Source organism: Hyalella azteca, unplaced genomic scaffold (genome assembly GCF_000764305.2).
Source record: "Hyalella azteca isolate HAZT.00-mixed unplaced genomic scaffold, Hazt_2.0.2 contig12565, whole genome shotgun sequence".
In the NCBI taxonomy this organism is placed as follows: Eukaryota; Metazoa; Arthropoda; class Malacostraca; order Amphipoda; family Hyalellidae; genus Hyalella; species Hyalella azteca.
The window spans coordinates 1-71,037 of record NW_025942520.1 but is presented as its reverse complement, the minus strand read 5'-3'; the positions used below and the strand labels follow the sequence as shown (position 1 = coordinate 71,037).

The 71,037-nt window shown below is 38.0% G+C and overlaps 4 protein-coding genes and 1 long non-coding RNA gene across 7 annotated transcripts; 3 read left to right on the top strand and 2 right to left on the bottom strand.

The window, feature by feature from the left end:
- Nucleotides 1-13,935: 13,935 nt before the first annotated feature.
- LOC108668649 (mucin-5AC) lies at nt 13,936-39,443 on the top strand. 2 transcript variants are annotated; one of them, XM_018155891.2, is made up of 7 exons: nt 13,936-14,049; nt 16,803-16,989; nt 18,253-18,492; nt 22,328-22,961; nt 34,624-35,163; nt 35,455-35,613; nt 36,062-39,443. In XM_018155891.2, exons 1-7 carry the CDS (start codon nt 13,964-13,966, stop codon nt 36,199-36,201), a joined length of 1,986 nt encoding a protein of 661 aa, XP_018011380.2. In that variant the 5' UTR covers nt 13,936-13,963; the 3' UTR covers nt 36,202-39,443. The 2 variants fall into 2 exon arrangements, with proteins under 2 accessions (XP_018011380.2, XP_047739268.1); XM_047883312.1 differs by lacking the exon at nt 13,936-14,049 and adding an exon at nt 14,253-14,302.
- Nucleotides 39,444-39,711: 268 nt separating this feature from the next.
- LOC108668648 (protein white) lies at nt 39,712-51,331 on the top strand. Its single transcript, XM_047883311.1, is given in 13 exon segments — nt 39,712-39,854; nt 40,229-40,496; nt 41,003-41,093; nt 42,196-42,334; nt 44,343-44,444; nt 44,573-44,634; nt 45,706-45,910; nt 46,267-46,407; nt 46,746-46,903; nt 47,598-47,668; nt 47,974-48,079; nt 49,351-49,525; nt 49,847-51,331. Coding segments are annotated over 13 exon segments (1,671 nt in total). The 5' UTR covers nt 39,712-39,803; the 3' UTR covers nt 49,949-51,331.
- Nucleotides 51,332-52,780: 1,449 nt separating this feature from the next.
- Nucleotides 52,781-59,631, top strand: LOC108668650 (exonuclease 1). 2 transcript variants are annotated; one of them, XM_018155896.2, is made up of 12 exons: nt 52,781-53,047; nt 53,331-53,450; nt 53,859-54,013; nt 54,231-54,337; nt 54,704-54,795; nt 55,057-55,180; nt 55,359-55,512; nt 56,030-56,163; nt 56,579-56,870; nt 57,153-57,633; nt 57,904-59,050; nt 59,317-59,631. In XM_018155896.2, the coding sequence occupies exons 1-12, from the start codon at nt 52,887-52,889 to the stop codon at nt 59,431-59,433; spliced, it is 3,084 nt and encodes a 1,027-aa protein (XP_018011385.1). In that variant the 5' UTR covers nt 52,781-52,886; the 3' UTR covers nt 59,434-59,631. The 2 variants fall into 2 exon arrangements, with proteins under 2 accessions (XP_018011385.1, XP_018011384.1); XM_018155895.2 differs by having other exon boundaries at nt 57,147-57,633.
- A 292-nt stretch (nt 59,632-59,923) lies between these two features.
- LOC108668651 lies at nt 59,924-65,538 on the bottom strand. The gene is made up of 2 exons (XR_001930608.2): nt 65,410-65,538; nt 59,924-63,427 (listed from the first exon to the last, which is right to left on the bottom strand). It is a non-coding gene; the product is annotated as an uncharacterized LOC108668651 (long non-coding RNA).
- Nucleotides 65,539-66,247: 709 nt separating this feature from the next.
- LOC108668646 (coronin-1C-A) lies at nt 66,248-69,802 on the bottom strand (the record flags this gene model as incomplete). Its single annotated transcript, XM_018155889.1, is given in 6 exon segments — nt 66,248-66,367; nt 67,140-67,354; nt 67,782-67,899; nt 68,555-68,766; nt 68,995-69,211; nt 69,526-69,802. Coding segments are annotated over 6 exon segments (1,159 nt in total), but the record flags the coding sequence as incomplete, so codon positions are not given.
- Nucleotides 69,803-71,037: the final 1,235 nt, after the last annotated feature.

Here is a 71,037-nt window from a genome sequence, read left to right as displayed (position 1 = left end):
CATCCTTGAGTGGAATCAAGCTCCAGAAACGTTTAGTTTGGTATCTATGCTACATTGAGCGCCTATTGCAGTGCGCGCTGGACTTTGTCGCACTCTCCTCAACATTCACACATATTGTCACGGAAAACCTATCTACTAGAGTTTTGAAGCTACAGCGATGAGACATATACCATTCGATTCGTAAAGACCATACCTATCGAGAAACGAAGCTTTTTTAGATTTGTGCATAGTTTCGATTCAAAATGGGAGGAGGGGGGAAAATTTGAAGGAAATTAGAAGAAAATGAGAAAAAACGGGAAAACGCGTATAAAAAACTGAGGCAAAAATCAAATAAAAAATCGGGCTTCGTTACTCGATTGGTATGGTCTTTACAAATCGAATGGTATATGTCTCAATGTTGTAGCTTGAAAACCCTAGGAGGAGATAGATTTCTACAGTACCCCTTTTTTGTCGGTTTTCTATGAATTTCAGGCTTTCTATCAATTTTTTCGAAAAATCATACGAACACAATGTCTTAGTTTTTTGGTTTTACATATATGTGTGAAGTTTCAGAAAGATCCGTTAGTAAATGTAGAAGTTTTTCTGGAGGGTAGACCCCCCTCAAACTTTCCATATCTACAAACTAAACTTCCTGTACTCCGTTCATCTACAATAACATTGATTTCTCATTCCATAAAATTTAGATTGGAATTAAAAATTTAGGTACAATCATTGATAAAGCGTGACAAATTGGATGTATGTAAGCACCGATTTCGGACATCATCTTGCATCTTCCCAATAATTCATATTTACAATTAGTTACAGAAGAGAGGTTTCCCCAGCGTTCAAGTATTCGTATAAACAGGAAACAAATATTTTAGTAATGAAAGTCACTGAAGGCGCTTATTCATGCTGACGCAATGAGCGCTGATTCTTCTCCGTGCATTTCATTGAAAAATTGCATGAACAATTTAGCGGTTAAATTTTTAATTCCGAAATCAAGTGGAGTTATAAACAATGTGAAAATGTTTTCATAAACAATTTATATTGCGGACTCTGTATACATATTTACATTAACATATTAGCGGACTTTTTTTGTGCATTTAAATAAGAAGAAATTTATTTGCCATCCTTTGTATTAAGATTGAATTTACTGCCTTGCGTCTGACATGCAAGTATCTGATGTTACTTGTGAGGTGACGTTATCTTGAGGACCTTATCGGGAACACTCAGAGAAATAGGCAGACTTTGTCCAAATAGTGATGCACTTCTTGCCCTTGTGTGGGCCTTCTTGACTTAGTTTCCCCGGCTAAAGGACGTATCAGTGCTACCTGCAGAAAGTGTGTCACTTTTCGGACAATATGACCCATTCTGTCATGTGAGTGAACTCTTATTATACAGTTTTGTAAGCGACAGCTCCCAATAACTGATAAAATGCTGCCTTATGATATGAATGTTTTAGAAAATGGCAATTTACCTCTCTGCCTGCGAATATGTTAAATATGAATGTGTGACAAAGTAAAAATACGCGAATGGTCAATAATGATGATTTTAAATTGGGAATATAGAGTTTTCGATCACAAAAATAACACGAATTCCACACAAATTTCAAATTTCCTTCAAATGCCACGTAAACACACGTCTGCTACCTATTGGCACCGCAATGAAGAACTGCAGCAGCGCTCTCAGGCCGCTGAGATCTAATAGCTGCAGGGAAAATTACCAGTAATTTCTGGTACGGTGACATGCAAAGGTTTGATAGCGTCGCTATCTCAAGGTACGAGACTGATAAGATCACGCAGCTAATTATGCTACAATTTCTTTATGAATAAAGAGTTTTTCTGTCTAATGACATGTGTATGTTTTTTCACGTTGCAAATGTGAAGCAACAATAAGTTTTAACAATAACACTATTGAACACTATTGAACAATAGCCTCGTCCACTTTTCTCCTCGATGAGCTTAAGCAACTTATATAACTATTACTACGCTTTGAAGATGCAGTTACACTAAAATGAGACGAGGTTGAATACGGTAAGCGAATACGAAAGGTAGTTTCTCTTGAATCAGAGAAAATTCATCTCAATTTTAGCTATTCCCCTTTGTTTCTCATTCCTGTTGATGATGCTTTGCTCGCGATTGCTGATATCATTGTCATCTTAACAAATTATTCCTCTTAATGGTATTCCGTCCATTAAAGGGTTCCATTTCTGTAAACTTCAAACTCATTCCTAAACCTTGTCAACTGCAATGAAATGGAAAATGGGTGAAGTTTTACATGAATCTTTCAGTCTAGGGCATATTTTAGAAAATATTCTTCGTAATTTTGTCAGAAATTCCTGCTGCATTATAGTGTTGACAAATTTTTTATGATTCGATCTCCAAAAACGAGATAAACACGACTATGGAAATTAATTGAGCGGTGATCGACATGGCTTGTCTTCCGTTGAATTTCTTCTCCTAGCCGCTCAACTTGAGTTAGTTTGACAAATGCACCACGTTCTTGAACTTTTTATTCGCGCAGAAATAAATTTTCGTTTCATTGAAATATTTTGTCCCTTTAATTTTCAGGATTGTTTTATTTGAATAAAATGCCAAGCAAATACTGCTTTCTACCTTCACCCAACTCTGTCAAGAACTGCAGCTGCGAGAGGACATTTTGGTTGTCATGAGATAATCAAGCCGATAACATGGACTGATGTGATTACGACCATACCTCAAGTGGCGGCCACGGCAAGGCCATGCAACCAATTGTTATTACACTTCTTTATTCATGAACATATTTTCCATACAAGTTACTCTGGAATGTTTGCATTACAAGGATCTATCTTTACATGTAATTGTTATTACACTTCTTTATTCATTAATAAATTTACAGTTGATTGTTTGGGTCCTAAGGGGGCTCAATTTTGTTAGAATAAATAATAGTTAACAAATTGTTTATCAATTTATAGGTTAGTATTTTTCACTTGCGTAACATTGCAAGTGAAATGGATAACGACCTCAAGCGTATTGCTCTGGTAATATATTTAATTGAAGGGATATATTGCAAACTTGAATACCTTGAGTCATGACAGCAGAACTCAACTTTATTTTAATGTCTGATAAAACATTACATAATAAAGAATAGAAGCAGGCCAACATGCCTGACCAAAGCTATCACAAATATATGATTTTGACGGTATTTTGTCGTCCATGTTGTTTCTCATTATCCTGCAAAGACGAGTCTGGGGAGAGAAAAGATAACAATGGCCGATAACAGCGCTGCTCAGACATCTGACGGTGAATTCCAAGTTGTTTGGCTGAATCAACGGCAATTCAACGTTGTTTGGCTGAATTTACGGCAATTCAACGTTGTTTAACGTCATCTCTTAGATTATTAAGCTAAAAGGACACCATCATCCGATAGTACCGATTATGCAAACGATGCCAAAACATGACAGTTATAAATAAACAAAATAATCTATTCGTCCATGAGGACGGCAGAGGCATGGTTCACATGAACTATGTACATTGTTTATATAGTTCTACCCTGAACGTTTTCTATACCAAGCGAGAAATTCCAGTTTGAAGGGGTTATATAATATTTGGGTACCTCTTTTTAATCGTGCCTCATTAACTACTGACTTCTTTGAACTGGAGGATGCTACATTAGATTTTCAATTTAAATATTTAAATTTTACCTATTAATTAATCTGAGTCATTTGGGAAAATGTATATTGTCAGGATGACGAAGTACTTTGGTCAAAAAATCATTTTAACGTCAAATCATGATTAATGAACAGACATATTTACTGATGCTTATCTGAACATAATTACTGATGCTTGTTATGCAGGATATTGCGGCAAGGATTACCTCTCAGTGTAAAGAATAATTGGTGAGTCCTGCGTCAAGTGACACAATTGTTTCCGTTTTATTGAAGTCCACTTGAAAAATAACAGAGTTAGGGATCTATTTTGCGTAATTTTCAGTAATTCTTGACAAATGCTTTCAAAATAATACTTGTATACGTATTATTCATCTGAAATGTCAATATAAGTTTTTGTGACCAAATAGGTTAATGAAGATTAAGGTGTAGAATTGTGTCGTGATGCCTAACTGTTAGTCGGCCAACGCTGCTGTACATCAACTCTTGACACGAAGAATTTGCTGCTCTTGAAGTAATGAAAATCAGCGCCTCAAAGCGTGTACGGTTTGAATTCAACCGTCGGCCGATGAGGCTGTAGGCAACAGTTGCACGCCAGAATATCTTGTGTTGGCAGGAAAACTTTTTTGTTTATAGGAAATATAAAGTAAGCCTACCACATGGAAGGCCTTGCTTGCACCTTTAGGCCTACGCCAGCTTGGGAACCGCTGGTCTGGCGAGATTAGTGAGGGGGTGAAGTGGAGGCAAGATTTTCCCGCGTGACATTAAGAAATATAGTTTTAAGATTCCTTCAATATATTGTTATATGGCAGTTAAATATGCAGAGTTTTATTATATACTAATTTCGCAAATTGTAAACTGCTTTTGAGCAGGTAAATTCAACTATTGAAAAAGGAAGCCAAAGTTGTATTGATATATTCTGTTTTCCTTCATAATCACCTCAATAAATGTGAGTAATAGAATCACCATTCGAAAATTCATAGAGTTCCTTGCGTGGCATTTGTGTTCAACGGTCTTTTCTTAATAACAAATCAGACACTAATTTGTACCAATGATCATACCAAGTAACAAGGTAGCATACTATACTACATACTCCAGTCAGAAATGTAAAATAATTAAATTTATTTTCTAAGTCTAATCTTCAGGAAAAGCATATTTAATTTACTTCTCCGGTAAGAGTTAAATTTTATTTTTTATTAACACATACCAACTTTATCGCGGCACTCGTATACTTCGAAGTACTGTACTTATTGATATGGAGACAAGAAAAAAACAGTCCCAAGCCAAAAAAATACGCTGAATTCATCATTTTGTTATCAATTTCATTAGTATAAATTGTATTGACGTATCAATATGAGAATAATTCACGATACAATCATCTCAATATACCGGTAGTGGAGCAATGAACAAAATATTTTTTTGGGTGGCTTACTCAAGTATTTTTGGCTCTAGATCCTGGTAACAATATCATGAGGCAGCACCGCGTCTCGAGAATTTTCTATCAATTAATTCAGGGAGAGACTATGTCAAATCAATCCTGCTATCGTATCGCTGTCTACTCAAGCCTATCAGTAGTACGCTGTTAGCATTGCGCCAATATAGCCGGCGAAATTATTTGAAAGAAATATTCACACCTTCCATATTATAAGGGATTATTTTAATGATTATAAAATACAAACACTGTAAGTTCAAGAAGCAACAGCCTTGAAATAAATATTGGTATCATCAATATTCCTGACAATAAATAATATACAATCAATGTAAGAAGGAAAACACTTGCCAGCGCGATCGCTGCTGCGCCGTCAGACGCTCCTCGGTCCCCGTGTCGCGGGGGGGGGGGAATTAACTTATTTTCTTCCTTCATTTTCCATCCTCTTTTCTTCATTTTCTTCACTTCTTCTTAATTTCACTTATCCTTCCTTCTGTTTTTCTTCCTTCGTTTTAGTTCTTTCCTACTTTTTTGTCCTTCCTTTCTTCCGTAATTTTCCTTCTTCAGAAATTTAGATAAGTTATTGCATACGATTAGATTTCATTTCAACATTGAACATAAGAACATACAATGAAAGATCAAGGCCAAATTTTCTACGTTAATGCTGAAAGGTGTTGAAAGTTCGGAAAAGTACAATTCCAGACGACAGGTCATCGCGAAATTTCTTCAGTTAGCCATCAGGTTTTTTTATGTCAGCAGTATCCACAAACTAGTGTCAACGTGCTAGCTAATCACTTATGGACGATAATAAAAATTGAGATATAAAGTTTTTGGAGGCTGTGAAGCCACTAATTAATAAAGAATTGGTAGATAAACTCAGTAGTGTTGAGGAGCGGTTATAATCAACTGGCGGCTATAATATTATATACGTGCGGTTATAATATTATATAATATATGTGCGGTTATAATCAACTGGCGGCCCATAATAGCAGCAGGTATTCAACAGCTGCCGCAGGACTAAAGGTCGCTGATGTGCAAAAAATTTGAATATAATGAGAAAAAATAACAGAAATTTCACCAATTCTAGATTTCTGTTACTAATTCAAGAATTTCCAGGGAAATGAGAGTACATCGACAGCAAGGGTATAAAGCAAGGTTTATTTATAGCTCCCAATATAGTTTCAGCGCTAGCTCGGTCATCCACGACAGGCTTCGCAAGTTCTTCCTGCAGGCAAGCAAACCAAAACTTGAGATGTTAAAACCCATTAAACAAACCAGCAAATAGCAATAGCAAGTGCGACAACAAAGTGGTGGAATATAGGAATAATTAATGGTACATTTCTAGAGGATTAAATAATGGTCAATTTCTAAGGGGTTAATTAATGGTCCATTTCTAAAAGATCAAATAATGGTACATTCCTAAAGGATTTAATTAATGGTCCATTTCTGAAGGATTAATTAATGGTCTATTTCTGAAGGATTAATTAATGGTCCATTCCTAAAGGATTAATTAATGGTCTATTTCTAAAGTATCAATTAATGGTCCATTTCCAAAGGATTAATTAATGATCCATTTATAATGGATTAATTGATGGTTTATTTCTAAAGGATTAATCCATAGTACACTTCTAAAGGATCAATTAATGGTCCATTTCTAAAGGATTAATTAATGATCCATTTAAAAATGATTAATTAATTGTTCATCTCTAGAGTATCAATTATTGGTCCGTTTCTAAAGGATTAATTAATGGTCTATTTCTGAAGGAATAATTAATGTTATATTTCTAAAGGATTAATTAATGGTCCATTTCCAAAGGATTAGTTAATGGTATATTTCTAAAGGATTAATTAATGGTATATTTTTAAGGGGAGCGTATGGGGTAAAATTTTGAATTTGGCTTTTTCGGTTTTAGTCTCATCTTAAAGCTGACATTCTGCTCTATCCAACGGTACCAAAATCATCTCTGTACGTTGATTTATGCGTTCACGACAGCTTTCGAACGTTGCCTCATTAACTACTTACTTGTTTGAACTGGAGGATGCCACATTAGGTTTTTAATTTAAATTTTTAAATTTTACCTACTTATTTAATCTGAGTCACTTAAGAAAATGTATATTGTGAGGATGATAAAGTACTTTGGTCAAAAAATCATTTCAACGTCCATATCATGATTAATGAACAGACATAATTACTGATGCTTGTCTGAACATAATTACTGATGCTTGTTATGCAGGATATTGCGGCAAGGATTACCTCTAAGTGGTAAAAATAATTGGTGAGTCCTGCGTCAAGTGACACAATTGTTTCCGTTTTATTTATTGAGAACCTCTCGAAAATAACCGAGTTTGGGATTCATTTCGCGTAATGTTCAGTAATTCTTCACTGATGTTTCCAAAATAATACGAAATTGAGCATTATTGATCACTTGTCAAATTAAGTTTTTGTGACCAAATAGGTCAATGACGATTAAGATGTAGAATTGTGTCGTGATGTTCAACAGATGGTCGGCCACCGCTGCTGTACATCAACTCATGACACGAAGAATTTGCTGCTCTTGAAGTAATGAAAATCAGCGCCTCAAAGCGTGTACGGTTTGAATTCAACCGTCGGCCGGTGAGGCTGTAGGCAACAGTTGCACGCCAGAATATCTTGTGTTGGCAGGAAAACTTTTTTGTTTATAGGAAATATAAAGTAAGCCTACCACATGGAAGGCCTTGCTTGCACCTGTAGGCCTACGCCAGCTTGGGAACCGCTGGTCTGGCGAGATTAATGAGGGGGTGAAGTGGAGGCAAGATTTTCACGCGTGAAATTAAGAAATATATTTTATGATTCCTTCAATATAGTGTTATTTTACTGTTAAATTTTAGGAGTATTAATTATTAGTAATTTTAATAACAATTAAACTGTTCTGAGTAATTGTATTCAACCATTGGAATAGGAAGCCAAAATTGTATTGATAATATACAGTTTTCCTTTATGATCACCTGGATAAATGTGAGAAATAGAATCGATGATTCATGGGGAGTTCGGTGCTCGGCATTTGTGTTCAACGGTCCTTACTTATGAACATTTATTGGATAGCTTTTAAGGTGCTTATACAAGGAGCTATTAGTTGCGTCTACTAGGCCAGGCAACTAAAATTTGTGATTCCTGACGTGTTCAGAGGCAACTACCTGGTTCAAATAGGCAGCGCAACTAGAGTTGTTTTGAAGCAGTCTATTGCGCTCAGGAGCCGCCCGGCCGTCATACCGAGCACAGTTGCGTCGCTCTCTCTCTCTCGCCAACTGTAGCGCGCACTGCTGTCGTGCCCTCGCATGCCTCCACCGTGCACACCCTCACTCGACAACTCCCAGCGTCGCACTAACGCGGGCGCTGTGTACCGAAAACACTATACTCGTGTATAGGCTCTCAGCCTGCAAAACTGTAGTCGACGCAACTAATAGACGCAACTAATAGCCCCGTGTATAAGCACCTTTAAGCCTTAAGTAGCCCCTAGACGCTCAATATTATTGCGCAATATTTTGGTTTGCGCAATATTTTTGAGCGTCTAGGGGCGATATTGACGGGTTGCGCAATATATTGCATGATTTTCAGAATCTTGAAAATATATTGCGCAAACTGGCAGATATTGTGCCGTCTAGGGGCTATATTGCGCAATACTCTGTTAGTGTGTCTCCAGTGGTGGTACTGAGCTGTGTAGCACTTCTTGCTTCTGATCTTACCCACGTGTTATCATCATGGCGGATGGTAGGAAAGTTGAAAAAGAATTTATGCCGGAATTCTCTATGGGATGTAAAATGTAGAGACTACGCGAATCGTGCCAAAAAGCATGAGCAGTACGAGGTACTGATCGAAAAGTACCGAGAAAGATTCCACGATGCTGACAAGCAGGAGGTAGTAAAGAAAATAATTTGTCTTCGAACCAATCCGCGAAAAGAATGCGCATGAGAGTGCTACTTTTGCCGATCGCAGGAGTAACCAAAGCGAGGAGTACGACAGACACATATTAAAAAAATATAACTCAGTACTAACTGCAATGAGTGACAGAGAGCGCATTTTCTCGTCCGACCGTCCGTGAAGTCACATATGGACAGACGGACGGACGGATATGACGAGCACAGTGGCGCATATTTTTCCATAAAAGAGAAAATGCGCTAACAAACGCCTCTTTCTTTATATTTAGTATGCTGCAATTTTCAAAGAGAAAGGTTAAACTCAAATGTGTATTTCACAAATAGAACCTCATTTATTAAACCGATATATTTTTTAGTTTTAATTGTTACAGCACTTGAAATTCGATTCAAATTTACGGCCGGTCTCGCAGCCGGTCTCATGGCCAATCTCCAAATTCAGTGACCAAGGAATATCTCCCAAACTAATGAACGCAGCTAGATAAAACTTGCAACATGTATTTATTAGGACCTAACGGTGATATTTAGCTTGTGAAAATTTTTAAATTTCACCTTCATTCGGGAGTTATATGTCATACGGGCTGAAATTCGCAGTGATAAAAAAAATTTCTCCCAAATTACTGAACAGATTCGAACGAAATTTTGAATATAAATTCCTAACTACCAAACGGTGATTTTTAGCTCGTGAAAAATTATTCGATTCGGAGTCATGTTCTGCCTGTGTTGTGTATAAATCGTCAAACAAACGTACGAACTTCCGACTTCGACTTCGCGGACTGCCGCCCCTTACTGCCCCTTTCTTCCTCACCGCCCCCTTAGATCTTTCCAACGCCCCCACGAGGGCGATATCGCCCACTTTGGGAACCACTGAACTAAAGCCATAAATTATCGTTGACCAGTCGAGCACGCGCAGCAATTTCGCCGCATGTTGAAAGGCGATGTTCGTAATCTATGCGTGATAAGGATGCTACCGTGAGGACGCTAATAAATTCCGGGCCAAACTTCCTGACCGGAGGGTCGATGTGGTATTGAACGCGAGAAAATATCCTGCTCTGCAGATTCAGGTCTGTTGGTCGTCAGGCATGTTATATAGCATGTAATATACGAATACCAGAATGGCATGTAATATAGCCATGTGAGTGCCACCTCAAGCTAACCATATCTCCTTATCACTTGTCTTTTCTAAACGGATTCCATTACAATTTTTACATCACCATCTGGTACTGTCATTCCGACATCAATCCAAGGCTACTGAAAACCAGGCGTTTTCTCAGCGCAAACTAATATATTTTTGAGCACCTGACCCCGCACTATTGCTTCACTCCGCTAGGTTGTATTGTTCCCATTGTCTTGTTCCCATTGTTTCCGCTTGGCATTGTTCCCAACAATAAAATGTTCAGGCTTTGCACGAAACAAAGCATTTTGAGCTTTGCATCGCATGAGATAAATTCTTTGTACTCGCATTCATTACATTTGTATTTGATATCTTCGCAACTTGGGACGCGTCTGGGGAGAGAGAAGATGACAATGGTCGATAACAGCTCTGCTCAGACATCTGACGTTGAAGTCAATGTTGTTTGGCTGAATCAACAGTAGTTCAACGTTACTTGGCTGAACTGCATGAGGTTAAATACTATTTTACATTCAAATATTTCAAGCTTGCCTTTTCTATTAATCTGATTTACCAAATCAAATGTTTATTTTGGGCATTATAGAGGATTTTTGTTTTGAAATTATTTTAAATTCTATAGCAAGATTAATGAAAAGATATTATTACTGATGCTTGTCTGAACATAATTACTGACGCTTGTCTGAACATAATTACTGATGCTTGTCTGAACATAATTACTGNTATTATGACATATTATGAAGTCTCTTGATATTATGACATATTATGAAGTCTCTTGACATTATGACATTATGAAGCTGTCTCTTATACACATCTAGATGTGTATAAGAGACTACCACATGGAAGGCCTTGCTTGCACCTGTAGGCCTACGCCAGCTTGGGAACCGCTGGTCTGGCGAGATTAGTGAGGGGGTGAAGTGGAGGCAAGATTTTCCCGCGTGACATTAAGAAATATAGTTTTAAGATTCTTTCAATATATTGTTATATTGCTGCTAAATATATTCAGAGTCTTATTTAATACTAATTTTACAAATTGTTAAACTGCTTTTGAGCACGTAAATTCAACCATTAAAATAGGAAGCCAAAGTTGTTTTGCTAATAAACTGTATTCCTTCATAATCACCTGAATAAATGTGAGAAATAGAATCACTATTCGATAATTCATGGAGAGTTTGATGCGTGGAATTTGTGTTCAACGGTCCCTTCTAATGAACAACTCCGCCCTTAATTCTTACCACTGAGCATACCAAATTTGTATCAAGCAGTACATTTACCAAGTACATCAGTGCATTTGTATCAAGTAGCACATTTACCATGTACATCGGTACATTTGAACCATGGTATCTTTTATTTGGCAGTACTTTTATTTGATAACTTTAAATTCGGACGACCTCTTCATCAAGTTAGCGGCACACAGATGAATCGAAATGTAATATCTATAACGATGAAGACTATAAGAAAAACCGGTTCAGGCCACGAAAATGCAACAAACTTATCATATCATCTAAAATTACATTTTTACAGAATATATAGACGGATTTATGTGCGAATTATTTACATTGCAAATGCCATAATTTACTAATAGGAAACTATTAGAATTTTTTTACAGGCATACTAAAGTATTTCTAATTATGGTTCATGGTAACAAGATCATGAGTCATCACCTCATCTGCAGAATTTTCTATCAATTAATTCAGGGAGAGACTATGACAAATCAATCCTCCTATCGTATCGCTGTCTACTCAGGCCTATCAGTCGTACGCTGTTAGCATTGCGCCAATATAGCCGGCGAAATTATTTGAAAGGAATATTAACACCTTCCATATTATAAGGGATTATTTTAATGATTATAATATACAAACACTGTAAGTTCAAGAAGCAACAGCCTTGAAATAAATATTTGTATCATCAATATTCCTGACAATAAATATTATACAATCAATATAAGAAGGAAAACACTTGCCAGCGCGATCGCTGCTGCGCCGTCAGACGCTCCTCGGTCCCCGTGTCGCGGGGGGGGGGGGGAATTAACTTATTTTCTGCCTTCATTTTCCTTCTTCTTTTCCTTATTCATTTTAGTTTTTAGTTTTTTTCTTCATTCTCCTTCTCCACAAATTTAAGATAATGAGTCCTGTAAGATTTTTATGGACATAACCTACATTATTTTTAATAATGGCACACGAGTGCACAAGTGGCTTGATGTCTGACAATATGAAATTCTCATTATGATTTTGAACGAACTTTGAATTATGTACTGCATATTAAAATATAGGAAGTAAAGGAAGTCAACATTAGATTTCGTTGGAGAATTCAACATGAGAAGTTACAATGACAGATCAAGGCTGTTAGCCATCAAATTTTTCTACGTCATCAGTATACACGGGCTATAATCAACGCGAGAATCGTACAGATATGATAATTAAATGCCATCGAATGTGAAAAACATAGTGATATTTTGGATAGCTGAGAAGCCGAGAATCTCTGATGGATGCGTTAAAATAGAAATATTGATAAAGAGTATGCATAATTGCAGTTAAAATCATCAGTTGAACAAAATTGCAGCAGGTACTTAAGAGCAGAGGTAGGTCTATCGAGCGTTGATGAATGAAAAAATATGAATTTAGTGAGAGGAGATAGCTATAAATTTTCACCAATTCTAGATTTCTGTTACTAATTCAAGAATTTTCATGGAAATGAGAGTACATCGGCAGCAAGGGTTTTATTTATAGCTTTAACACCAGTTTTATTAATAGCTCCCAATATGGTTTCAGCGCTTGCTCGGTCATCCAAGGCTGTAGAAAACTGAAGGCATTATCCTACCTTTACCAAGTAATTGTTCTTAGTTCAGTAGATTATTTAAGCATTTCTGACGGGACTTCCAATTTAACAACTCTAACGAAATTTCATTATTAACTAAAGACATAAATTATCGTTGATCTGTCGAGCTCGCGCAGCAGTTTGGCCGTATGTGTAATGGCGATGTTCGTAATCTGTTATAAAAAAGATGCTACAGTGAGGAAGCTAAAAACTTCGTGCCAAATTCCTGGCCGGAGCGTCGCTGTGGTATTGAACGCGAGGAAATATCCTGCCCTGAAGCTGCAGGTCTGTTGGTCGTCAGGCTTATCACTGCCATGAAAGCGTATTGAGTAGCCACGCAAGTCTCAATTCATGCCAACTAAAAATCTCACATCCTACCCTGTGTTAGAATAATTTTCATCTTAATCAATCCCAAAGTAGGAAGGATCATCAGGACACATGAATAGGTTAACTGAACATATGGCAGTTTCAAAGCGCTAACTTATATATTTTCAAGGTCCACAGCTGTCCATGCAGTCCAATGCTTCACTCTGCTCGGTTGTATTTTCCATCTCGGGAATGTTCCCATCAATAAAATGTTCAGGCTTTGCACGAAGCAAAGTATTTGAGCTTTGCACCGCATGAGAGAAATTCTTTGTACTCGCATTCATTACATTTGGAATTGATATCTTCGCAACTTGGGACGCGTCTGGGGAGAGAGAAGATGACAATGGTCGATAACAGCGCTGCTCAGACATCTGACGTTGAAGTCAATGTTGTTTGGCTGAATCAACGGTAATTCAACGTTGCTTTGCTGAATCAACGAGCTTTCAACGTTGTTTGGCTGAATCAACGGCAATTCAACGTTGTTTAACGTCATTGCTAGATTAGGAAGATATATGCCCGCCATCATCCGATATTATCGGTCGCGCAAACGATGCCAAAACATGGCGTCCCCGGAACGCTCAGCGTCCAGTGGTTTTCTGCAAGTCCATACACATGTCAAATGTGAGCCGTATTATGTGGATTTTCCATCATTAATAAACGCGTTTGATAAAAGTCCAACTCCTGTATGAATTTCTTGGTAAATGATGGGAGTGAAGCACATGACTCTTGTCAGTCGCTGCTAGGCCTCTCCGGCCAGGCTGCAAACTTAAGGTATGTTGTGCCTGAGTGTGCTATGACCCTGGCTGATGTGCTTCATTGATGAGAACTGGACACCTGCTCCTCTGAAAATTTATAATTAAAACAAATGTAGAAGCGAATCAAATCCAGAAATCATTCATTTCTCAGATATTCGTGGTAATTTTGCTACCTGTAAATTTTTCTTGAAATCGGCTGAGGAAAAGTCTTACTTATTTTTTTTTACATAATACATGTTTTTGAGGAATAATCAAATCCCTGCACTGAAGTACGTGGCATTCCACACTTACAATATAGCTCATACAAACACCCGCCATTTAAGGGAGCGAGCCATTTAGCGCGCAATTGTGTCGTATGATGATCGCATTAAATCGCATGTCTCCACGCCGACCATGCAGTCAAGGGTATGTGTCATGACGTTGCGTTACTTGACCCTTACTTTCTAGGAGTTTTGCAAGCTGGTGCTCCGATCGCCGGTCGTGTCGTCTCAACCGACCAACCTGTATGTTGATGACCTTGACCATATGTTTCTTCTTGCTATCGTGGCAAGCAACCGCTATAGTCTCCTGCTCCACCTCTTCTTCGTCAGCTCTTTCAATGGGGTCATTAGAACTCGATTGAAATGTCCCTCTATTGTTTCTGCATGGGCTTAAACTGCAGTCACTGTTGACAAAAATTGTTACTCTTGCTGTGAAAGTGCTTTCTCTCATTTTAGTTTCTACGATGTTATTTAAACTATTCTAAATCCTCGTCTATCTGTATTTTTTAGAAACTCTCTTTGCCTGCTGTGGCTGCTATAAAATTAAAGCATAAGCTGTACGTTTGCATTCACATTTACACCTGATCACGTGTCCCGATTAACACTTTTGATTCTACGTGTTTTAGCTCTCATTCATCTAATCATTTCAAGTTAAGCGATGGTGACTTTTATTCCCTGTAACGCTGTCCTCGCGCCTCGTTATATAATCCCGGAACGGACGAGGGGCGTCGACGAATTGTAGGTTGATGTTCGTTCATACACGTTCGAGGGTCAACACCTTTCACCATAACCTGTAACTCAGCACAAGCTAGGGCAGTTGCCAACACTATTCTACATACCACGTTATCACTTCTTATAGGCAATGAGAGAGTAAACCCGCGACAGATTGTCATCTAATGAGTACGTGGCGTCATTTACATTATTTCGCCCAAAGCTTGCACCTGTGCTACTTCGCGAAAGCTTTCTCTATTGAATACGTGCGTTTTCTGATCAATGCTTCAGGGGCAAAGAATCATTTCAGTCCATCCACTTCAACTATTTTTGAAAGACCATTTGCGTTCTTATCACGATAAAAAATTAAGCTCTAAAAATCATCACTTAGAATAAGATAAGAAAGTAATGATCTACATAATCAAAATCTCTATGGAGATTGAAGCATAAGGAGCATTGAATTTTGTTATTCAGTGTGGCTAATCGGATCACCATGAATTTTATCCTTGATTTTTTCTTGGGTGTGAAGATGTCATTTCATAAGTTGAGGTCAGCGAGTGAACAACTTACGCAGTATGTGGGTTCACCTAGGGCCATTTGGAGCGTTGCAAGTCAGTTATTTGGAGCCAGTAGACCGTTATCCCTGCGAGCCGGTATTGACCGCTGTGAGAGCCTGTACTCCGTTACTTCTATACGCAGCTGCTGTATGTACTAAAGGTGCGCACTTGCCTGTCTCTTTGAATAAGCCTGTCACCTATGCTTATTATATTAATTTATATATACTTTGCATCAGGCGTTTTATTTTGTTTGAATTTGCTAGCTCGATTGTATCATGGTTTTTTATTAAAGAAAACTTCAACTAGAATTGATGCACGACGAGAAAAGAAAATGTACTCTTTGACCACCTTCTGTTTAAAAAATGCACTTGTGTAGCTCCGTGGATATCTTATTTGCCTTATTTCGAATAAGAATTATTTCGTTATTTTTACTGAACGTAGTTTTCATGATTACATACATGTCAAGCAAGACTCAATCGTGGGTTCCAATACTATCTATTTTTGTATCGCTGTTTTCATGCGTTTCATGAAGTATAATTGATTGTTTTTTCATATTTCATGAGCCCTAGTCTTTGTTAACTATAAAGCTAGTTGACTTGTGATGAAAAAATGGGTTCCCTTGATGAATCTTGACTATTATACTGAAGAATGGAGAGCTCCGCTGGTTCACGTTATCTGCGTGCCCTGCTTAACCTTATTGCACTCTGCGTTTCTACGGATGCTCTTCTTCTTTTTTGTCACGCATCGAGAAGCAGGTCATGTGCCCTCTTCTAATTGCTCTCTCGCAACATTACAGCTTCTAACCATGGTTCTTATGTAGTTATCGTAGTCGAGCTATTGATGAATGAGTTGAGATTTGGTCCATTGTTTTGCCAGTTGCACGCGTTGACCCACTTGAGACAGCAGTAGCTGCTGCAGTGAAAGGCTGATGCATAAACAAGCATCTGTGTCCCAAGGGGAGCAACTCTTCTTTTTTAACGAGATAATTTTGCTGAATTCTGCTACCACTTCTTGCGCACAAATTTTTGTTATGACAGTCCTGCGAGGCAATACTATTCGTTTATAAGTTTTGCCCTCGAAACCATGCATTGATCTGTTTACGTATAAAGTAGTTTTAGTATTATAAATATGCTAATTGATCGAGTTAGTACTTTTAGTACTATAAATATGCTACAGCGATGTTGCTCATTGTGTAATATGAATGAATACATAGAATTTTCTAAAATAATATCTGATTTCAGGTTTGAAAGCGACGAGAGTGGAAGGAGCAGGAAAATAAAAGCGGAAGCGCACCGCGCAGGCGGCGGCGGCGGAGGAGACAGTGCCCGAGGTGGCGGTGGCGAGAGAAGGGTTCGCAGGTCCCCCCGCACGGCTGCAGGCACCACCGCAGCGACCACGCAACAGCGGGCCAGGAGGTTTAGGAACCAGGTAACTCTTAGTAATAGGCTCATTGTATGGTGCCTGTCTTAGCAATACGTTCATTGTATGGTGACTGTCTTAGTAATATGTTCATTGTATGGTGACTGTCTTAGCAATACGTTCATTGTATGGTGACTGTATTTGCAATACGTTCATTGTTTGGTGACTGTATTTGCAATACGTTCATTGTTTGGTGACTGTATTTGCAATACGTTCATTGTATGGTGACTGTATTTGCAATACGTTCAATGTTTGGTGACTGTATTTGCAATACGTTCATTGTATGATGACTGTATTTGCAATACGTTCATTGTATGGTGCCTGTCTTAGCAATACGTTCCTTGTATGGTGCCTGTCTTATTAATACGTTCATTGTATGGTGACTGTCTTAGCAATATGTTCATTGTATGGTGACTGTCTTTGCAATACGTTCTTTGTATGGTGACTGTCTTAGCAATACGTTCATTGTATGGTGACTGCCTTAGCAATACGTTCATTGTATGGTGACTGCCTTATAGTAATATGTTCATTGTATGGTGACTCTTAGTAAGATGTTCATTGTATGGTGACTGTCTTAGTAATATGTTCATTGTATGGTGCCTGTCTTAGCTATACGTTCATTGTCTGCCTATCTTAGCAACTGACACGTTCATTGTATGGTGCCTATCTTAGTAACACGTTCATTGTCTGCCTATCTTAGCAATTGACACGTTCATTTTTTGACGTCCTTGCCTTGACGCATTCATTTTTTGACGCATTCATGCCTCTAGTGAAAACGCCACAGGTGAATATAATGTTTCATTGCTGATTTCCGTTTTTCATATTTCATTTGTGATGGGTATTGCTGTGATAAGATTCGACTCCTTGAATTGGCATATAAAGTTATTTATTAGGTTGATTCTGCATTAGGCTTTACGCTAAGCTTAGTCCTATTTTAAAATTTTCATGATGCGAAACATTTTCAGCTGTGTATTCTGGGTACTTAAATCAATTTCTTTACATTTTTTCTGATTTATTCTCTTAGCAAATGTGTCCAATTTGTATCTCAGCCACTATGAGTTCTCAGCCTGTACCGGTGATCCCTCCAGCCTTATCATCAAGCTTGTTCTGATGTTAGCTGTCGGCAACAGTTTGCAACACTCGACTTATGCCGATGAAAACTTTTCTGATTCTAATAATTGAATACAAGTAATTTGGCAGCACACATTTTTTGATGAAAATTGTGACATTAAAACTGTTACTTCTTTGTCTTAGTTTCTATTTCATTTGCAGATATCGTCTGGGTGTGAACATAAAGCACCCATCAAGAGCAATAGTGCCATCCTGACTTCATCAACGTCGCCCAACAACAGCAACCTGACGAGCATCAAAGCCTCGCAGCAAACTCTTAACCAGAACAACACGAGTCCCACATCTCCTCTGGCGGCGAGCAATAAGCAGAGACTGAACTATTCCGGTCCTCCTTCCTCCCTGACATCTGTGCCTGCTACGAACGCTTCTAGAGGCTATAAGGTCAGTACATCATGTCACTCTAGAACTCTTAATGCACTGGACAATTTTTAACCTATTGTAACCAGAAGTTATGAAATATTGGAATTGCAACAAAAATTCAGTAGGCTTATCTTGGCCTCGCCGCTGTTGCTGAGTCAAATGTTCATGTGTCTCACAATCCAACAATCCCAATGACTGGGTAAAACTTAATTATGTATTGAAGCAAGAAGTTTCTAGTGTAATAGGAGGGATTTTATTTTTTTATTAATTTGGCAGTGCGTAATTATCGTGCTTTCAAAAGTGTGGGTGTGGTTATAGTTGACGGCCGCTTCTGCAAAGCTTAAACCTTGAAACCGTACGAAAACCAAGTAAACTCAGGACAAAGTCAATTTGCCCTTATTGTTGAGTTCTTTTAAGGTTTAGCTAAAGGTGTTTTGTGTAACAAAAACATAACTCGATGCAAAAACTGTCTTTTTTAGTTCATTTAGTCTACACTCAAACAAAAATTCAAGTCTTAAGTCTTGCTACTTAATTATTGAATTATTATCAGCTCTATGATACGAGTTACTACTTAGTGTCAACTAAAAACACAGACAAATTGAATTAAGACAACAATACTTAAAGTAGTGAATAAAAAAGTTAGGATCCGTCCTAATATGGATGATGTTAATGATGGAACAACATTACAACTGAAGAGTTGATCAATTTTGGTATTACTGTGCCAAAGCTCATATTTTAGTAGAGTTACTCCGGACTTACCATCAAACCAGACGGGAGATTGCATTATTAACATAATGAAAGAAATAGTAGAAGTTGGCCAAATGAAAATGCTTGCTACTTGCACTAGCAATGCTACCATGCGGAGAAAGCATGGGATCTTATGATTTTATAGTTTCCTCACTTTCACTTCAATGGCTTGAATGTTGGGCGTAGAGACCTCATGTCAGACTTTAGCATTTGTCAGTCATGCTGATCTTTGTTATACATAAAAAAATGAGAATAGGCACACATTCTGCTAGTTTGAATACAGCATATTAAAAATATTTATAAGCATTTCCCTCGACTGCACCAGGACTAAGAGAGACATTCATATTGAAATAAAAAACCTTATATACGTGATGAAATCATTATCTATCAATTGAAAACTGGATTCACATTATAGATAAATATTCTTAATGGTTATTATTCATTATCATTTTTTTATTATTCGTATATTTTCAAAACTAATGTTTGTTGTTCCTATTTTCGTTATTTTACCTACAATTATCTTCCAGAATATTCATGCCATTATTCTCGTTTCTGTCAGCTTCCACATTCTCTCCGAACATATTTTAGCAATTTCAATCGCAGTCACAGTTGCTACCTCTAATAAAACTTCAATCACTACATTTCACTCTTGACGTGTTCTCTCAAACACCAGCTAGGTATTTTTCTCGCTCCCTCATTCAGAATCGCTATCATTACTCATCTTTCCCTTCAGAATCACTATCATTAGTCATCTTTCCCACGCTTAAGATTCCACCATCAAATGCTCCAGTACCTTTCACATCCCTTCAAACGTACAATACCCGCCCCCATTCCTCCTTGTATGGCTTCTTATTCATCACTGTATATCCTTTCATCACTAAACACATTACATCGGTTGTTGGTTCTGATCGTGGTCGTGAACCTAAAATTATCTATTTTTCCCTGAGTTCGTCTTTAATACAATCGCGAGATGAAAAGTTCAGTTTACAGCATAATCACCCAACTTTGCATGGTTGAGCACATCTTCATTCTAACAATAGTTTGTCCTTCCTCGATTGCAATATTACCAAATCTAATGGCCGTTTTCTGACTTCTGTATACCGAAAACCGACTTTCACCGGCCTAAGTACCAGTTTCTTTAGTTTTTGTTCGTTCCGATTCAAGTTAAATGGGCTTCAAACATTATTACACAGAGGTTTTCGCATTTGTTCCACATACCATGCTATGCACGCTGAATTTGAATTTTTACGCAATAATATTTTCTCGCTTAATGGATTTCCAGCAAGTTTGGTGTTTACCCAAATCAAGAAATTCATGTCGAAGCGATACAGTGAGGTTGCTCCTGAGCGCGATAGTAGGAAAGTTATTTATTGTTCTTTTCCATACTTCGGCCCTGCGTCCGAAGCTATGTCAAGAGAATTAAAAGTTTTGTTCAATAGGTACTTCCCAAATGTCAATCTTCATATTGTGCTGGTTAACAATTTCACAATCGGTTCTTTCTTTAGATATAAAGATATGCTCCCTGTTCATATGCGATCGTCCCTGGTTTATCAATATTGTTGTGCACGATGTGCATCTGCGTACGTCGGGATGACGTCACGCAATCTTTATACCAGGGTCTCTGAGCATAAGGGCAGGAGTTGTAGAACCGGACAGTTGCTATCGCGCCCACCTCATTCGGCTGTGCGCGCTCACGCCGAGCAGTGTGATGTCCCTATTTCTGACAGTGACTTTAGGGTGTTAGCTTCCACCTCCGGGACTTCCGATTTGCGCATTTTAGAATCACTGTACATCTTTAAACTTAGGCCCAGTTTGAATTCAGCTGCTAGCTCCTATCCCCTTGAAATTGTTAATAGATAGTTCATTTTTTTTGCTCTGTCTATTACTTGTAAATTTAGGTTTTTAATTTCTTTCTGTGCTTTCAATGTATTAATTTGTGACTTCTGCTTTGTGATTCTAGATTCTACGAACTGACGATGGAGCTGGTCTCCGAAACGTTTTCTATAAAGATATGAATTTGTGTGGACTTTTCTTTGCTTTTAAATTCTTAGTTAATTTGCGATTTAAGCAAACAAGTGATATAAATTCATTCATAGAAAACGTTTCGGAGACCAGCTCCATCGTCAGTTCGTAGAATCAGTAAAACGTGGTAAAGGGAACAGTGAAAATTTTCACAGTTCCCTTTTCACAGCGAAATTTATTTTCACTGTTCCCTTTAGTAAAGTAAAGTAAAAAGTAAAGTAAAGGGAAGTAGTAAAGGGAACGTTTTACTGATTCTACGAACTGACGATGGAGCTGGTCTCCGAAAAGTGTTCTATAAAAATATGAATTTTTGTGGACTATTCCTTGTTTTTAAATTCTTAGTTAATTTGCGATTTAAGCAAACAAGTGAGATCAATTCTTTGAGCACATCTTGTTGTTCTGTTGAAACATAACATAGCTAAAAGATTACCTGCAGCATACTTACAGACTGCAATGTCCGGAATACCGCCCACCGAAATAACATTGTGTTGAAGTTATGGACCAAGTATTATAGTCTTACATACCAATAACTCTATGCTCATTTGTGCGTCGGCGCGTATATAAGGTGATCCCACTCCGTGAGTCTATCATGTTGCGAAGAGTCCTTGAAAGATAATTGCTCAATGAAACCTATCGCGTATCATAGTTACGTTTCTAGGCTACTTGACAAGAGCACCGCGGCTATTATGTCATCCTGATTCGTCTGCTAAATTATTTCTATCAACTGATCATCCGCAAAAAATTGTCAACGATGTTTGCTGAGAAAGAAAATCATCAAGTACGTAATGCAGCAGGTGGCTATTGATCTTCATATGTTTCATTAAAAAAAAGAACTAGCAAATGAGAATAGGCTTACATCTCGAATTGAAGCCAACACCGTGTGGTAGGAAATAAATTTGAATCCTGAATCTCGCGATAAGAGATTCGTTTAATGCCATCTCAAGATTGGGGCGAAATTCGTTTTTGATGCTCTACTGCTATTCAAAGTATTAAAGGCTCGAATCATACTCGTCATTTTTCTGGTCTTGAAATCCATAAGTGAACCTGATGCTTGGCGAGTTATGTTAACGTTTTTTTTTCGTTGCAGGCTAGTCACAGGGACTCCCTGCACTCGAGCAATGGTTACAACGCTGTGGCCACCGACGAACATCGCCAAGTAAACAGCAATCACGCATACAAAACCGGAAATTCTCTTACCAAACCTCGCAGCAATCACCTCGGCTATCGGAACGTTCGACCCCGGCCGACTTTTACTTCGCCTCCTACAACAAACGGATCTTGCGGTGGGGCTTCAGGTACTTCAGGCAATTCCTCTCCAGCGTCTTGCATCTCTTCGTCCCGGTTACAGAAACCTAGGTCTAAAAATTCCCCCGGAGGACGGACTAGTGTTCAAAAAACGCAACCTGGAGACGTGTCGTCTCGACCACGGTCTTGCAGTAACAGCAGTTGGAGCAGCAGCAGTAGCAGCAGCGACAGCGGTAACAACGAGAACTTAGCGAACGGTACCTCGTCGTTGACGGTTTCTTCACTGCTGCGGAGCACAACTCCAGGAACACCGAACACCCAACGCGGGTCATCGTCGGGAAATTCTTCCCCCCGCGGCGGGTCTTCATCTCTTGGCGTCACTGCAGCAGCGGCAGCGACATCATCACCCGGGGCGTCCAGGCACCTCAGAACAACACGCAGCCGCAATCGTATGACCATGGGACAGAAGACGTCCAGTGAGTACCCATTAAATCCCCATTAATTCTACGTTTAAAATAGCCACCTTATTTTAATTCTCGTATCTTTAAGCCAAATTTAGGACTTCCTGATCCATGGCCGCGCTGGTCCGCCGTTTTCGTCGTCCTCCGTCCACAAGCTGTCGATAGGCAGTCATATCGAACCTGTACACTTCCGATAGGCAGTCTTAGACGAACCTGTAGAATACTAAAAGAGCATTCTCAACATGAGGGTTTTACTGAGCGAACGAGCAATCTTACATGGCGATAGTTACTTGTTTTATATGTTACTAACTGGTCTTCGAACCTGCGTGGCTCTGAAGTGATTCTCAAGCTCCCTAAAATACATTTACAGGCGTGTAATTTACCGCTGGATGAGAGATATGGTATGATTTTCCCTATTAAATTCTAATTTTTGGGCCGTATCTACATATTTATATCGTTTATGTCCGAAACAATTTCAAAGCGGTTTTATCCGTTCGATTGTTTATTTCTTTTCGGTACGGTTTTATCCGTATTATCTTGATGATATCCCGATACGCTGCGTGTTGCGACACTCAAATAACTCTTGTATAGATACTCCAGTGCCATAATTTAAAATATTATATATGATGTTATCAAATGGGGCACTCATAAAATTACTGAATGATTGATTAATAAAGTTATGTTAGGAAAATTTACGAAGTTGCCTTGAAAACGCCAGAAATTTGTATATTCTGGAAGACTTTATTGGATACGCATAAATGATGCATAAAGGCTGTCAAAATTCTTAAAATATTTACGACAAATTTGTATCACTGACTTATAGTTGTAGTGTTTATGATCAATGACTTGTAGTTATTTCCCGACAAGGCACTGCAACGCCCCTATTCTTCTTATAATTTGTTGTTGTATCATCAACTTCCAAGACCGTATATTTTTGATACAATCCACGTGCCTGTTGCACTAAATTCTATGGCTCAGTGTTTCCTTTTCCTGGTTCATTTATGCATTCGTGCTGACATGACTATTCTATTTCAATCTTATGATCTTGACTCGCCTTGACGACGCTCTCAATCTGCCTATAGATTGATGAACGATTTGTCAGTTTGTTTGAACTTAGAGCTCAAAGTTTCATTATTTTCTATTCATTTAGCGTGCAAGTTGTAAAAATCAGACAGAATAACTAAAAATAACTCCAGCTGTGTGTATTTAAATTGTCTTATTTATTTTGTGTCGGCGGCGACTGTTTGTTTCGCCTTATACAGGATTCTTAAATATTAGTATCGTGCTGCATATGACATTTCACTTTTTTATTATGATAGGTGACTTGTAACTCACGACATACGAATATTTCTATGGAAGCCATTTGAAAACAACTGAAGTTGATTCATAATATTCATAATGTATTATTAATATTCGATCGAAATCTTTCGTTGGTGCTATGCTATCTTAATGCTGAAGTTAAGTGTGTCGTTTTTAATGACTATATTGTTCAGTAATGTTTCTTAGAATGTTGCATGTCGCGTGAATAATGCAATTAGTTCACTCAAGTATCACCTCTCTTTGTTTCTGGGGAAGACTTGACTCGAGGAAATCGCCAGCGGGTGACACGAAAACTAGTGTTTTCTGAGATAACTATGAGGAAACTGTCGTGTTTGAAAGCGTTGTTTTGTATGAGAAGGTTATAAGGTTCGCGGCTCAGGAATACGAGAGGTTCAAGCCAGGAGGTGAAGTCTAGCAGGTCGTGAGCTTGTGTTCCAAGGTCAGCGAGCGTCCACACACTCGCATCTTCATGAAGCAGCGGCGTCAGGCTGTTAGGCTTACACCGCAACCTGTGCTACGCGCCGCAACGTTTACACGCAACCTTTCTCTTCATCGTGCTCGCCTTCTTCCTTTGGGAGATTATTATAGATTATTATTATTATTATTCGTTTGCCTACTGCGTCTACTTGCCACGTAGACGTTATTTCAACGTCATATTATTATACTAATTCGTTATTTCAACGTCATTCACTTGTTATTTCAACGTCAAAGACAAAGATTATTATTCGTTTACACGCAACCTTTCTCTTCGTCATGCTCGCCTTCTTCCTTTTGGGTGCTCTTCTCATCTCCGTGTTACTTCTGTTTTCTGCCAAAACGCGTCTTTTTATTTTATTATGCTCTCCTTTCTATTTAAGAAAAATTTTGTCTATCGGTATATCAGAGAATTTATGTTTTGAAATTGCGCTCACGGAGTTAACAGTTTTGATATTATTGATCGACGAAATGATTAATAGTTGAAGGGGATTTCTCTGTACGCCGATATAATCGGCAATTTTGGTAGAATGCATCGCAAGATTTCGAATGTGTTTCTTTATCGAGACTTTTATTTTAGGGCAATAATATAATTGTGACCTCATATTTTATGAGGACGCACTCACGATATGGCGACCGAAATGCGTGTGACAAGGCCATCGATATCTGCACATTCTTGTTATTCTTGTTGTCGCACGCTAGGCGCCATCACGTGTATGGTCGCGCTATCTGCTCAAAGAGCTCTGATATTATAGTTGTTTTGGAAAATTGTTGCGTAAATATGAATTGGTTTTATTAATGCGTAACGTATACGTGCGTAAGAGTAATGCCTCTTCTCGATCCCGGCACCTTTTTTCTTGCCAAAAACTACATGTTAACTTGTGATCGTTAGGATACAGGATTGCGAGCGAATTGACAAATATCAATTATCTTTTCGTGTCACATTGCTGGACTGCCATTTGATTTGAATTGCGGATTAAACACACATTCTGCAAGCTTTCATTTCATTCATCAGGGAAAATTAGACCCAGTACTAGAAATCCTATATTAGTCTTGCAGTAGATATTGAACTTGTATGAAAAACAAATTGATCTTCCTAGTGTATCGCGGTGAAGAGGCTTTCTTAATATTATCCTTCTGTCTGAAGTCATTCACTTATTTGCTTATAGTGTTTGTATTCAAGTTTTCATCAGAGACTAAAATATCATACGTTGGTATGAGACTTGTGTTTGTTCCACACGACTGAACGCATGTGCGTCTCCGAGTGCTGCGTGAACGCACACGCGTCATGCGCACACATACCCTTCCTGTGCCGTACACGCACCTGCCTGTGCGCGCGCCTCCTGTAGCTGTGCAGAAGGCTCCGTGTACGTTTTTGTCTGAGCGGGGGCGGTGATAACGATTCCTCGAGTAGAGTATTAACAATCTAGCCGCACCGGATCCTCACTGTGTAAGCTGTTAAGTACTTTACTCGTTGGTCTTCAAATTGAAGTTGAAGCAGCGTACAACAAAAGTTTGGCATCGAGTAAAGTCTCGCGCTCGACCATATATCGTCTGTTGTTACTGACGGAGATAGGGCTTTTTTGGCTAGGATGTTTCTTAAAAGTTCGTTATTACGCCGGTTTTAGGCCCATTCTGTTTCCCGCCAGAAGCGTTCATGTTATAACATCAATGGAGCTGGGAGAATTTGTGGGCTATTGATTAAGCAGTTTTTTTTTTCTGAGAAGCTACGAAGCAATGTACGCCGGTGACAGGGGGAATCAAGGAACAAGTATCCGGTTGTGAAGCAATGAGACGTTAAACTTTTGCTAAGCATTGAGCCAGTACACGCTTGTGAAGCACTAAGCAGTGTAAGCTTGAGAGNCTCTTATACACATCTAGATGTGTATAAGAGACAGGTGTAAGCTTGAGAGCAGTGAGCCAGTAAGCGCTTCATACAACGTCAGAGGAAGTGAACAAACACTCGCTCCTTTTAGCGTTCATTTGAAGTTCGGTACGCCGCTCGCACTGTGTCTGTGAGCCCGGGCGCCGAGGCTCATCAGTGTCGTGTTGACCGCCGTGGTAATGGGGTGTCCGTGTGTCGCTCGCTCCTTTAGCAGGAGGTCAAGCTGTCCCCTGTTCATAATTCTATCCGTACAAAGCCACCATTGCCTGTGTAATTGAGTCATTTCCTTAAAAAAACTCATCGTATTGGAGAACTGTATTACTTGTTTTTATATTTCTCTAGTGATGTTAAGATCGTGTTTGTTTTGCCAAGCGTAGAACTCAGTTGGTGATCATCCTGTTGCGTGCTTGCTTGTTGGCTTGCTTTTCAGCTGACAGGAGCTCCCAATAAATAGCTCATGGTTCCCCTCGTCCGTTTCTTGCGCATTAGTAAAAAGTACTTGAGTTTTGTCGTATTCTACGTGATTTAAACTAAGTTATGTCTTATTCTACCTGATTTCAGATGTCTGACATGAAGGGCAGTTCGGGATGCTTGACCAAAATTTCAGCATTTACGAAATGACATACTGATATGTGATATAGTGAAAATGATGCTGCAAAGTATATGGGATTAATGAATCAACATAAAATTTCCAATATAGTCCTCCACGTTTCATGAATTTTCATGAGTAATCGTGCGCTGGGCCATTATTTTGCACTCAACATTTATTTGATGTTGACTACTGTGTTAAATGCTACGCTATGTTGTGAGCGAAGGTCATATGTATAAAATTTTCACTTTACCAGATAATCCATTCTTTTTTCGGGGGCCTAGCCTAATCAGTTTTGAGTTCCAACCACGGTATGTATTTTGGTCCATTTAAATATCAACTAGAATGTTAATTATTTTAGCTTGAGACGTGTAGTGCGTCAAGTGAATGAAAGTGTACCTCAGAGCACAGCGCCACACACAAAAAAATCATTCCTGGAAATGGCCATTGATGCAACGTTGATTTTGCTCCATAGTAGCAACGTGTCCGTACCATTTACGACCGTGTGCGAGACGAGACCTAAGCACGCTCCACCTTTTACTAAATTAGTCTCTTTCCTGGGAACCTTAGACTCTGCGATTCCAATGAATTTATCCACTGATGCGCAGCCCAGTAGTGCTCTGATTATTTCATGCTTGATTGACTGCACGTCCTCTAATGTGTTGCTTGGCTTCCTGCCTCTTCCAGCATCCGTCTTTTTCATCTTTTTTTCTTTTTTTTCTTTTTTTATGTACGTCATTTGTGATCGCATCCTTGACGTTCGTATTCTCGCTTGGCTTGTCTGCTCGAGTTCGATGACTTAGACTGACCTTTACTGCATATTTTAATGTCTGTCATCAGTAGTGTTCTTGAGATTTCCAGTTCGCAGATGTTTTGTGATTTTCTATCTATTTATGTAGGCATAACAAACTGCAGGTATTTCCACATCACTGCAATACTGCCGGTAATTCGCAGTGATGTTGAAATATAGGCACTCGCCAAAGTCTCCATTACATTAGACTCGCATCGTTTTCATGCTTGGCTTAGAGTAATTGAATTTTACTGATGCGTACTACGGTAATATTGAGTAAAGAAACTAGGTATTCTCCTTGTTGCTCAGGAGCCTCGGATCACCCACGTCTAATAGTCCGCTTTTCAAGGTCATTTTTTGGTACCGGCCTAGCACAGCGAACCTTAACACGACCGTGAACTTCAATACCTTGGCTTCCACAACTGCTGGCCTCCGGTTTTTCCTTTGTTTCAAATTTATATTGCAACGCTACATGATTTTTACCGCAAACGTGTTCATACTTAACACAGAGAAGCATTTAGTCTTCAGTACAATAATTTAGTACAATATTTCTCCTGAAATTATTGAGCATGCTTGTTATATTTCACTAATAATTTACTGGAATTATTGTGTCATTCCTTTGCAGACGTTTTTATATCGCACTTTTTCGTTTAATCATCACAGATTCAATCTTTTACCGTGCGTTGGATTTGAGTTGGCGTGTTGTATGAAATTACGTTTCAAGTTGCCTTGTGGTGAAGGTTACTTCTGGAAGTAGAACACAAGTGTTCAGATACTTATAGCAAAAAAAGATTGTGTTCGTGGAATAATAGTTGAATTTCCTGACGTCAGAAACGTGTAATTTTCTGTTATTAATCATTGAAAATGCGTGGTGATACACCGCCGGTGAGCATGGAGGTGGATACTAGCCATGTTTCGCATACATTTGACCATCATACATATCACATATACTATGGTGAGTGACACTTGTTCTAAAGTCAGACCAGCGTGTTGTGTAGGAATGCCATGTCCAATCGCTACCCTGTGACGTGGAATTGAGTATTTATAAGCCTATTAATGTTCTGATATCGGTAACGAAATGAAAATGTAAGGCCAGCAAGGTCCTTACATTTTTTTATTTTAACAAAGGTTTTATTTTATTTAACTACCTTCAGTGTAGTTCGTATTTGTTTGACTTCTATACCACTCTACGTTTTATGTATCTTGAATGTGATGCCTCTATGATTTTTGCACCATAGAGGAGAATCACTGTTTCAACCTTTAAATCGGAACTACTATTCAAGTGTTTACTTGATAGACTGCGCTGAACTCATTCAGTAATGGACACTCACCTCGCAGCTGTGAACTGATATGTTCTCCACCTGCCAGACTTGCGCAAGACTCGGAATTTGCTTCTTGCGTGCTGTTTCATTTATACAACTTACTTTCAATTTGTAATTATAGGTCAATTATTTATCATATAATTAAAATTATATAATGTATAATTATATACATTATGAGTTATTGAGTTATAATTATTCATTATATAATTGATATGATATAATGTAAGCGCAGACGCTGGGAACATAGAAGCCATCCGGCCAAGCTTGGCGTCCAGGTTATGCTCGACATTGAGCGAGTTTCAATGTCAGTGGCGCAAGTTCTGCACTCGAGGTCACCTCTGCTAGTCTCTCTGTTACTTCTTCACACGCTTCTGCTTTTAAATGCTCTGTTCACTCATGAGTATCTGCATTCCCTCATGCAGCTTCTTCGTACGTCCTTTTTAGCGCATTTTCTCAGTTATGGAAAAAATGCACTATTGTGCTCGCCGTGTCCGTCCGTCTGTCTGTCTGTCCGTCCGTACGTGACCTCAAGTTTTCGTCGACGAGAAAATGCGCTCTCTGTCACTCACTGCAGTGAGTATACTGAATTATATTTTTTACTTTTTTGTTTTCTCTCGTATTCACTATAGGGGTTCATTCGTAGTTTTTCATTCGTAAAATTTCGGTTACCAAATATACTAGGTCAGCTGACATGAATATTGCGCGTCTTCTACACCAGTTTACATTTTTAACACCTGCTCCCAAAACTGAGAGCTCGTCATGTACAAGGCCAATGGTTCGATAGATTTTCCCCTCTTTCCGTATACTTTTACCTTATACGTATTTTTTCGCACTGATATAAGGATTGCCGCACTAGACGCTCATAATATTTTTTCGGTTCATCTGAATGTCATCTATTTTACGGCCTATAGGGCTTTTACAAGGGCTTTGTATTCAATTTATTTCAATGTTTCTCGGTGTTCACTACTAGTACTGTTTTACGAGCCAACTGTTCTAAAGATGTCTGTCTCAGATTAAGCTGCTATGGTGCTCCCGGATGGTATTCACGAGCGTATTTGCCAGTAGGCAAGATTACGGCAACATCTAGACAATGTCAGCGCGCTCAGCGTCATCGTCAGCTCTTTGGAATAGTTGGCAACTGCTTGCTTACTTCTGTCTTTTGTTGGTATGCAAAAAAGTACGCATTGGCGACTGCCAATGCTACTCTTGTGTGTACTTTTGCGCCTGCTCTCTCTTAAGTTATTTTAATTTTCAAGAAGCGCATATCTTTTCTCCTCGTTTGATTCTTTACAACTTTGAAGTTTTGCTTACTAAATTATTTTATGTTACGTACGTAGCTGATTGCAGCGGAGTCTACGCTGTTGCTCAGATTTGTTCACCTTAGGTCTCTATTATTCTTAACTGTTTGTTTCGACATATTTATGGAAAGTTTATCCCGTAACATCGTTTCGGTGTCGGACATCACGTTAGATGTCGTGCATGCAGGATCGTTCCGATTAACGAGCGCCACCAATTACATATATTGTGGAGCTTATTTATCCACGTCCCACGTATAATTTTGCTCCAGTGAGCAAACGGTTCCTAGATTCGTTACGGTTTTTCTTGATTTTGGTTCTTCTTGATTTTGTTAGCTCGATTTGCGTCGTGTATTCTATAGTACCATCAAATTCAAAATTGCTGTTATTAACGTCTGAGCACTTCCGACGCTAACAACGATAAAGTTGCCTTATTAAAACAAATGTTTTTTATCTATTCGAGTTAAAATGATTCAGAAAAATTTTGCGACTTTTCCCTCAAGTCATTCAGTTTTTATAAATATTGAAGAAATGATATCCGTTGCCTTCTGCTTTTTTTTCGAACAACTAAATTTGTTGCACAGAAAGTAAGGCTACTCTTGCTGCCTTTATGCAGAGAGGCATTTCAGTGACTCATTCCCATTCCCGCGGTTCGAACGTTCCAATGACTCATTTCCACCACTGCTGCAATAATGCGTTCCAGTGACGCATTTCCAGTGTGCTGTGGTCGAATATCATAATGCAAAATCCAGTTTTGAATAGTTTTTTTTTCAGCTTTGGTGTCGCTCTCTTATACGGTTGCAATTAATTATTTTAGCTCCTCGTACATTGTTTATCTGTCGTCTAATTTTGGCTAGACTCCTGGTAGACTTGACACATTCTAGTGTTACACGTGATGATTCTGTAGATATAAGTTTAAAATTGCCCCAACAGTTTTCTTTTGGCTAATCACTCTTAAGTTTTCGAGACCTTAGCGTTTTTTCAGTGCTAACAAGTGTTTGAGAAGACTGTGCTATAACATCATCATTCATCAACACGTATTGTATGAGACTACAAAATTATTTAACGCTACTAATTGTTTATTAATTCATATTAATGATGGCGGTGCTTAAACGGCGTTATTTCCGTCATCGTAACGTCAAATGTTGACACAATCCACTAGTATTCTGAGCCACGCACCGCTGTGTCTATGGCTTAAACGGCAGTCTCTTTCTTGTCTTATCCTTAGAGTTCCGTGATAACGTGTGTTCCTTTGTATACATTACTGAAGTGTGGCGGACAGAAATATTTTAATTACTCTTAAGACGGATTGTGTCGATGTTCATGTTTGCGAACATAAAGAAATAATCTCTATATTTAAACGTACGTTTGTTGAACGCTGATTGTGGTATTCTCGCGTATCCAGATTTCACCAGATGTGTTTTCAAGACCGCGTTGCGGATGATTGAGCATTTAATTGCTCAAGCATCAGTAATTTTTATCGAGCGACTCGTGTATGGGAACTTTTTTCGTTATTTTTCTGTATAACGAAAAAAATTCTTGGAATAAACAGTCTAATAATTCGTGAATGCTATATTCACGACCATGAGATTTTTTTCCTATTTTGTATGCGGTCCCATACGTGTTGCTTATTTTGCATGCGAGGTACAGACGTCATTGTGAGCAACGGTTGTTTCTTACGTTGTGTGTAAATTTCAACTAACTCCTGCACGTTTTAGCAACAATACCCGCAATTACGTTATTTTATTCTCGTTTTTTACGTTTATATATTATAATATAAATGTAGTTACACCAGAATTTTGGTGTAATCAAAAGTATTTTGAGTCTCAAACTTGATCTGCAAACGGATGTGATCTGTATTCATTTTTTTGAGCTGGTCCCATATGCGTTATGCGTTTGAATTTGTACGGCGGTCACCTATAGGACCGCGCCACCAGTTGTACAGCGAGGCTTCAGCCTGCATGGCCTTGAACATGATTGCGGCACCAGCCATCCCTGGTTCATTGGACTCATCGTACGCCTTCCTGCTTGCAACTGACATTAAACACTGCAGTTCTCCATCAAATTTACATTTAAATTTTGCATTTTATGTCATAATTTTTTAATTTATCTAGCACACCCATGCTGCAAGCTGCAGAACATTTGCAGTACTCCTAACGTGCGATAGTACCTTACATCAACAACATGAGTTGTAATGTAGCTAAGTTGAAGTTTTTTACTGCGCTACTAAAACACAAGTTTGCGTTGAAGTTAATGTTGAACGTGACTCAAAGTATATGGGAAAAATGATTTAAATTAAATCGTGTGGTTGAAACCGGAGATATCAGCGTGAGAAAGTTAATATTAATCAATTTTGTCATGCCGGGGCAGAAAATTAACCACCTCTGTGAGCGGACGTACAATCAAAAATACTGCACTGATATAACCCTGAAGGTTGAACTTGTTTCCTGTTTTTTTTTTTATTATTTCTCATTGGGATTTTAGTTCATGTTTGCTTTGGTTTACTGATGAGTTTCGCGCGCAATTTTTCGATTTACTTCAGGCATCCATATTGTTGTGAAATAATTCCTGCAAAGTAAGTTTTTTCAGCGAACTTGCTGAATTTCAAATCCTGCCATCAGAGTTACTATTTTGTTACAAACAAAAAATCCAAAATTTGGCGAAATTTGTTTCCTTCGATTCAAATGGATTTGAAAGTTTATGTGATGTCTATACTCTCCAAAAAATTTTTATTTAAAATGAGTGGGCTACCGAAAGCTGTTTTTTCTCAGCGAACCTGCTGCATTTCATATCCTGCCATCAGAGTTATTTTGTTACAAACAAAAAATCGGCGAAACTTGTTTCCTTCGATTCAAATGGATTTGAAAGTTTATGTGATGTCTATACTCTCCAAAATTTTTTTATTTACAATGAGTGGGCTACCGAAAGCTGTGAATCACTCTAGTTTCAAGACTAGAACCGAAGCCATCGAGTGAAGGCAGAATAGAAAGGGACTTCCTGTGCCTGAAGGCAGGTCTTCTCTGATAGCCACCGAGCTCTTCCTCCCTGCCGCGCAGTCTCACCTTCATACGACCGTCCGAACCTCGCTTCCATGAACACACCTGCTTTTCAGTTGGTGCTTCTTGGATTGCTATCAACTTAATCGTTGTATTTCAAGCTATTCACGCTTGTCGAAGGGTTCTAAAATAAAGATAACGATAACCAGTCTAGGTATGTTTCGTGGATGTCTCCCTAACGAAGCGATGTCATTTAAGCTCTGCATATACTTGCTACTTGGATTAGAATGCACCAAGAGCGCTTGTTTGGAGGAAATAAACTCTCTATTCTACAATCTACCATAGATTTGTATTTAATCTTTTATCTTGAGCTATGTTTTCACATAGCTCAACATCGAGTGCTTCCATCTGTTAAGTAAGTTGAGGAATTAATTACTCGAGCAAAGTGGTTCATCGCTCACAGTTTTTACGTTAGTCGAGTGATCCATACACGAGTTCATGCTAGCGACGCGTAAAATTGGATCGGTTATATCTCGAAATCCGAGTTCGCATATTTTAGTTCTGAAGTATATTGCACCTGCAGGTAGAAGTTCTAAAGTGCACCTAACGTTTGACTGGAGGCAAAGCAGGTTCATGGCTAGTTGCAAGTTCCGCCTGATTCTGGCATTTCCGTTGATACTAGGCAGCACCAGCAACGGTCGCGGAGGCGAGTTGAAGAGCTCCAGTACAGCTCTTGTTAGCATACATTCTTGCTAGAATCTATGGATTCACGGCAGTTTCGCACGATAAACGCGCGCGGCGCTTTATTTTAGGACATTTGAGCCTAAATACCACTCAGTGCATTATTCTTTTGGTAACATTGCTTTCGCTAAAACTCGTGCTAAAATTCTGTACCCGAATGCAAGAGATGTTTCAAAGTCATCAACAATATTATTTGATTATGTTGTCAAACACATTTCATGCAGTGCTAAACACTTTCTGTGCGTAACAAGTTGTTGTTTTTCAGGCGGTCTGAAGACGGCGGGAAGGAGTGGAGCAGCTGAAAGCGGCGCGTCAACGCAAAATCGCTTCACACGTGAGCTCGCCATGGCGCAGGACCTGGTCAGACCCAAGCGCCTGGACATGCTGCTCGACATGCCTCCTGCTTCCAGAGAAGTGGCCGTAAAGCATTCCTGGGATCCCGACGACCGTTCCCTCAACATTTTCGTCAAGGATGACGATAAGACAACGTTCCATCGGCACCCGGTCGCACAAAGCACAGACTGTATAAGGAGTCGGACGGGTTACACCCGTGGCATCCATTACTGGGAGATGACCTGGTCTACCAGACAGAGGGGCACCCATGCGGTCGTAGGTGTTGCTACACCCGAAGCTCCCCTTCATTCTGTAGGGTACCAGTCACTCGTAGGCAGCAATGACCAGTCCTGGGGCTGGGACCTTGGCAGGAACAAACTTCATCACAACTCTAAGGGAGGAAATTCCGGCATCACTTATCCTAAGTTATTAAATTGCGACGAAACCTTTGCTGTTCCAGATAAATTTATAAGTAAGTTTAGCCCCGTTATGGATTGCTTACCATATGTTACGAATGTGCAGAACTTTTTTCTTGTTTTGAAATAGGGAAAACATTTGATATGTTATATGAAGACCAATTGTTTGTCGGTATATTGCGATACATGGTGCATTAATTTTCATTTCAAGTTCATTTCAATCGTATGCAATTTCATTGTTTTGATTCAAAGGAAGCCCGGTAGAATTATTGACGTTCTGAAAGCAAATGTTGACATTTATATTTCATTTATGCCATGGATTGAACTGACCCGAGTTTTTCTTGCAGTCATATTGGACATGGAGGAGGGGACGCTTTCTTTTATGGTAGATGGCCAGTACCTGGGGGTCGCATTCCGCGGGTTGCGGGGCAAGAGGCTTCATCTGATCGTCTCAGCCGTGTGGGGGCACTGCGAGATCACACTTCGCTATCTAGGAGGACTGGGCCGTGAGTTGTGATGCACTCTGTGCGTGTAGACTATCGTGCTCTCCTTACAACACCAATTGGGATATTTATTTAGGAACACAGTCATTTCTGTGACATGTCTAGAGCGATATAATTGTCTCTCGATAATCTATCCGTGTTATTTTCTAATTTTCTATTTCTTGATTATCTCACACTGTGTTAAAGCAAGAAATATATTTATTATTCTGATGTTTTTAGATGAAAGCTATTTTTCAACTTGAAGAAAGTGTACGGCAACTTTACCACCCCTCACGCTGCAGAAGCAGCCGCTTACTAGACGTGAAATGACAATCAGAACTATATTGTCAGCCTTAATCTCGTGTACCCGTTTTGCATTTTTGAAAGTTGATATAAAATAATAGTTACTACAAATAGACACGGACAATTTATGTTATTTTTTCGACGTTAACCGTGTTCTTTGCCCATTCAGCTGACCCTCTTCCGCTGATGGACTTGGCGCGGCGCGCAGTGCGATTGTCAGTTGGGAAGCAGCGTCTTCATCGGCTACAGGAACTCAACCTGCCATCCTCAGTCATAGACTACCTTCACTTTAAGGACCGTGACACTTGATTGTCTTCTCAACTACAAACCTTTCCACCGCTGAGCACTCCGAGAGCGCGCTTTAAGTCCACGCTTCTTTCGCTTCAGGTCGCGTATCGTCTCTTTTTTTCCATTTCTGTCGAAATTTTCCTATGTTCGTTTTCTGTTCCCTGGAATTTCTATCATCTTACGATTACCATATTTTCACGTTCGTATCTTAAGCTCGTGCTTAATGAATTACAATTATATTTGAATCGTATCGGCAGTTTTTACAAACATTTTAACGGACCATAGATTACTTTAATCTGGTTCTATTGGGTGTTTTTAGTCAATGAAGCCTAATTCAGTTGAATTCGTTTAATATATTTTACTGCAGACATACTGTCAAAATTAATCGTACATGACAGTTCAATTTGATTACTTGGATTGATACACAAAAAAGGTTTGATGGCTGAAATTTCAGATTTAGTTCTCCGATTTCTCCATTATTTCACAACAGTTCCCTTAAATGCTTTGAATAATGTTCACTTTTTAATTGCGTCGTGATTGAACTGAATATGATGTCTCCTTTGTCCTCGAGCCGTTATTGGTCTATATTTAAAGTATTAAATCGAAATTAAAGACTTGCTTTTGGTGAAGCTGTATCCTTGAAACAAAAATGAATCAGTAAATTGTGTTACTTTTGATGAAGAGCAACGATAAAGCGTTTAGTTTCTGAACGTTGTAATAATCAGTTAAAAAAGTGATCGTTAAGAATTTCCTACCATAATTTTTGTTACTCTTAATTGGACTTCTTGAAACTTGTGTGATGCGTGTAAAACTTGTTTTAGATAGCAGAATGAGCAAATAGTTTTTTCCTGTTCGTCTCATTATTAAATAATGTAAAAATTCGTCTCTTGTTCGTTTCGTCTGCATAGTTCTCTTTGAAATTCGATTGTCGTGAAGTCCACGTTCGTTCCTTGTCATTTATTCAACGAACAGTCGAGACTGAAAGTTCTTTCTCCAATATGCTTGTGAAGACAAATTTTCTTAGCTTTCATAAGTCTTGACTTTGAGTCATTTTTCTGTTTGTGTAATTATTGCACTGCACTGTCGTGTCATTTCTGGAATGAATGGAAATAAATTATTAATTTTACATTAATTTTTCTATTCTGCTGACCAATGTTGCATGTGCCCTTCTCGACCGGAGACGATGCCGCAGTGTTTCTTATTCCAACTTTTAAACAATTGTTACGTTTTTAACATCGCCACTGTATTTTTAATTGTTTACCGTTAACTATTGCATTTTGTGTAAGTAGGGATGAGCGTTTCCTTTGCTCAATTTTCTCATCTTGTTTGGTTTATTGAGTTCAACTTGAGTCAGCTCTGCTTGATCATCTGGATCTAGGATCCTCTAAGCATCGACTTCTAAGAGTTAGATTATAGTTAACTCATAATGGTCGTTATCCTGCTCAAGGGTCTGGTTCATACCTCAGCTACTCCTCATTGGCTTGGCCATTTACCTGTTCTTTTCCATTTCCTTTTGAGTTCTTTCAACTCGCGGATTGTTTTTTTCACCGATTTTACTGGTTCTCATTTAACCGGTCGCTGTGCGTTGCACAACCGTCAACCATGATATTATTAGAATCTCTGAAAACAAAGCACGGAATTCCCTGTTCATGAAATGCCTCTCAGTCGGTTCTGCTCATCTTGCTCTATCGTTTTTTATATTTAACGATTTTTTTCGGTTGTTCTAAATACTTTCGCTAACTTAAACAAGGCAATAATTTTTCCATGACATCAATGTAGCAAAACAAATTTTAAAAAATTGCAGGCAAATCGGAGGTTCTTGAATGTGATATATTTTTCACGAACTTTCTCGTGCGCATTTTTCTCACGTAGCGTTTATTCTATTTGTGCAAGGAGATGTGATGTGCAGCTCACGGGTCAATGCTTATGTGGAAGGATGCTCTCGTAACATAGTCATAGTTCTTTAAAGCCCTTCTACGTTGTAATGCCTCGTCGTTATCTGTGTGAGTTTTGTGAATTCCTCTGCACAGTGTTTTGAGCTACTCAAACCAGAATGAAGAACTACAGACACACATTTTATTCATGAAGTAACGTCCTTGAGTAGCAGTTGGTTCGCTTTGATGACGATGGTTCAATTCAGACTTTTTGTTTGTGGTGGTTTGATAAGTAAAACTTATGTTTTGTCACAGTTCTTAGGCGCGCAGTCATGCATCTGTAAGCTTGAGTGGTAAACCGATACGTCGGTTTGCAGGACAACTTGCTGACTAGTTTTACTATAAAACGTACTCCTAACTAGTGAAGGTTAGCTCGTAAGCTCAGTTAGTCTACGTTTAAGTCACCAATGGACCTTCCTCTATAGCTAGTCCTTAGGCGACGCTCGTAAGTGACGGAGCCTTGAAGTGATTACTACCACTGATCCACCATCCTGGAGAATAGTTTGTGTGCTGGCATGTCTGTATAATCAAGTCACGTTCCGGCTGTTTGTGTATTGTGTACTTGACTATAATCTTATCCAGGATGAGCACAATAGTATTTCCTTTAGTTTTGCGTGCAGTTGCGAGCACTGTGGCTGATCGGATCAGTAATAGTGATATTCTGAATGAAAACTAGTGATGTTACAAAGTTAACGGCAGTTTTTTTTTCTAAAAGTATGCCTGCATTTGAGGAAAATTGTTTCATTCCGTTCATGTTGTTCATCGTCCTGCAATTTTTGCGTGTTGCTTTAGTAAGAAATTAAATTTCTGACTTGTTAGATTCACTCGCTTGGAGCTTGGTAGTTTGGAGTATTACCGATAAAAGCTTTTATTAAAATGTACTCCAGTCCTCACAATGCAAAAGCTTTCCATTGTCACCAGAAATTTGGTCTTCGCAGATTTTTCAACAAGTTTGATCTCTTCCCGTATTACCATCTAGACACGGTTAAGTCATAAGGTTTCAGGGGCTCTCTTCTCGAATGGTAGAAGTTGCGATTCAATACAGTTTTGTCGACCTTGATGCAAATCAACTTTATGGTGACCAGAATTGTTGCGTAATCGTCGACTTTAACAACGCGGCATGGTTACGTAAGCGTGTACAGTGCCATTACTATTACTTTGTCAGATTGACAGCATGTGTGTGTTCGTATGTATGACGTATAAACGTCAGTTATTGCTGAAAGCATCTACGTCGTTTCTTAAGAAACATTCGAGTGATTAGTGCTATATTGTGTTAGTGCTTAGTGTAGGAGGCGTCCTTGTACAAAAAATATTAAAAGCAAAATAATTTGGCTTTTGTTTCATTGCTTCCTTCGTGAATCGATAGTTTTTTACAATGCAATTTCACGTGAATTCGAAAACACTTTTTTCGAAAGAGGTGTTGTATTGAACATCCTCACTGGCACGATTCGACCCGTTTAGTATACTTGATAACGCTTCTAGTTCAGTTGGCCTCACTTGCAGTCAGTGGTCAGTTCCATCGTATCTGAGCGTATCTTATCACAAAGGTTAGTTCTTATCGTGTTAGGCTTTTATGTAGGCTCTGCAATAACTACCAATGTATTCCACTGACCGAACAGTTTCATACGTCGCGCTGACAACTTATCTTAAGAAGATATTTTTGAGGACCTTGTAGCGTCGTGACTCGTGATGTCTCAAGAAAGAGTGCGAGGACTCAGTTATCGTCTGACCGTCGAGGAGGTGAGACTTTGTCGACGATCGTGCATGAAATCCAGTTATTAAAATGTACAGGCTTTACGTTAGTTTATAAATTTCAAGTACAGCTTCTTTGTGTGCCCGAATAGTTTCGCTTATGTTGTGATATATTTGAATTACGAGTTAATATTAGTTATTTGCAAATCTCGTGTCAGTCACGTCATTTTTCGCCTATCCGAAACAATACGGTACTGGACACTACTGGTTCTGTGCTATTTCAAAATTTCTTAAATTTTTACACAAAATCTTTTATTTTGTCCTGCGTGTGGGATTCACGTGTGATCAACTTCAACCTATGATTGTACATGTGTTAGGAAACGAGGATTCTCCACGCATTGACCCTCTTTCAATAATATCAGTTCGAAATGGACGTCAGGGATTCTCCAGAAGCGAAGAAGAGGCATCACCTCAAGCAACGAGAGGCAGGCAATAATAGTCAAGATAATAATTCACTCACATCTTCTAGCTCAACTGATTCAGGTTATTTCAAGGCAAATCAGAGATCGTCAGATTCCGTCTCCAGTGATGCCGGATTAACTTATGCCTGGCAAAACCTAAACGTGTACGGTACTAAAAAGACCGGCGTCATCCGAAGAAAGAAGGAAGAAATTCACATCTTGAAAGATGGTCAGTAAATTAATTATACCTATCGTAATCATTAAGACTCGAGTCGATGGAAGATATTCTAAATCAGGCACACGGATGAAAATTGAAAATTCGGTTTAATGGGTTCTCAGATCAATTTTGGTTGTCGTTTGACTCAAAAATTACAGTAGGACGAATTGTGGACATGGCGTAGCGTTGGAGGTAGTCGCCTAACCTGCATTTTTGACACTTATAACCTTAGTATACTCGCATTTCATTCCAATAGTAAAAGAATTGACGTGATGTTCAGTCGAAATATATATCTCTTATGTTTTAAAAATGTCAATTCGTACATATTCATAAATCAAGCTTATTAAAAAATAGAATTAATTTTTTCCAGTTAGGGACGTTGCGTAGTAACTAAGTATGCACCATCAAATCCGGTATTCTATGGCCTGGTTAGTCGGTACCACGTCATTTTTCTAAATTTAATTTGGCAATTTAATTTTTCGCCTCATACGTAATTCGTCGACTTTATTTTGACACAGTATCTGGGCTATGCAAAGGTGGTCAGTTCTTGGCTATTATGGGGGCGTCTGGTGCTGGAAAGACAACTCTGCTCAACATCCTAACTTTCAGGTAAACAAACACCTTAACCCTTAGTCTACTGACGGCATCTTCAGTTACTCCGCTGGAATTCTGAATTCACTAACGACGTTTAGGTTTCCGGGGACTAAGGGTTAAAACTGTTGCGGTTTCTTTTTCGATGATCATTCTATATGTAGCAGATTTCTCAATAGTTATTTGGTGCAGGGTATTAGTCGCTTTGCATTTATAATTTTGTCGATAATTCAAATCTGAACCAAATTTACTGAGGTAAAAACCTCCCTAAGTTTGGTCGGGTGAGCGTTTTCAGATTCGGAAAGTGAGTTATGTAACACAATATAACGCAGGAGCTTTCAAAGTGTAGGCAAAATAAGGTAAAGGTGTTTTTTAAATAAATTTTTATCTTACAAATTTGTTTCCTGCCAACGCAAGATTATCTAATTCGGTAACGATTTACAACAGAAGCACATTCCAATTTATATCTCAGGCCTACTCATTAGCGCCGACATCGCTATGTTATGTTTTATAACTGGTCCCAGTGGCCCATTCATGCTCTCAAACGGTGCACGCACCTTATTATAATGCGCTAACTTTTGTCGCGTTTGGTAAAATAAATTTGAAATGAAATTTTTATTAGCTGCTGGACTTGACAAGTATACCTACCTGGTAATCCGCGATATCTAGTGAGTAGGTAGCACCAAACGGTACTCGATCACAAAAAAGTTAGAACCCATTGTAATACAGGTTAGAATGGCTGGCTAATTTCTATTTTTTGAATGATAACCGAGCAGCTGTATCATGCCAAAAAGTCCAGTACAAAATTTGCTGTATCTGTTGCTATTAACGTCTCTTATCTTATTTTTTTCGAAGTTTCGAGATGCTTCTACGCTATTTGTGCTAGTCACTTGGCCCTGACTTCCCGAGATCTTGAAGTTGAACACGTACCGGTACTCGATAGTGATGAATGAAATTTGACTTGTGGAAAGAGAGCTCTTCCGATTCAGAATCACCGATCATTCGATACCCAGTTATTTTAAAGACAAAGTCTTGGGCGCACATTATTAGCTTTCAAATTACATGAAAAATCGTATTCGTAAGTTTAAAACTTGTTACTTATTTACTTTGCAAATCTTAGAGCCATGAAATTGCGACAAACCGGCAACATCGCTATCAACGGCCATGCAGCGGACTCGTTGACGATCGCTGCGGTGTCTGCCTACGTTCAGCAGCTGGATTTGTTCACCGGCGTTTTCACCGTCCGTGAACAGCTCAACTTTTGTGTAAGATCCATCATAAATATTATTAATTTATTCTTAATTCTAGTGACTGCGAAGGCTTGGCACGGCAAAATTATGTGGACGTGAAACTGATTCGATTCTCGTCTGCACGATTTTCTTGTAGCTTGACTTCAGGCTGTTAATAATGTAATCATTATTTGAATAATTTGACAATGAATTTAAATTGTGAATGTGCTTTGGTGAACTGAGGTAAGTTATTTGTATCTGTAAATCACTGACTGTGCTTGGTCCAAACTTATAATTTATTAGTTTTTTATTCAGACCTAAATCCAAAACGCACGAATTACCACACTAATGCCTCTGCACTTAATTTTTTTTCTTAACACTTCACCTAACGTTGTTTGACGATAATTCGAGTGACCCAGCAAGTTGATGCAAAGCCTCACAAAAGAAGACTAAATACTACTACCCAGAAATTAATTTCTGATTTAAATAGTTCTTAGCATATTAGGCTTTGTTGAGAGGTAGTTAGGGTATTGCCTCAATGTATGCTAGCGGGTTTAGTAAAGCGTGAACAATAAAACATAGCGCGTACATATGTTTAGCATATTATACTTTGTTGAGAAGTAGACTAGTACCTAGTTAGGGTATTGCCTCAACGTATGCTTGCGGTAGCGTTTCGTATATAAACTAAAGACGCCTCAAGGTCTAATGTACGCAAAAATTCTACGGGGGCACAGCAAAAATATTTCGATTCCATGTTTCTTGCTATGGCACCAATGTTTTACACGGTATTTTGGCAATGCTTTAATTGATATATTGTTTATATATCAATCAATATATTTACAAAGTGTTTTGATGTCACTCGTTTAAATATTGAGAACAAATTGCGTGAATAGTACCCGTTACGAACGATTTATTCCAAAAAAAATATTTAAGATAACTGAACGAGAATTATTGCAAAAAAATATAACTCAGTACCTACTCACTGCAGTGAGTGACAGAAAGCGCATTTTCTCGTCGACGAAAACGTGGTTACGGACGGACAGACGGACATGGCGAGCACAATAGTGAATTTTTTCCATAAATGAGAAAATGCGCTAAAAATGGTGAGGCATTTCCAAACCTGGGCAACAATGATGACGAATTTAAACGTGATACAAGCGCACAGCCATCAGCAGCCACCTATTTACCCGCATCCAACCTAGGAAAGATTACAACTGAAATTAATTTATAAAATCTAATCAATTTTCCATCCGTGGTCGTTAATCAAATGAAATTCAAAATCATGTAGTTCTGTTTTTGGTCAGTTCGATCTCCATGACATTGTTATTGGCTGATGATAAAAAATGGCCATTTTTAATTCCTATTCTCGGTATCTTCGTTCCACCCAGACAAGATGGACATATTGAGTTGTATGTAAAAATGATGATAATGATAATGTGGCTTGAAAAGGTCAATCTATATTTTTCGAGCAATTTAAACTTTAAACGTGCATGGAACGACTTGAAAAAAATCTATGTCTAGTTGTTGTGCCGGTAAATTTTTATTTGCTTAAATTATACTCTAAAACTTCGCAATTATTTTTTATCTAGATTTTAGTATTTGTGTCCAAAACTGAGAGACTAACCTGAAATAATTTTTTTTCTGAGTTGATTTTTTCCCTGAGGTGATTTTTTTAAAGTTTTTTTTTTGTTGAGGACAGTCGCTATCACACTCTCCTTCTTATCCGGCATGTCTGTGTGTTGAATAGATCGATAAGATGGCAGTCTAGTGAATCGGATTCCAATCTTTTTGTTGTCTATTCATTTTTCGTTATCTGTCGTGATAGCGACTTCTGCTAGCTAGATGAATCTTCCTGTACTTAACATTCAAATAATTATTGCTAGCTACTCTGTTCAATACTGGTTTTGATCTCGCGATTTCATTCGACATTCCAAAAGCAATTATGCACAGAAGACAATTTTAAGCTTATGTTCAAAATAGTATTGAAGTTTATATAGAAGATAAAAACATTTCTGTTCGCTAATGGTTATTATTATTATAGTTGAGTTTAACGAAGTGCGCCAATACCCTCATCGGAGTGCCCGGCCGGGTCAAGGGCATCTCGGGCGGCGAGAAGAAGCGGCTGGCGTTCGCATGCGAGGTGAACATAAATTTCTGAACGAGGGCATAATTTGCCTACTGTTTCCAAATGTTAATTTGCGACNGCTATTGGTTTTAACAGCTAAGAATAGGATCTGTCTCTTATACACATCTAGATGTGTATAAGAGACAGGGGCGGGCATGGAGGAGCAGTGTCGGGAGTACGTGCATCAAGTGTGTGATAATTTCAGGTACGACTCAGACTCTGCAGGGGATATAGAAATCAAATTGTGTAGCTTAGAACAAGTCGGGAGTACGTGCATCAAGTGTGATAATTTCAGGTACGACTCAGACTCTGGGGACATAGAAATCACATTGTGTAGCATAGAACAAGTCGGGAGTACGTGCATCAAGTGTGTGATAATTTCAGGTACGACTCAGACTCTGGGGACATAGAAATCAAATTGTGTAGCATAGAACGCGAGTGGATGTGATAGAGAATGAGAGCTAAAATAATGTGGGTTTTGGCTATTTTGCGTGTTGAAAATATTAAAATCAAAATGAAAAATACACAGCGTATTTACTAGAAATTGGCATTATTTTTACTAAAATTTTGAGCTAAAGTCATATGGGTTTTGGCTATTTTGCGTGTTAAAAATATTAAAATCAAAATTAAAAATACATAGCGTATATACTAAAAACCGGCATTATTCTCTCTAAAATGTTGAGCTAAAAAATAGGTCATTTTGGTTGTTTCTTCATAAATTTTCTTTGTAGCATCTTAAGGAATGCATCATGATGCATGAAACATTCCTTTTTTTATGTCCAAAACGCTGAATGAAACTCGATGTTTGAATGAACATTTTAATATCTTCAAGAAATTGTATAATTTTCTATTATTAATTTTAAATCTAGGACTTCTTATATAAGCAAAATTCTGCGTCATCTGTGTTCTTTTTGACCCTTCCTCTATTATTTTTCATCAACTGTTATCAAATCAATTAATATAAAATGTTCAATTACATGGGTTACCGCCGGTCAATAGAATGGAAGTAATTCCCTTTCATCACATTTCTTAAACTATATTATAATTCGTGGATTATATTATATTTCATGAATTACCGTATATTATGTTTCATGAAAGATATCATGTATCTTGAATTAAATTAAATTTATTGAAATATATTATGTATCATGAATTAAATTGTATTTCTTGAATTATATTATGTTACATGAAATATATAATATATCTTGAAAGGAATTATATTTATTGGACAATATGTATTGTTGTATCTGTATTGAATGTTGTATCTCTGATACAGAGACCACGAAGGCGTACAGCTCATGGAAGACGTCCAGCAGGCCATGCTTCCTCCCCAGGGCGACGACCCGCTGGCAGCCATCAAGATCTCCAAGGATCCTTACCGATCTACCTTCATTGACCAGTTCTCTGCACTAACGAGGCGATCTTATTACGAAATCGTCAGGGATCCTGTAGTGACTATAATAAAAGTGGCCACGTCCATCGTAAGTTTTACGAAACCTTGCCGATCTTTTTGTTAGAAATGAAAGGTGAATCATCCTGCGCGTGGTTCATCGAAGGTTCTATGAAACGTGTCTTGCAATGATGTCTCGTGTTTACGATTTGAAATGTGTCATTTGTTCTTATTGCATCCTAAAAATAAAGATGTTCGGACCCATTAATCTGGGAAGTACTGATATTAGTTTGAAACGTACATACGTACCTAAGATCTAATTCGTTCGAAGGCTTGAATGCTGTCCACCATTTACGAACTAAATCCTCAACGTAATACGTGCCAAAGTTATGCTTGCTCTTTCTTTTGGTTTTCAAGTATAATTCAACTTTAATTAATTTTTTTCAGTTCTTTGCCATCATCTTCGGCTTGATCTACTTCGATGTCGACCCTTCAGATCCGAATGGGCATGGAGTGCAAGATATCAGCGGTGCTCTCTTCATATTCGTTACGAATAACACCTTCTCGAACATGTTCCCAGTTATCACTGTAAGCGTCTTTTAAAACCTGTCGTTTTTATTGTGTCGTTTAGGTTGATGCATCGGACTATTGTATTCCGCTTTGTAAATTATTTTATTTCTAAGTATGGACTAGCATTTTTTGCAAGAACTTTATTGTCTAAATTGCACTACAAGGCCTCAAATGCGTCTGTGATGAGCCATTCATATGATGTTGAATTAGTTATTTCATGTATTTTTTATTGCTCATTGCTCCGAAGAATTTACGATCGCCTTATTAAAAAAATGTTTTGGTGTGAGTGACAGCTTTTTGTGCATTGCGTAAATGCCTCATCAGAATCCTGCCTAAGCCTCAATATACTCGAACAGATATTTGCTGCCGCTAAACCTCTGTTCCTGCGGGAACATTGGAACGGACTTTACCGCACAGACGCCTACTTCTTGTCCCGGAATATCGTCGAGTTGGCCATCTATGTGACCTTACCGTGCATTTTCGTGTCCGTCAACTACTACATGGTCGGATTGAGGTGAGATCACAGTGATTAGTCACATCTTATTCCAATATTATCATTTATTAATGCTTGATATTGTTATATATTTATATTGTGCTATTGGTTTTAACAGCTAAGAATAGGATACTGTTTTTGAACCGATCAGAAGTACGCAGACTCCATGAGTACATGAGTACAAGCTTTGCAGAATCTCGGGTCTGTCGGATTGAGGTGAGATCACATTGATTAATTACATCTTATTCCAATATTATCATTTATTAGTGCTTGATATTGTTATATATTCATATTGTGCTATTGGTTTTAACAGCTAAGAATAGGATACTCTGTCTGGGAACCGACTCTTGATTTGTTGATCAGAAGTACATGAGTACAAGCTTTGCAGAATCTCGGGTCTATTTACCAACCTACATAGCCTATTTAAACTCTTTATGTATCGTGCTCAGTTTTAAATTCTCCTCAACAATGGATATTTTAATGTCGTGGCATATAGATTCTCGTACCTTTAATTACTTTTATTTTTTCTCTTTTTTTTTTAATAAAAAATGAGATGCATTTCCTCTTGGCCGCTTTGTTGTCGATAGTGACTCGCACTGAGTCACCGGCAAATTAAAAAATGGAATTAGGTGTGGTGTCAAAATATGCTGTTGGTGGAGATATTTTTTGTTATTTCATGCACAGAAAATTGAATGCATTATTAAAATCGTTTCAGACCAGAAGCGAAGTACTTCTTCACGCACCTGTACATCCAGGTTCTGGTTGCCAACATCGCCGTATCTTACGGTGAGCCTAACACTAATGAAAAATTTATTGTCCTCAATTTAATGGTTGAATTTTGTAATAAAAATACAACTTGTCCTTGATTACCATATGACTTCATGATGTTGTCTTTTACGTCATTTTCATAGTGCTCTCCACGTTTTTAGACCTTATTATTCCAAGTTTTGGTGTTTTTTATCAGTTATTATCTCTTATCGCTTTCTCGTGCATTTTTTATGTTCCGTAGTACTTATTTTTTTATTTAATTGCCCCATTTGAAGCGCTGGCAGTTGAACAAACAGCTTATGCAATTTCTCCGTGTTTCCCAGGCTACATGGTATCGTGTCTAGCAAAGGACTACAACACGGCCGTGGTTCTGTCGACGCCTCTACTGCTGCCACTCTTCCTCTTCGGCGGCTTTTATGTACAACCGGAGTAAGCGTCCGCAGTGATGAGCATAGAATAGAAGTGTCGGCGTTGAAGGAATGGGCCCATGGCCTGTTGCCGATTCTTGTAACTTTCTTAACTTGAATAACAGATCTAAAAATCGGTCTTTTGACCAGATCTTTTCATAACTGACATTGATTTGAGATAGCTACTGAAATTATTACCAGGTCCGTAATGTGCTAGGCATTTCAAGACTGAACATATGCTCCTGCATAGCTTCGTCCAGTCTGTTCTTGAAGATGTTCATACTTGGAGCGTTCACGATGTCATCAGGGACGCTGTTCCGCATGTCGGTGACTCGAAGCGAGAAGAAATGTTGTCACATGGATGTGTTACAACGCAGTTTTTTTAGTTTATAGCTGTGGCCCCTGGTGGTGTTTCTTGTTTCAAAGTTTATGAATTATTTTAGGACCTTTTATAACCCATGGGTATACTTGTATACTTCAATGAGGTCGCCACGCAAGCGTCGATAACATAGACTTAGTCTTCATAATCTTTGAGCTTTATTCAAAAGACTTGCCTTTTAATCCCCGAATAAACCTGGTTGCACGTATTTGAACACCCTCTACTAAATTTGTGTACATCTTAAGTTGTGATGACCACACGGCTTTTTCAAACTCTAGATTCGTATGTTTTTAAAACGTTTTTAACACGTTTTTCTTAGCTTAGCTTCGCGTTTGTTTGTTTGTTTGTTTGTTTATTTGTTTGTTAGTTTGTTTGTTGTTAACATTGACAACGAAAATTAGCCCACTTCTGATTGTTCTAGAGATCTGAAATTCGGCATGCAGTGAGAAGAAATGTTGTCACATGGATGTGTTACAACGCAGTTTTTTTAGTTTATAGCTGTGGCCCCTGGTGGTGTTTCTTGTTTCAAAGTTTATGAAATATTTTAGGACCTTTTATAACCCGTGGGTATACTTGTATACATCAATGAGGTCGCCACGCAAGCGTCGATAACATAGACTTAGTCATCATAATCTTTAATCTTTATTCAAAAGACTTGCTTTTTAATCCCCGAATAAACCTTGTTGCACGTATTTGAACACTTTCTACCATATTTGTGTACATCTTAAGTTGTGGTGACCACACGGCTTTTTCAAACTCTAGATTCGTATGTTTTTATTTGGTCATTTTGTCATGTTCTCGCACACAATTTAATGTTCAAAGTTGTGACAAGACAATTTTATCATTTTTACAATTTCCGTTGTAGTGCATTAGTAGTAGCTGTTTCTCTATCAGTAATTATTTTCGTCATCCAGCACCATCCCGGTGTACCTGGACTGGATCAGCTACCTCTCGTGGTTCATGTACGGCTACGAGTGTCTCAGCATCAATCAATGGCAAGGACTGGAAATAACTCCACCTAACGGAACCGTGTTACCACCAGGCGTCACCGGCGGTGACGTGGTGCTTTCTCGTCTGAGCATCGATCCGGTTTGTTAATCAACCGATACCAATTTATTCCTTTCACTTTGGCATCTAATTATAATTATGTATCTGTGAAGACGGTGTATTTTGAAATTTCAAATACTTAGACAATTTCATGTAACTTCGACTACTGCTGATAACAAATTCCTTAATCTTGCCTAACGGACTTTATCGCGAGGCAAAAAGTCTTGATCGCGAGGAAAGGAACTTTAAATAGATGCTGATGCGTGCGAATTTTCAACTGAATATTAACTAACTAGTACAGAAGTTCTTTTGTTTACATTGAAACAAGTACACAAGTTCTATTGTTTCTTATCTTTGTTCCAGGACAATTTCTACATCAATGTTGGAGCGATGATCATCCTACTCATCGGGTTCAGGATTTTGGCATTCTTGCTGTTGCTCCGCAACACTTACAGAAAAGATTAAGATAATGCGCTTCGGTCGTGCTTTTTGTAACCCGTTGTGTCTCACACTTGCACAATTATGTAAAAAAGCGCAAATGTGGTTTAAGAATAAAAATAGCGGTATTGACCAATTAGCTCTAACGGCAACTCGAGTCACTACATTCAGATGCTAATAAAATGAAATATTTATAGCATAGAGGGTAATTTGGAGCCCATGTTGGTTCGCACCAACGACTTGTGAATGGATTAGTGGATAACAGTTGCAACAATTGAATCTATATGTCTTGAGTGCTGTATGTGGTGTCGATAGTAGTATCTAGAGTTTGAGGTAAACGTGGAGTATGGGCCATGGAGTTTGTTGTATAAGCTTATCTAAACGCAGAAGCGTAAAAGCAGTAAAATTATTATTATAATACTTTGAATTTTATCATTATTTTGAAAAGGAAGATTGTATTATCCAAAACAAGTTTTCTGAAATATTTTATGTATAAGGTTTCGCTCTAAATTAAGTGTCATATCACAACGGAAACCTGGATAACGGAATCAATTTATGCGCTCAGCAGTCTATAACAATGTGTTAACTGTTGAAAATAGGAGTCGATTGACTCGGTTTGATTTGGATTGAGTAGGTGAAATTGAGCAGATTTTACTGGATACTGGATGATGTACTTTTCTTTGCACCAGACTGACATAGTAGCTTAAACATGTAAAATTAGCTTTTTAGACGAATGTTTGTGCCACTTTGTTGCATTTTGGCTAAGAATCCTTACGTAGCTAATGTGTTACATGTACGTAAAATCATAATGAATCTTGACTGTGTCGGTTTTTCGTTAACGTTTCTTCATCCCTCATTATATGCCTATGGTATTATCGAGTTGAACGAGATTTATTTATCAAGATGATTGAACTAGTCCCTACCTAATGTCGATGGAAATACGTAGAATAATTAGGCTAAGAAAGTTTATGGTATCTCATCCTACACTTTTCCATTCTTTTGCTTGTGATGCATTTTGTCATTCCGCTCGGAGCGCCCTTGCTTAATAATTTGTATCGCAGCTTGAAGCAAAACATATAATGTGTTAAAATTGGGCTCGTTACAAATAAGCATGACTTCCCAACCAGACTATACCTTGAGGATTTTAAGCTTTTCAAATGTCTCTTATATTACCGACCGATTACCAGCCATTCCCAACTCGAATGTCTACCATTGTATTTAAAAAAAAATGTCATTCTCAGCAACCAAACGCAAAATAGTAGATACATTTGTTTCACAGTTTCTTTATTGTATAAGTATATTCTTACCTAAAATTTCTTCTATGTAAGGCCTCAAACTATCAAGTAAACCGACACCGAAAAGAGAGATTATGCGTTGTACCTTTTAGTTTAGAAAAGACTCCAAAACTTGATGTAATGCGTCATATCACATTTTTGGTTCCAAAAACGCACAATTGGTTTTCATTTATCTGAATCCACGTTGTCTAAATTTCTGAAAACAAATATTTTCCACGCGTGCAGCCGTCAGCCATAATTACTCAGCCTCTGCTTAAGCCAGTGTTCTATAAAAAGCTTTTTACATTAACTTGAATGACAGTATTAAGAGCACGCAGGACAGTTGTTTCATGGTTGAACTAGCTATATAAGGTTGACCCACGAGAAGTTCCGTCTTTCAGTTCAACCATGAGTTGTTGTTCAAAGTTCAACCATGTAGGCCACATCAGGCCTACACTTCAGCGTCGAGATCAATATGTTATGAGTTGGAGGACGAAAATACCGGACGACGTCAAATTTTCCGCTTTTTACAGAATGTTGCCATTGCCCTTTGGAGTTTGGCGGGCTCTTCAGGTTTCGTGATCACAAGCCTGTGCCTTGAACTTGCGGACAGTGGACACCCTTATTATTTTTACTCTTGTTTACCCCCTTTTCATGCTCAACAAAACCAAAAATTTGCTGACATTAGGCTTGTATCATTGCATACTCTTTCAGCCGGTGAAAATTTATCGTTATTCGTACCTCCAAGGCTCCAATTCCATAGTCCATACATCACTAACATCAGCAGATGATCAGCTGACGTAGAAATTGTTAGTGCACACTGACACAAGTGATCAGCTGACGAGCCTGACGTAGAAATTGTTAGTGCACACTGACTCAAGTGACTAGCGACACATACAAAACGGGAAACGAGAGCCAAATGACAATAGAAATTTCGCTGAACATACCGCCCGGCAAACTTGCCAGCGGACTTTGTTGCCTCAATTCTGAATCGATCTGCCTAAAATCCAAACATAAGGTGATTTTGTTAAGGGCCTGAAAAACATGTAAAATTGATTAGATTTGCAGCTGTTCTTGTCCAATTCTGGGGTGGCAGCTGCCCAATTTTACTGGATTCCATGCCCTTTTCTTAAACCAACACATGCTTGAGAAGTTGAATGATTACATGGCACAAACATACAATTTCCCTTAAGCTCTCCAGATCTACAAATATTATTTTAATAAAAATTACGTAAGGTGCTGATGGCAATGACATGATTGACATCCAAGAGATTTCCTGGCTACTGATAAAGATTCAAGTGTATCTATATGAAATATGAATGCTGACTATAAGATATATCTATACTCTAAATCCTATTTTAGAATTTTGACCTCATTCATTGTATTGATAATTGATGGTAATTTGAATTTTTACCTTACTACATTTCAAGAGCAATGCCTTTGCTAAGATTTGTTGTAACTTGTAAAAGAGTCCTATTTAAGGTAAATTATATTCTCTGCTGCCCTTTTTCAATCTAACTATAAATAATTAAGGTAACTAATATAATTTAAATTAATAAACTTGCTCTTCCTTTAGTGTCTCCAAATGTCCATTTGGAGCCACAAATAAAATTTTCCACTCTGTAAGAAAACATGTTACACATGACTGACAGTTTAAGTAATTTGTAATTTCGTTTTTGCTTCAGGTAAATATGGGCATAACTGGCCTTCTACCTTTTGTCAAAAAGGCCAGTCGTCCTTGTTTTTTACACGAGTTTGCAGGAAAAGTTGCTGCAGTGGATGCTTATTGCTGGTTGCACAAAGGGGCATTCTCCTGTGCTGACAAACTGGGTCGGGGAGAAGATACTGATGGGTAAACTTCAGCTTCCACTACCAAAATTATTCAATTATATGACAATTTTAAATGTGAACTTTTTTAAAAATAATTTTATTGTATTATTATTGTGATGGTAGAATTTATGGAAAAATACTTGTATGTTGTGGAATATTGTTGTTTAATAAACCAGCAAAATAACTTTTCTGAAATTCATAAAAGAAGCATTTGTTGTGATATTTCAAAATATTTTAGTTTCACATTATTTTCTGCAAGATTTTTTTTTGCATTATTATATAAACCCCTTCTGATTTATCTACAGGTATGTGGTGTATGTAATGAAGCTGGTTCGTCTCCTTGTATCCCACCACATCAAACCTATTATGGTTTTTGATGGGTGCAATCTTCCTTCAAAGGCTGGCACTGAAGCAGAAAGAAGAGAGTACGTTACAATTGTTGGCAATTACCATTTCAAACATTTTTTTGTCTTAGGTGCTTCCTTGGCAAGTAATTTATGGAAGACTTATCTGATGTCTTGATTAAATATTAATTCTAAAACATTTGCAAGTGCAAGTTGCATTATTGCATTGCATCAAAAATATATTGCATCAAATAGCATCAAATGCATATTTTAGACTTGCATAATCAAATTGAAGGAACAGAGATTTTACAGGAATAAATCAGTGTTCTTTAATTTTTTGACTCAGATTGTCTATTCAACTTCATGTAATTTTCTAAATATGTGTATATATCATCTATTTGAATGATAATGTAATGAAACTCATTTTTGAACATTAATGAATTGTTCTGTTGAAACAAGATCATTGAAGTCTTGATCCCTCTGTTTCAGGTCTCGAGCCAAAAATCGAGCCCTGGCCAAGGAGATGCTGCGTGAAGGCAGAGTACGTGAAGCAAGAGAATTTTTTCAACGATGTGTCGATGTTACTTCAAAAATGGCCAGGGCTGTCATGAAGGCCTGTAGAGAACTGAATGTTGATTGCATTGGTGAGAATTATGTTGATTAATTGATATAAATGAAATATGTTGCCAACAATTTGTGATAATTGAATTATTTTTGATATGATGTGGTATTTGTCAGTGATGTAGTAGGATTAATTTTTTATTTTGTAAATTTTTCCAAAAATAACAATGTCTTTCCAAAATATTTTACCTCTCAAAGTTCTCATGTGATAATAACCTTATTACCGTACTGATTTTTCAGTTGCACCGTATGAGGCTGATGCGCAGCTTGCATATCTTGCAAATGAGGGCTTTGCTGATGTAGTTATTACAGAAGATTCAGACCTGCTCGTTTTTGGCTGTGAAAAAGTAAGGTATTTTCGGTGCTGTGTCTCCTGTATAGTCAAACTCTGGGTTCTTTATCTGAGGGGTTCTTAAGGTCCACCTCTACTGTTAATATTGATGCTGCCATCCTTCTGTTCCATCTTCCACTTGTATAAATACAATCATTTAATTTTTTTTATTCCCTGACAGTATATGAGTTATTCAAAAATAATATCTCTATTCTTTTTTATTGATATGAAAGTTCTAAGCATTTTATGGAAATCTTTACTTTATAACCTTCTTGCTTTATATAAAGAAATAAAATCAATAACTCAATGTAAATTTCACATATGATGTAGAGAAGCATCCATAAAAACAAAATAAGTAAAAATAATGGTCTACTTTTTTCAGGTGATATTCAAAATGGATAGCCTTGGCGGAGGCATTCTCGTGGAGCAAGAAAAGCTTCATGTTGCTCTAGGACTTCCTCCCGACAGATTTTCGTGCGTTAGTTTCTATTGATTACACTTCTATATATGATATTGAGAGTCCAAATATTTGAATATCTTATGATATAACCTTAATTAAAATCACTAAATGCATTTTTCAGACAGATCTCCAACATATTTAGTGACTGACTTTTCTGGTCACATTTCACCGTCATCCTTCTCTTGATGGGTGAATCTAATCTAAGATACTTCTCGTCACTTTAATTTAACTAAAAATGCTTTACCACCTTAAAACCTTATTTTCTTGCATTGCAGTCTTGATCTCTTCCGAAACATGTGCATTTTGTCTGGCTGCGACTACTTGCCTTCTCTTCCTGGCATTGGATTAGTCAAGGCCTGCAAATTTTTTTCACTGACTTCCAACACCGATGTTTTTAATGTGAGTGACTGTCATTATTATCTCAATCGCCCATTCAACTAAGATTTATCCAAGTGCTTTTGTACATTCAAATCCTTTATTTATAGGTGGAATAAATATATTCTGACTTGACCCTTGTTAAATTCACCCAGCTGTTGCCACTGCATGAATATTCTTAAAAATTTTAAATGTTTTCCAGGTGCTGTGCAAGCTTCCTGCGTACCTGAAAATGCCCCAGCTTGAAGTCACACTTGAATACCGCTCCAGTTTTGTTAAAGCTGTGAACACTTTCCTATACCAACTGGTGTTCTGCCCTCGACAACGCGTTCTGCGACCACTTGTGATGTACCAAGGTTATTAAGACGCATGTATCTCAGCCCCCAATGGTCCTGTTCATTTGGGCTTTGACTCGCATTAAAAGCCTTACAATGTATTTCTCTCCTAGGCCATCCACATGATGCCTTTGAAAAAGAAAAAGGATGTGATTGTTGAGTGATTTGGTATCACTTGATGAAAATTTCGGATATTTGTATGTCTTCTGATTAATAAAAAAAATCTTTAGACATTTTCCATATAGATGATGTGCATCATTAATAGGTAAATAAAATTGTCCCTAATTTAAAATTGAATTTCTCATGAATTTTATAAAAAAATTTAAATTCCTGTCAATTCTAATGTTCCTGTCACCTTGCCATTTGAAACAAGTTCTTCATTCACCGACATTTGTATTAGAAATAATGTATTCATTCATGTGCTTCCTTATTTACATTTTATTACCTTCGAATTTTTATAATATTTTTTCTTTTTCTGATTCACTTTTTCATTGTAAAATATATATGCCTTATTTAATTTTTTTCGGTGAATTTTCAGACGGATCTGATTGTTCAGACCATCCATATGCAGGTGCTTTCATTGGCAACGAGAAGGCATTTGCTATTGCTCTTGGCAATGTCGATTTGCAGAGTAAGCAGATAGTCGACAAGTTTCATCCTGATCAACAAAAGGTGATTATGTGTGTGAGCAAAATTGATTTATGATTTATATCTAAATTCCAGCAAGTTTTGAGATATTGCAACCTATAGATTTTCGTTATTTGTAATTCTTCATTTTGAAGTCAACGTTGTAAATAAATGATGAATTATCAGGCAACTTGTATTTCATCAGCTTCACTGGGGTCCAAGTAGAGCAACAACGCAATTTTTGGGTATCAACACCTGCAATGATGAGTGATTTCTCAACATTTGACTGAACAATTCTCCAGAGACAGTGAAAACAATAATCTCAGCTTAATGTATGTAGTGTGCAATTCATACCAGAATTTCTTCTATTTGAACTGATTCGTCCATAACAAAACAATGTTGTGCATTTTTTCTAAAATTTATAGATGAGGCATTCTCTAACAATTATTCTCTCTCCTAGGCCGGCCACATGATGTCTTTGAAAAAGAAAAAGGATGTGATTGTTGAGAACATCAGCATTTGGGATCCCGACTACGACAAATCTATTTTCCATGAACGTTACTTGGCAAAAACTGATAAGAAGTCTGAAGCTTTTGGTTCACACTCGGCATTCACAGCAAATGAGGCTAGAAAACGTGGTCGCACTGCCAACCGTAAAGAAGTCTGTGGGAACTCTGGAAAGAGTGAAAAAACGGCCAAGACTGTAAAGGTTCTTGACATAGAAAATATTTTCACAAAGCGAAAACGAGAAGGTTGGTATTGGTGCGCAAAATATTTTGGTTTAATTTACACTTGCTAGTTATAGTGCTAATTTCTTATTGCTAGTTTCTTATTGCTAGTTTCTTATTTACACTTGCTAGTTATATGTTGCAAGTTTGTTTATTTAGACTTGAGGCACAGGCTCCTTCCCAGACTCAGGGGCACTTTGAAGCAAAATCGAGCATGTTTTTTTTTATTAATTACGGATGGAAACCAACAGTCCTGACCTGATTTCGTTTTTCATATTTCTATTTCTAAGTGTCATTTAGTTTCAGATTCCAAGTGTGATGCACGAGAGTCTGACAGCGCAAAAGAAACTTCCGACCTACTCTCACTCTATGGATATGCCAGAAGAAAGTCTCCAAAAAAGATGCGCTTCTCGTCACCTTCAGGGAATGCACTGACTCATTTGAACCCACCGACTTGTAAGGACACCGTAGAACTCAAATCAGTGTTATATTTTAATTCCATTGAAGATATTGAAAACACTGCCACTCCCCGCAAAATTTTTTCCACGAGTAATGAAACAGAAAAAACTGATGAAATGTGTGAAAGTCCAATCTTCATTGAAAATTCTGCAAATGAGACTTCCACGGTGTGCACTGGAGAAATGACTGATGAACATTCACAACAAATGGTCGAGGGTACCGAGAATGACAGTTCTTCTAAACCGAATTTATTTTGCCCAAATGAGCAGCATTCTCGGCTACTTAATCCATTTGCTTCGGGTAATAAGAAAATAATTATTAAGAGCAGGTGAGTGCCCAGGATTTGTATTAATTGATGTAAGCTTTATTTGATTGAGTTGCTATCATTTCGAAAAGTCTGATCAACAGTTATGGAAGCGATGTACGAATTTTACTTTTTATCTTTCATTTGTTTGTTCATTTCATGAGATGACTACCTTCCCACAAGCCTTCCTGATGAAGTTTTTGATACCAAGGTAGTTGCGACCTACTTTTTCCTTGATCGCAATTTCTATTGATGCCACCAAGTCGTTTGTTGGAATTTTGTTTATTTTTGCAGATATTTTCGTCCATCTGAAAAATCTGCAACATCCGATGACTCCAAGAAAGATCTAGGATCCCTTCTTCGTAAGTCTATTCAAGAAACTGGGGAACGTCTTTCTAAACAAGTTACTATTTCTCACAACAATCCTGTTCTGACGGCTCAGCAACCAAAAAACTGTGTACTTCACAAAAAGGATGTAGAAATTGAGGCAAAACCCTCCAAAATGATACAAAATTTAGAATGTGAATTTAAATCTGAAATATTTGCAAATACTGAATCTGAAAATATTGATAAATCTAATTCAGAATCTCAGGATCTTCATGTATCTCATCAAGACACGCAAGTTGCAAAATCCAAAGCAGAAGAAAGTTTACCCGAATCTCAAGCGATTAATTCAGCATCTCAAGAAATACCTCCAGAATCTCAAGAAGTTACTCTAGAATCTCGAGAAATTAACCCAGCATCTCAAGAAATTACTCCAACATTTCTAGAAATTTACCCATCATCTCAAGAAATTACTCCAGCATCTCAAGAAATTTGCCCAGCATCTCAAGAAATTACTCCGGCATCTCAAGAAATTACTTCAGCATCTTCTCAGAAGTTTGATGGACAGCTCGCCGCTGTGAGTCAACGAAGCTCCTCGTTCAACGACTCTAATGACCGAGAGAGCTTTGGTTTCACTCCACAGACAAATTCATGCATCGACTCTTCTCAGGACGAAGAAGAATGTATCCGAATGATGAAAACATACAGCAACATTTTGGACTCACAAGCAACTAGTTCTTCTGTAGGAGATACCCTATCCCAAGATATTGATGTATGTACGCAATTATCTGAAGAAAACATTTCTGCGCCGTCCACAGTGGAAGAAACCAGTCGTAGTGAATGTCAGGAAAAATCACCACAATTTGTCAGAAAAAATATTACTAGAAACCTTCAATTGTCATCAAATTCCATCGATAAATCTCTTTTTGGGACACAACAGCCGTTACTCAATATTTGCAATGAGTCTCGAGTGAAGTCAGGGCATGAGTCAGATACTCATCCGTCGTCATCCTTGATACTCGCGCCCATTGACAACACCACTCAACGCAATGCCTCTTCTGACGTCGCACCTAGTGGCACTAGTCCCTATTTCTTTAAAGCGCACACGCCTAATCTGGTGAGTGACTTGCATGATTGATGTAATGCTGCGCTTTCCTTATTGATTAGATTGTAAACTAAAAACCTAACTCTACCCTTGCAACTCTACAAGATGTATGACTGGAAGTTTGAAGTGTAAAAAGTAACGGAATTCTTCCATCATTTTCAAGGTGTATCGTTACAGAAAATTAGTCGTTCATATTCCTAATGTAATTTTGTTCACTTTGTTTCTGTGTACATAGTGTTGCAGATCTTGTATGTAACGGCTCATGTATTCCTCCTCAGTCGAGCTGCAGAAGGCCTGGTCTCTCGCGCCCTCCATCAAAAACTAAGAGCCTCGGCTCGAGTGCTAAGAGTGGCCGCCAGCTCAACTTAAGGGACATGTTCGCTGCACGTCAGTGACGTTAGGGGCATCTTTTGAGTACCAGACTGAGAATCTACATTTGATGTATGAAATACACTCGGAACTGGAACTTCAGGATTAAAAATTGCTTTGGTGTATTGACTAAAGCTGGGGCATTGAAGAAATATTGTTGTATGACAATTTCTATAAGGGACATTAACTCAACTCGATATGATTGAGATAAAGTTATCTTTACATGATATGTTTTTCTTTAATTCAACAACTACGTTTTGTTAAACCACCAGAAAAGCTCCAAACTGAGCTTACTTGAAAATTATCATAAGAGAATTAAGTTCTTAATGCTTGTTAAATCAACGTGTATTCTCACAGGCACTAGATAAGGAGTTCGTATGTTTTAAGCCAATTATCTACCAAAGATACGTGCGCTGAAAAAAAATTTCATTACTGGCTAAAGTTAATGCAACGAAAAGAAAAGTTAATGGTTTCCATAAAGCAAACTAAGGGCTTTCAAATAATTGATATCTTTACTCGAGATCTCAACATTTTTATAAAATAAATACAAAGCAAAATTACATCTTTACACAAATAATACATTAACAGAAGTAAAACTGAATCAGTGTAAGTAATTGCTCCAGCGCAAAATTAATTGCTCAATTCTCAAACTGATAGGATAATGAAGCATTTACCAATTCAGAGTATCTATGTTCGCTAATTTTTTTTATCGTCGGAGGTGCTATGTAGTAAGTCCTTGCACACAACAGCTTATGGGTAAAATCGGAGAAAATCAATGCCAATCGAATAGTCATGTTTAGGACACTAATATGGTGCGACACGAAAAGGGGCCACTAAGATAGCGAATTAAATAGTTAGCTCTAAAGTTATCATGCATTAATTCAAGCACGAGATTTTTGGCAACGATCTAATTTAGTCAATGGATTTCCAGTGCAGATATATCTTTTTTCCTGACTAACATCCTGTGAAAGTTATTTTTAGGATAAAAATTATGATTTATTACTTCAAGAAACGTAAGCAGCAATGGGGGTTGTAAGGCTACGGCACCTAACGTTATGTTCCATACTTTGGCACAATCGGAGTAAAGATACTTTTTTTTACATGTACGCTAACAACGAGTCTCACCAGGATACACAGTTCCTGAACACAACCGATCAAACATTCAGAAAAGGTAATCAAGACAGGACGAGTCATTTACAACCATATTTGTGACGGTTATCGAGCAATTTCAATTTTACGAGAATTAAAATAAACACGTCTACAGGGAATACACAAATAACAGCATTCGATGTAAACTTAGCATTTTAAGCAGAGAAAAAATTCTGATTAATCGCGAATGAAATTCATTGAGAATAAATAAACGACTAGCCACACATTCCAAACCTGGTCATACTAATTATTCATTTGTAATGGTCATCACTGTAGAAATAAGTTTCATCCCGCAAATTCACGGTCACAACCAATTCATTCTAAAATGGTTCTGCCTTTGCACCGAAGACGATTAGCATCGATTAGTTAGTAAAACATTGCTGCGAACATCACTCGTAAATAGGATTAGGCAAGTACTACAAAGGATTAGGCAAGTACAAATATAGAAGGCATGGACTGAGGCACTTCGCAGGACCAATATTAAAAATCAATTCAGCCACAATTAAGCCTTAACGCACTGAAATAATTGATTGTGTCATCTTATGGACGAATTTTATATTCTTGAACAATTCTTCATGCGTCTTGTAAACACATTAAGGGTGAGTATAAGATTTAAACGTGTACGCTCAAGTATAACTGCTCTTCATTTGACCGATAACATCTCAAATACTAATGGCATATTGTCAACACTACTTGCTTTGTCAGAAAAAGTGCAAATTTGTACCCATACTGAACTGTACTTTCATATATAGTTCAGGCGACTCATAAACCTACGGGCAAAGTGTAGAACAAATATCTATATGCTTTCAATAAATAACATAGTTTTGAAAAGACTAGATTAAAAAGTATTACTGGTCCAAAGAGTTCTAAGATTAAACTCTCTGCACTCTCGCAAATCATGAGACTTAATTCGCAGCTCTTAATAGCTAAGAAAATCCCAGCACCGTATCTAAAAAAAAAGTTCAAGTATGACAGATCCGGCCTATCGAAACTCAGCGATAAACAGTGTATTCTCCTGGATGACTTTTAAAATGAACACCTTATCTGAGTGGTAGGTAAGTCACGACGTGAAAAAGGCATCTTGAGGCATTACGATTAAAGGCACGTGTGGTGAGAACAAGAACGACATCGCAACATGATAGTAACAATCCGTCATTGTTGTCAAACATTGTCGACGAGCAACTGCAGAGACGAAAAAAGGGGCGATTCACGGCAACAGTGATTACAATAACAAATGTTACTCCCAACACAAATCATAAGCTATTTAGACATATGCACACGGAAAGAAAGCTCAGCCAAGTGCCTGCATAGCAGCGCTGTAGGGAGCTAAGAATGGCTCTTTAATCCAACACAATTTTGTCTGCTATATTCCGGATGCAAGATTACAAAGTTCTCAGCCAATTGGTCTACACATAAAATCACTCAATGAGCAATTGTGTGAATTATAACAATTCTGATATATAAATGATTTAGCACCATGAAAACGGAGATTATTTAAAATTTACCGTAATGAATTACACAATACTGAACATCCAGCATTATTATTAAAAAGTTCTAACGGGCCAAAAAATTGTACGATTTGTTCAAAAATTCAGGGCAACCTGCAAGTCAAATACACATGGTTAACTCAAGTTGCAGACAATATAGTTATGATGAATAAATGACGGAGTTTAAAACCATTTCAATATAAAATCAAGATCGTCTCACTAAATCAGCAAATCACAATCGGGTAACTAAGGCTTTATCGCAGTAGATTGAAATTAGAGTGACATGAAAAAGACTTAGCCAAGCATGGTAGAGCTTTCCAGTTAAATAACATGGTAGAGTCACTTTCCTCACGTTCAGAAAGAATTTCAGTACTAGATGAATTTCATTTTTTGTATTAATATACTGTAGCGTCAGATGCTGCTGGGACATTTAATATCATGGGGATTCAATCGTTTAAATTTCATAGAAAGCTATTTCTTCTGATATTGAAATCAATAATTGATATGCAACATAATCACCATTACTTCGGTGCAGCGAAAGAACAAGAAGGTTGCGACACACGAGGACGTATTCCAAACACAGAAATAGTCCAGCACAGCTCCCTTCTACTGTAAATAATGTAAGTAATGGACGCATGTTAAGGCGGGCAACATCTCAATGAACACGCGTTGCAGCAGAGCAGAGAAGAGGGAGTTAAGAAACGCAAAGACCTTAAAAATACTGACCTCGGGAAAACTTACTTGAAACATATTTAATTGAAGCATTAGCACACGTTCAAGCCGTGGTTACAGCTCTTATACCCCGAAAAATATTTACAAACCGTAAAATCATGGTTATCAGGCAAAGAAAAACTTGTAGTATGTTTAATTTGAATACAACGATTTATAGGCCGTAGCTTCATATCCAAATATGCCTCAGTTCAGATAGAGTAACATATGCGATAAACCGTTGATGTTAATGGGTATTGGTTGCAGAGCGTACATATATGAATTATCCCTCTCAAATAAAAATTTTCGTGTGCAATAATGCTGGTTTTTTTACAAGAGTATCAACGTAACCTAAACTTTCCGTAATCTCTTATTAAATTTTTCAACTCGAGTTTCCCGCTTCTTGCTGGAGTTTGAGCATCACACAACTTTTTCAAATACTTCCGTTAGGATATATAACTTATGAGACACAATTTTTTTTCATCGTGATAAAGACTAAAAGTTTACCCGAGGTCAGCATCCCCACAGTCGGACAGTGGATGCGGAAGCATTGTTCGGACGATGAAAAATAATTACGCAAGTTGCGCTTCAATTAAACTTCATCCGAGGCCATCGTTGCGCTGCCGTCGCCACTGCTGCGGTAGTTGTTGTTCACTTTGCTGGACGAGTCGTGCGCCTGCACAAAATTTAATTCATACAAATCATTGCAATACAGAACCAATTCAATGAGTGACCAATTGGTGTTTTCGGTCAAGAGCAGAAATTTCCGTTAACATTATGGGAGCAGATCAGCCCATAGGTAACAGGAATAGTAGATTCGGCATTGAATGTGTCTAATATAATAAATAGGTTTTTGGTCTTTACAAGATAGTTAATTTTTAGTGGATTGAGTAAGCACATCCAATCGGCTTTGCGTCTTAACCATGAATAATCAAAAACAAAAGCTTTAAACGTTGAATTTTAGAGAAAAAAGAGAAGAAGCAAGGTTTAAACTAAGGACAACTAGCTTTCTTCCGATAGGATGAATGTTCATCAAAAGACACGCGAACTACTAACGGATAAAACCTTTTTACGTATGGGAAAACAAATATGGCATGCACACTCAAAGATAATCCTCTAATTCATGTACTAGATAAAAGAACACGAGCCAACTCTGGTACTAAATAAAATAAACCAAGGTTAAAAAATGCGTGCTGCCAACTGCCAACTTCATCCAATTTCGCACAAGTCGAGCGCAGTGTTTTTGTTTGTACAAAGAAACATTAACTTTCAAACGGAACCACTAATCATAAAATCGATGTCCTACTAAGTTGAATTGTTCACTCTGAAGAAACTCACACGGTAAAAAAAAGAGCAGTCAGAAATTACGTCTTAAACGAGAACAGAATAAAAACAAGACGCTAGATGACGCCATCATCACAAAGATCTACTTTTGACTTCCGAATTACCAAAATAAACATGATTAGATTGTTTTGATATTAATTCGGGTACATAAATTAGAAACAAACCACGTTCAGCACAAGAACATGCTTCTATGTACACACACACTGCATTTTGATCGATCTAAGTTGGGAATTTCTACAGAAAAGCAGAGCCATTATCATCTCGAGTCGTGCAGTGTTTTGGAACAGACAACGCGGATACCTCGGGCAGCCAAAGCGGAGTGCAAGGGAAGGCATGCGGGCGAAATTGGCTCAGAAGAACTGGTATGAGATGATTTTGTTGTTATCATCAATACTCTGCCAAAAATAAATGCCACATAAGCAGGTGTAACAAAAAAAAAATAATTTGTACAGAAAAAATTTACAAAAATGTAATGCATCAGTAATCACCCTCAATCATTAACCATTGTTAGGTAACAAGGAATGAAGGTTTTAAAATGGAAGAGATCATTGAAGTAGATAGAGATAAGCAATAAAGAATATACATAGTATGCAAATAGTGGCACCTATACGGGAACAAAATCAAACATCCCTGAAAGAAACAAATAGACAAATATCCGCATCCAATAACTCGTATTATCTGTCTAGAATATGAATGAATGGTGATGAAACCTGAAATATTCAAACGAATCAAAAAGCAGTAACGAGCGAAAGGATTGCGATGCTGTTTGACAAACCTCAGATGTAGGCAATACGTCAATTGAGGCAATTCAAATAAAATAAATAATAATTTAAATAAACATTAATTGAGATGAAAACAGTAATGTGTTTCTATAAAATTGAAAATCACTTAATTTTCATAACATTACAGCAAATCATTATCTCGATTTATAGGGATAATAAACTGGAGCAAGCCTGTAATTTGCCATAGGTAACCCAACTCTGGCGTTTGATCTAAAGTCATACATTTCTAATAAATAAATAAATAAATATATATGTTAAGAGCCATCAAACTTTAGGGGTTCATAAATATTTTGAGAACAAAATTGCTGGAATGAGGGTCTCAGAATATCAGAGGCGGAAGGGCATCTGTCCATAACATCTAAGCAAAACTCAAACGCATAGGAAAGGGAGGGAAGTAAATCAACAAGAGATCTTGCGAAATTCTGGAGTGTGTAAGTCCCATAAATAACACTTGGTATAGGTGTAGACTAGTACTGTTCGGGAGTAACTCTACACTCGATTTTTCCCAAAGTCTCTCAAATATTTGACGTACCCAGCAGGGCTTTTCTTGAGTGAAGAGCGTAGTTTGTTTTTGCTCTCAGTGAGAGCCTCGAATGATAGACTCTGCTTGCAGGTACAGCACGAGCACAAATTCATGAACAGAAGCGTAGACCAAGCAGAGGAGAGAAGAAAATAAATAAGATGCTGGTAGCTTATTTGAAGCTTTCTTTAATAAAGAGGAAAGTAAGCAATAACGGCGTCAAAACTTCATAAGCAATTGTAGCGCAGCAAAAGCAAACAAGATGGTGTGCAGGACAGTCAACAAAGATTTACATCGACCAAAAAATGAAGAGACAGATGGTCTCCCTCAACCTTCCCATTAATTTACTAAGGGTTATGCTAGCATTCTCTTCTGCAGTGGGAAGAATATGTATTGTGTGTGTGGAAACTAATATTCTGTCACTTTCAACTATCTGGCTCCCACACACACGTAGCCGACAAATCTTTCTTTTACCTCTATGTAGGATATTAATTCGGATTAATTTCAACATTCAAGATCAAAATATCATTGTAGGCTAACAGGTTTCAGTTCGCGTCCTACACCCAGCTCGTAGGGTTAGTCGTGCACCCCGCGAATTCCCGTCATAGTTGGGGTTATGGATAAGTCACCTCACCACGATAAATTAGGTACACTAAATCAAGATAAATGAAAAATGTATATGTCTTAGGAACGAGTAAGGCGAAGATGGGGAGGGGAGGGGAGGGATGAGTGCTGCAAGTAAGCAGCTGGCGGTTGGTTCGAGGCCTCGATTGAGTTGAGTGGTCGGTGCATGTAACTCTTATTAAAGCATCGATCTAAGACAAGCTAAGTGAGAATAAATGCATGAAACTCATCGCGAAAATGGTGGATTTTTATCCAGTTCCTGCTTCAGGAAGACTGCCTTAAACTTCTTCATCTCCGTCTGGAGGTCGTCAATTTTTTTCTTCAGGTCATCGTTGACTTTCATTACCTGAAACGTAACTTATCATTACTTGCTTCATTACCTGAAACGTAAAGTATCATTACTTGCTTCATTAACCAAACTTAACTGTCCAACAACTTTCAACTGATACTACATCACAAAACTTCGACTTATAACCGTTATTATTGTAGTAACTAACAGAATGTATCGAAATTCAAAATCGAATAAAAAATTTAGATGAATCAGGAATGACAAGCTAACTCAGCTTGGTTTGAGAATATTAGTCGCAGATTGCTCAATAGTGGACCGAAAAATAATGAAGTAAATCAAAATTGAAGTATCTTCTTCGTCAACAGTAACTAATACGTCTCTTAATATTTTTAATGTAGCATTTCATAGACATTTAAAACCATGAAAAGAACAGTATTTTGTAGAGTTCTCTCTAGTACGCCTATGTCTTCTCAACTTCGTCCTTATAAACCAGATAACGAGTACCTGCGCTACTTTATTATAACATAAGTAATTTGTAGACCAATGACTCTTGGCTTTGTCATTATAAACCAGACAAGGAGTACCTGCGCTACTTTATTATAATATAACTAATTTGTAGACCAATGACTCTTAGCTTGTCCTTATAAACCAGACACGAGTACCTGCGCTACTTTAATATAACATAAATAGGAGTAATTTGTAGACCCATGACTCTTAGCTTGTCCTCATAAACCAGAGGAGTACCTGCGCTACTTTATTATAACATAAATAGGAGTAATTTTTAGACCAATTACTCTTAGCTTGTCCTCATAAACCAGACAATGAGTACCTGCGCTACTTTATCCAGCGCTTCCTGAGCGAGCTCAAGGGCCTTGCCATCGTCACCGCCTCGTGACGGCCCCGAGGAAGACACCGACGACGAGGCTGCAGCAGAAGCAGCAGCTCCAGAGGACGCGGACGAAGATGAAGCAGGCGCGCGGTCCAAAACATTGCCTGACCTCTTACTGATTTTCAAGTCACTTTTTTGTGTCGGTTGGTAACCACCTGGAGGAATAGTGCAGTGAGAATAATAGAGTGTTAAAAACTGGCATAATAGTGCAATGAGAATAATCGAGTGTTAAAAATATGAGCTTAAAACTTCAGTACTAGTTTGTGAAGGAAAAAGGAGTAATTAATTATATGAAAGATTAGGGGCTACAATGAATCGATAAATACAGAACTGAACCAAATATTTGCACACAAACAATGACACTAATTGCAGTTACAATCAAACAAAACACCAGCTCGTTAGCGGCCTAAAACTGCTAGTAACAAAGCCATGAATTAAAAATGACTTTATCAGACGTTTACCTCATCATGATAACTTCAGATTGAACTACTCTTAATGTAACCAAATGGAGATTAACATTAAACATAATCAAGAAATTTGAATTAATATATTAATATATTGAATTAGAGCGTTGGAAGAAACCTTTGAGGGACATGAGAAGAGGTTCAGCATTCTTGTTTTCGTCCCACCACTCCTCGGCTGAGAGGGCAGGGATGTCGCCAGGGGTGTCGGGGTACAGGTCCTCTTGGAACAACTCGCTCTGCAAGCCAATTTTCTTACATTAATTAAACTGATAATTAAGTAATACCAAAGCTAAATATTGATAGCAAGAAATATTTTAAATAATGATGCATGCAGTAAGCTGGGAATATATCAGGATATTAAAATATTGCTACAGTATCAGCACAAAATATCTGTACAGTATCAGTAGATACAGTATAAAATACAGTATGGCACACGGAAAACATTCATTTCGGAATGCATGGTCAATTTCAGAGAATATTTGAAAACGAACATAGCAGGAGTTGACATGACGTAGTACAATCATAGTGAAAAATACTAATTAAAAAACAAGGCTAAGTCGAAATTTTCAAGACAAAGATACCGGAAATAATTTTGAACTTTAACTTGTACAAGAGTGTGAACAAACATTCTTGTAGCAGTCAGCGCAAACCCACGAGGCATCTATAACAATGAATAAGGTTAACTTTTTAACCCACGGCCGAAAAATTATGAAGGTCCTTGAAACGTAATTTGCAGCTAAATTCAACAGCCTACATAAAATTACAGCGACATTGACTGCACGGTATGATGTTTACATTGAACATGATTAGCCAACTCAAACTACACATCTCATTTACACCACTTCACTGCCACACATGTAAGCTCAAGTAAACTACCTAAGTGGTATTCACCTTCCTCGGCACGGTCATGGATATGATTTGGCAGAAGCCATTATTGTTGAGTCTGTAGAAGCGCATGATTTCACACGAGTTGACGTCAACGCCGCGCTTGGGCATGACACCGATGCCGCGCTGAGGATCAGGCAGCTGGAACGTGTTGATGTAGTGGACGAAAGGCACGTCCGCACTGATCTCGAAGTATCGGATCACACTATCACCCTTGCCTGAAATGAACACTTTGCATCAGTATTCGCGCCAAACTCGCTCGAGATTTGTTCGATCGTATTAGTTCAAGTTCAAGATGGTTTAGTAGTAAGTTTCAGCCAGTTAAAATCCTAACACAATGTTTTATACCTCCAATTTAATTTATGTACAGAGTCATTGGTCATTATTCGCATGGTTATATTCAAAGTTAAGGCCGTTCTACTCGGAACATGCGGAACATGACGTACCGCAGAGGTATACAAGGTTTGTGTCCGGGTCATAGACAGGGAACATCACGCCGTTGGAGGAGTCCAGGTCCACCGTGGTGATGGGGTCGTGCATGTGGCCGGGAGCACGCAAGCTGTACTGCCTCTCGGATCGCTTGCTAAATCCCGTCGTGAAAACCAAGCCATTCTTCAGGAAAATAGCCCGTGCGCCTTTGCTGCCTTCGTGTGACGTCGCTTCCTGTAATGAGTTGTTGAATCATGAAGATTAGCAGACTTAAAGATGCTATAGCTTCTGGAACATGATCACTTTATTTCAAATAAAAAATTCAGTACCTATATAAAATTTATGAAATGTAATTACAGAATAAAATAATATTTTTTAAATCAAAAAATACATGAAATCCCACTGAAGAACAAAACCTAGTAACTTGAGACAACTTTTACCAGCCGAAAATTATTTTTTTAATAGTATTAATTTTCACACAAGAGACATAATAAGTAACTACCAGGCTAAATAACAACGGAAATTCTGAGCCCATTAATGCAACGTACTTCGAAGATCTCGCCATTCCTGGGGTTGAGTATCCTGATCTTCTTATCTTTGCAGGTGGTGAGTAAGAGAGAGCCATCCCAGTTGAAGCAACATGAGTAAATGGTGTCGGGGTGACAGTCTAACGTTGATAACGCCTCGGCACACCCAACGTTCCAGATGACGATGAGGTTGTCGGAGCCTGCAGACAGCAGGATGTTGTTGGCCGTAGGATGCCACAGCACGCAGCTCACGCGCCGTTGATGAAACACCAAATCCACAACAGACTCAGTCAAAGTTCTGAAATGCATAGGAAGACATTGGGACCTAATATCTTATTGGCTGAGTATATGTGTCAGAAGATAGTTTATGAAGTAATTAACTACGATAGAGAAAGCAGAAGTCATGTTGGCTAAGTTCTTGAATTCAAGACCTTGTATTCGTTCAATGTAGCCCTTGAATTCGTAGCCAATTCAGGGTGTAGATGAGATCAAGCGCGCTTTTATTATAAAGTACACAAGAATTCTTTTACAAAATTATATTACATTCAAAGAACATGCAGTTAAAATAAAGCCTCACTGCTGTCACTACGAAGCCTTGTTTACGCGCGGTTGTGAAACGAAAATGAACGGATGCTATGGTGAGATAAGACGAGCTCGCGTAGCTATGATACTGTAAATAACGAAACTTGGCTTACAGGAAACGGCCATACGTCTACAGCATCTCCATCACGGTCAATGTTATGTCAGCAATCGTCGACTTCATGGATCAATTATGTAACCTAAGAGTGGATGGTGTAAATGACAAGTGAGTAGCTTATGAAAACGAAAAACAATCCCAGCTTCTGAAATGTCACAGTATTACATGGCACAGCCATGCAGCACTACAACGCTTAACTTTCTCTATTAATGTATGGCATATTATAAACAATCAAATTTTACGAACATTAATACTTGAGAAGAAAGGAAATTATAATGTACTTACAAATGGGCTAACACTATTCCAACTAACGTTGAAAAATCGTAGTGTAAAGGAGAAATTTTAGATAAATTTTTTCCAATTTTGACAATATATCAGATGGTTTAAATGTGTTATGAATAATCCAAACAATTTCATGAGCACGATTAAGCAGTTAATAATAAATGATTTACATGGCTAAGCCTCAGTGATGCAGGTGTATAGAACGAGCTGCCGGATCAAGATACTGAGAAATCAGGCCTGATAACAAATGGTAGAGCATAAAATAGAGATAAGCATACGTCCAGTATTTCTTTAAAATGACTCAAATTATAATCCCAGAAGAATTTTGTACAAGACATAAATAATAAAATTCAGACACTGACAGTATATAAAAGTACAGCATTATGACACGATAGAAGCATGAAGAAAAAACTGTTAACAGTATACAATACCTATGCAGAAACAAGGAAATATATAAATACATTTTCAATTTAGAAGATTCCCAACCACTTACCTGGGATTGAATGGGCAATTAAATTACTGACTGAGAATATTCAATAATGAGACCGATATTA

Excerpts from the sequence above, each read along its gene's own strand:
- LOC108668649 (XM_018155891.2), top strand. The coding sequence starts at position 13,964 with ATGAATTTCTTGGTAAATGATGGGAGTGAAGCACATGACTCTTGTCAG. Across the intron at positions 14,050-16,802 it reads GGCCAGGCTGCAAACTTAAG|GTTTGAAAGCGACGAGAGTG; the intron begins GTATGTTGTGCC and ends ATCTGATTTCAG. Across the intron at positions 35,614-36,061 it reads CTATCTAGGAGGACTGGGCC|CTGACCCTCTTCCGCTGATG; the intron begins GTGAGTTGTGAT and ends TTGCCCATTCAG.
- LOC108668650 (XM_018155895.2), top strand. The coding sequence starts at position 52,887 with ATGGGCATAACTGGCCTTCTACCTTTTGTCAAAAAGGCCAGTCGTCCT. Across the intron at positions 53,451-53,858 it reads ACTGAAGCAGAAAGAAGAGA|GTCTCGAGCCAAAAATCGAG; the intron begins GTACGTTACAAT and ends CCTCTGTTTCAG. Across the intron at positions 57,634-57,903 it reads AAAATAATTATTAAGAGCAG|ATATTTTCGTCCATCTGAAA; the intron begins GTGAGTGCCCAG and ends TTATTTTTGCAG.